The sequence below is a fragment of the Opisthocomus hoazin genome, chromosome 3 (assembly GCF_030867145.1).
Source record: "Opisthocomus hoazin isolate bOpiHoa1 chromosome 3, bOpiHoa1.hap1, whole genome shotgun sequence".
Taxonomy (NCBI): domain Eukaryota; kingdom Metazoa; phylum Chordata; class Aves; order Opisthocomiformes; family Opisthocomidae; genus Opisthocomus; species Opisthocomus hoazin.
Window position 1 is genome coordinate 32,316,566 of NC_134416.1, and position 70,448 is coordinate 32,387,013.

At 43.2% G+C, this 70,448-nt stretch overlaps 4 protein-coding genes across 8 annotated transcripts in view; 1 reads left to right on the forward strand and 3 right to left on the reverse strand.

The window, feature by feature from the left end:
* Positions 1-18,285: 18,285 nt before the first annotated feature.
* On the reverse strand, positions 18,286-38,078 carry LOC104339445 (carbonic anhydrase 13). 3 transcript variants are annotated; one of them, XM_075415918.1, is made up of 7 exons: positions 37,924-38,073; positions 32,001-32,198; positions 28,422-28,540; positions 24,993-25,088; positions 23,801-23,863; positions 22,787-22,942; positions 18,286-20,481 (listed from the first exon to the last, which is right to left on the reverse strand). In XM_075415918.1, the coding sequence occupies exons 1-7, from the start codon at positions 37,952-37,954 to the stop codon at positions 20,368-20,370; spliced, it is 777 nt and encodes a 258-aa protein (XP_075272033.1). In that variant the 5' UTR covers positions 37,955-38,073; the 3' UTR covers positions 18,286-20,367. The 3 variants fall into 3 exon arrangements, with proteins under 3 accessions (XP_075272033.1, XP_075272035.1, XP_075272034.1); XM_075415919.1 differs by lacking the exon at positions 18,286-20,481 and adding an exon at positions 20,488-22,698 and having other exon boundaries at positions 37,924-38,078; XM_075415920.1 differs by lacking the exon at positions 32,001-32,198 and having other exon boundaries at positions 37,924-38,076.
* A 609-nt stretch (positions 38,079-38,687) lies between these two features.
* RBIS (ribosomal biogenesis factor) lies at positions 38,688-44,531 on the forward strand. Its single transcript, XM_075415922.1, has 3 exons — positions 38,688-38,839; positions 42,872-42,988; positions 44,364-44,531. Exons 1-3 carry the CDS (start codon positions 38,717-38,719, stop codon positions 44,430-44,432), a joined length of 309 nt encoding a protein of 102 aa, XP_075272037.1. The 5' UTR covers positions 38,688-38,716; the 3' UTR covers positions 44,433-44,531.
* E2F5 (E2F transcription factor 5) lies at positions 44,488-59,526 on the reverse strand. The gene is made up of 9 exons (XM_075415921.1): positions 59,384-59,526; positions 53,470-53,579; positions 52,655-52,816; positions 51,363-51,406; positions 49,846-49,910; positions 47,912-48,179; positions 47,035-47,235; positions 46,585-46,629; positions 44,488-45,227 (listed from the first exon to the last, which is right to left on the reverse strand). Exons 1-9 carry the CDS (start codon positions 59,507-59,509, stop codon positions 45,118-45,120), a joined length of 1,131 nt encoding a protein of 376 aa, XP_075272036.1. The 5' UTR covers positions 59,510-59,526; the 3' UTR covers positions 44,488-45,117.
* A 3,309-nt stretch (positions 59,527-62,835) lies between these two features.
* The window catches only part of LRRCC1 (leucine rich repeat and coiled-coil centrosomal protein 1), a 20,340-nt gene continuing 12,727 nt past the window's right edge, over positions 62,836-70,448 (reverse strand). The window contains exons 13-19 of one of the 3 annotated variants that reach the window (XM_009945595.2): positions 69,546-69,731; positions 68,171-68,345; positions 67,314-67,477; positions 66,234-66,442; positions 65,906-66,043; positions 63,979-64,114; positions 62,836-63,078 (exon numbers count right to left, since the gene is read on the reverse strand). In XM_009945595.2, coding sequence (XP_009943897.2) covers positions 62,956-63,078; positions 63,979-64,114; positions 65,906-66,043; positions 66,234-66,442; positions 67,314-67,477; positions 68,171-68,345; positions 69,546-69,731 — 1,131 coding nt within the window. In that variant the 3' untranslated portion in view covers positions 62,836-62,955. Of the gene's footprint in view, positions 63,079-63,978; positions 64,115-65,709; positions 65,818-65,905; positions 66,044-66,233; positions 66,443-67,313; positions 67,478-68,170; positions 68,382-69,545; positions 69,732-70,448 lie in introns of those variants that run through there. The other 2 variants (XM_075415923.1, XR_012763411.1) reach the window with 2 other exon arrangements.

Genomic DNA, 70,448 nt, shown 5'->3' on the forward strand with positions numbered 1-70,448 from the left:
GAACTGGCTGATGTAGTTGCCAAGCCACTCTCCATGATATTTGAAAAGTCATGGCAGTCAGGGGAAGTCCCCAGTGACTGGAAAAAGGGAAGCATTGTGCCCCTTTTCAAAAAGGGTAGAAAGGAAGACCCTGGGAACTACCGACCTGTCAGCCTCACCTCTGTGCCTGGGAAGATCATGGAACAGATCCTCCTAGAAGATATGCTAAGACACATGGAGGCCAGGGAGGTGATTCGAGAAAGCCAGCATGGCTTCATCAAGGGCAAGTCCTGCCTCACCATCCTAGTGGCTTTCTGTGATGGTGTAACAACAAGGGTGGACAAGGGAAAACCAACGGATGTCATCTATTTGGATTTTTGTAAAGCCTTTGACACGGTCCCCCACAACATCCTTCTCTCTAAATTGGAGAGCCATGGATTTGATGGGTGGACTGTTTTGTGGATAAGGAATTGGTTGGATGGTTGCAGCCAAAGGTAGTGGTCAATGGCTCAATGTCCGGATGGAGACCAGTGACGAGTGGAGTCCCTCAGGGGTCCGTACTGGGACCGGTGCTGTTCAATATATTTATCAATGACATGGACAGTGACATCGAGTGTACCCTCAGCAAGTTTGCAGATGACACCAAGCTGAGTGGTACAGTTGAGACACCAGAAGGACGGGATGCCATCCAGAGGGACCTGGACAAGCTGGAGAGGTGGGCCTGTGTGAACCTCATGAGGTTCAACAAGGCCAAGTGCAAGGTCCTACACCTGGGTCTGGGTAATCCCCGATATCAATACAGGCTGGGGGGTGAAAGGATCGAGAGCAGCCCTGCTGAGAGGGACTTGGGGGTACTGATAGACGAAAGGCTGGACATGAGCCGGCAATGTGCGCTGGCAGCCCAGAGGGCCAACCGTGTCCTGGGCTGCATCAAGAGAAGCGTGGCCAGCAGGTCGAGAGAGGTGATTCTGCCCCTCTACTCTGCTCTGGTGAGACCTCAGCTGGAGTACTGCGTTCAGCTCTGGAGCCCTCAGCACAAGAAGGACATGGAACGGTTGGAGCGGGTCCAAAGGAGGGCTACAAAAATGATCCGAGGGCTGGAGCACCTCTCCTATGAGGACAGGCTGAGAGAGTTGGGCTTGTTCAGCCTGGAGAAGAGAAGGCTGCGGGGAGACCTGACTTCAGCATTTCAGTACTTACAGGGAGCCTACAGGAAAGATGGGGACAATCTTTTTAGCAGAAACAACAGTGACAGGACGAGGGGTAATGGTTTTAAACTAAAACAGGGTAAGTTTAGGCTAGATATAAGGAAGAAATTGTTTACAATGAGGGTGGTGAAACACTGGAACGGGTTGCCCAGAGAGGTAGTGGAGGCCCCATCCCTGGAAACATTGAAGACCAGGTTGGACAGGGCTCTGAGCAACCTGATCTAGTTAGCGGTGTCCCTGCTCGCTGCGGGGGGCTTGGACTAGATGACCTCTAGGGGTCCCTTCCGACCCAAAACTTTCCATGATTCTATGATTCTATGAAACTAAAGTTTTGCTCAAGTAACAGAAGGAAAAAAAGGGAGAAGAAATAACACCAGAACTGCACTTTTCTCAAGCTGTCTTGCAAAGCAGTGACTATTCCCACCAAGCCCCTCAGAAAGGCACAAGATAAGCAGAGGTAGAATCTGAATATCTGAGTTTCAGTGAAGCATGTTAAAAATACAATACAGCATCTCTCACTCACAGGGTTTTAAAAAGGAATACAGACTTCGACTCTGAGCATGCAAACGTTATCAACATGTGTGACTCCTCCCTTTAGCCTCAACAGACAGCTAAAAATTCATTATACACTGAAGTATTTTGCTTGCTCAGGAGCACAATGTTCAAAATTACAAAAAAAAATGCCTACAACTTTTAGTCTGTGATGACTGACCCTTTGATATCTGATAACATTTGGGGAGGAAATTGCTTTTTGGGTTTGGTTTTTTTTTTGAGTAACACTGCTTGTTGTCGGAGGTGCCAGCCTAGATGTATTTCAGTGTCAAACTTACCACCAGGCTGAGCAATTCACTTCTGATGCAATGAGTAAACACTGGTGTTTGGAAACGACCTTCTCTGATTTAGGATCACACTTGCTTGTAGCCTGAGACGTATATCCTATCCTGTTCCTGGATTTCATTAACCAGTGAATATTCCATGGGGTAAGCAAGCTCTCTTTTCTGATTTTGATCCTTCAGGCCTACTGCCTAAATCCATGGATTACTGGATGGCTTTCTGACTCATCCTCCTCTCTGTGCAGCATCTGGATTATCCTTAAAGAGCCAGTTGCTACCAGCACAGAGCAGGTGTGTTGTTACAAGCAACAAGACTCTTCTTGTCTTTTAGCTTCGGGGACATTGTCACATTACTCTGTATTGCTGCATTTTATTACGTTCATTTGTCTCATTTTTACTATAAAACAAATACTACGTTCACACCACATTATTGCACTTAAAAAGCACTTATGATCCTGCCTCAGCTGGGTTAGGCTAGTCACATCTGACAAAGTCTTGTGGGAACTGAGAGAAGATTATTTCAGATTGGTGGAGTTGCTTCCATTGCTCCAGGAAAGGTGATTTGCTTCTTTAAATTTCCTTGCAGTTCTGTGTCTCCCACAGCAGAAGGCTGGCAGAAAGCTGAATTCTTCCCATCTTCATTCCTACAAGACTCGCTGAAAGAAATCCATATCCTCATCAAATGTCAGCCAAAAACCTGCCTGAGCAAGGAGTTTTGTGGTGTGCCACAAGATCAAATAGCCAGAGTATAGTTCTCCATCCAGTGCTATCACAGAGTGGTTAGGAGCTGTACCAATTGCTTTATTGTTGCATTATTTCCTCATAATGTCTGTAGGACAAGCTAAGTGTCCTTCACTGGCCATATTGAGGAAAATATTCTTTCTGTTCTGAAGTCTTATGAAACTGTCTTATGCAATTAAATTATTGCCACGTGTCTTTCCAACAGTGTTCAAATTAGTATCTTTCCAGATAAGGCTAGTTAAGTACTTTGAATCTTTGAAAATAAAAGCACGCATGTAGGAATAAATCGAGTATTATGAAGATCCTTAACATTTGTTCAAGGGGTTATTAACTGGGCTATTCAAAGAACAGGGGACAGAAATTAAGGACAAATAGTTTGACATAAAAAGCAATGTTTAAAGCAAAGTTGAATTAGTTCTAAGGCATTGTTTTTAACTTTCACAGTTGGTGATATTTTTAATTTATCTGACACTAGGTTTATCACATAGGTGATAACACAGTGGCACCAGTGTCTGAAAGTTTCTATGATAGATAGTTTTCTATGATAGTTTCTATGAAAGTTTCTATGACAGATTCTAAGATGGTTGTTCATTCCAGTACTTCTGTAGCAGCATAAATCCTGACTCACCACTGGATTAATTCAATACTACGAAGCTTAATTTCTTTAAAAAATAGAAAGTTAGTTGGGAAGTATAACAATTTCACACTGACATGAAATATAGAAGTGGAAAGCTAAATACATCTCTTACTTCCTTGTCCCATGTAGCTGGCTCAGCTCCGCACAGTCCTGTCTTCTGCTGATGGGGAAGCACCTTCTCCCACGCGGAGCAATCATCAGCAACCCCAACTGCCGAAAGGCAGAGTGGTGAGAGGCTGATTCCAGACAACCAAAGCAAATCCAAAGCACGGTCTGCTCATCAAGGGCAACACATCCAAACAAAGACTACAGAAAAATCTGCCAAAGAGATGAGAACGTGCACGTGTTCTTAGCTGCAATATTCTTGTCCTGCCGGAAGCTGTTGTAATTCACTGTGGCATTTAGCTAGTGCTTTTACTGGAAATAATCTATATTCTTTTTGTGGTAGGCAACTAATCTGTTTTAATGCATGACTTCTAACAGTGAAATGTACTTCAAAATTTTTAATGAATCTTCGTATTCCTGCTGTAATAAGTAAATCGTGGTGATAAGAAGCAAAGTAATTGTTCAGAGTGAAATTAATCATTAATCACCTTCCCACAAGGAAAGTTTATGCAACTGTATGAGATGTCTGTTGTTTTTTGCAGTGAAATTGCTACTGTTAATGGCATTTACTAATGGGTTATTGTTAATTTGGCTAAAAAAAGGGGTTTTTTTCTAGTTTAGGTGATGTATGCGTCACTTTAATACAGAAAGCACTTTGAAATTAAATGATATTGTAACAGTGCTATGCTATCAGTGTTTTAAAAGAAATTGTGTGATAATTGCTGTTTGATTTCACCTACAGTTCTAAGAAAGAATTATCAGACATAAGTACATAGAAAAATAAAGCATCTTGGTCTGGCTGTACATTTATGTCACAAACTGATTTCTCAAGCAGAGCAGCACTCAGCTTTGCAAATAGCTCCAGCAGTGACAACTGAATTGTTTAATAGCCAACAGTGGCAAAGGTCTGAAGATGATAAAGTCAGACTCTACAGTGAACAATGCCAAGCATTAGAAGAGAAATTAGGTTTCCAGTTGACCCCATTATGTAACTTGAATGTTATTTGACTGAAATGATGAAGTACCTTCACAAAATCACATAAATGACTACTGTCTGTTGGGGTTTTACAGCACAAGTTGCTACAGATATAGTTTCTTCTTTAACATTTGTATGCGTTTGACTACAGAGTAAAAGCACTCACACTTCCTCACACTTCCTGTATAAAGTATAAAAAATTTTCAAATCCACGTTCCAAACATTTTCAAAAGCTGAACTACTTTAAATGCAAAATACCACCTCTGCTTCCGTCAGCTGCATTCAGTAGAACATACTCCTAGGTCCACCTTTTCAGCTAACCAGTGTGTGTATCCAACAGCTGGATCAATAAGGCCTTGGTCTGAGTCTTGCCACCAACATGTAACAGCAACAATTATCATACCAGAACATATGAAATGAATAACAAATTACTGGCCCCAGTCAAATTATCTTATACCTGGTTGGCTTGTGTACCGTTGCCGCCTTGTGCAATGAGCCTGTTAAGCATGATGACAGAAGTCAAGATGCTAACTTAATTCAATGCAATGCATTTGTAAGAAGCATAATAAAATCATACCAAGACCTTTCATACCAAGAACTTTCTTTACTCTGTTCCATAACAGGTGCCACATTTATGGCTAACTTTCCATATGAAATAGGTTTTGAGATATCACAAGCAATTTACACCTGAAAAAAAAAGAGAGGTCAGTTAGTCTTATTCTCCTAGCTTGGAACTAAAGGAAAAATTGTTAATTGAAAGTGAAGAAGAGAGAGCACAAACTGCAGATAAGTACAAGGCAGATAAAATTAAATACTTCAGCCAAGTCTTAGACCTCGACCTTTATGAACACGAATCTCCCTTTTGTCAGAAAAGCTTCTATTCCTGATAATATCAAGCCATGATGCAGAATCATGAACAAAATAGGAGGTCACCCATGAGCACAGGAATGAGGAGCTCAGTATTCAAAAGCAGTCTCCATTTCTGTGCTAATTAAAAAGCAGACTAATCAGCATTCAGTCAGATATTCCTGCCATTCTCATCAGTAATGCCTATTCCTATTACCTTATTAAGCAAAAGTAGTAAAATGCCTCTTTCTGTTCAGAAGCTCACAAAAAGAATTATAAAGGGGCCAATAATTCCCTCAGGTAATTGATACCTCCTTAATGAGCGCTCCTGAAACCACACCGCTTGTCTCTGCCTTGGTGCAACAACTGCATGATCCCTTCGACTGCCGTGAAGAGGAAGATGATCATTTTCACTCATCTCAGTTCATCAGAAAAAAATCCGATGCTGCTTGTGGGAAAAGTGAGAACAGAGACACAGCTGTATTGGTTTGACTGGTTTCAGAGGAGGCATCTTCCTTCTGATGGCAAAAATATAAACTTCACAAAGAGCCCACAATGGGCACACACCTGAGAAAAGGGAACAAATCTGTTAGGCGGAACAACAGCTTCCTGTACAGAGCTGTTTCATTCAAAGTCTCCTTAAAAAGCTCTCTAACTAGCATCCTTAGCTATGTCTTGTAATTTCTCAGATTTAGAGAGGGCCTGAGCTGCAAAGCAGTGGATTCAATCAGTTGGAAACCTTTGTGCGTGTGCACAAGGGTGAGAGGAAGCGGGCAGCTGGGTCTGCTGGTTTGTCTCAGGTTTGACTCCAACATAAATGACTTCAGCCTCCTTCTTTTTGTGTAACTCCTTAGGAAAATTACTTTAATAAAATACCAGTGAAAACATCAAGTCGAAACAACTATGAAAATCAAATGGACCTAATAATGACAACGAAGCAAATGCATAAGCAATTCATAGTCTAGGAAATAGTAAGGCAAAGCAAATGTCCTTGACTTGACCAAGGAAAGGCAAACTAATTTCATAGTATCTCTCGACTTTCACTACCAGTGAAGGAGAGATCTCTTATCTTTATAGCAAAGAGAGAGAATTAAATACAGACAGGATTTTATTTTAGGACATAAAGATATCATTATATTGACTTCTAATGGTACTTGCTGGTGAATAAAAGAGATGGAAAGGAAAATTACCCAGTGCAGTAGTTTGAATGGGTGATTTCTCAATGCCAAAGACTGGAGAAAATTACACAGAAAAACACAGATATTTTAAATCTTATTTTAAGAATACCATTTCTGCCTTTTACCAGAATGAATTGTTTTCTCATTTGCTGCTCAATATTTTATCCATACATAAAAATAATGGTAACTGTGTGCTGTGCATCAACAGCCAAACTGCACAGTAAATCGCCTTTAGTCCCAAACGACAAAGAAACTGTCAAATGCAAGCTACCACAGACACAACTCACCTAGAGAACTTCTGCTAAGCTTCTCCTCATCTTGTGCAGTCTTTCAAAATACAGTAACTGCTCTAAAATAAAGTTCCCTTGTGTAGCTCCACAGCTGTGAAAAAGCAGTTAACACTTAGCATTTAGCATCTGATCAGCAGAGTGGGTTTCAGGTCAAGCTCCAGCAACCACTTCCAGCTTGATCTCTGCTGGATGCATTAATCGTAGAATCACAGAAGCATAAGATGGTTTGGGTTGGAAGGGATCTTATAGATCGTCTAGTTCCGACTTCCCCTGCCATGGGCAGGCACACTTTCCACTAGACCAGGTTCCTCAAAGCCCCATCCAACCTGGCCTTGAACACTTCCAGGGAGGGGGCAGCCACAGTTTTTCTGGGCAACATGTTCCGGTGCCTTGTCAGCCTCACAGTAAATAATTTCTTTCTTATATCTAATCTAAATCTACCCTCTTTCAGTTTAAACACATTACCCCTTGTCCTATCACTACAAGCCCTTGTAAAATTCCCTCTCGAGCTTTGTCGCAGGTCCCTTCAGGTACTGAAAGGCTACTATAAGGTCTCCCCACAGCCTTCTCCAGGTTGAACAGCCCCAACTCTCTCAGCCTGTCCTTACAGGAGAGGCAGTCCAGCCCTCTGTTCATTTTTGTGGCCATCCTCTGGACCCGCTCCAAAAGCTCCATGTTGTTCTTGTGCTGGGGGCTCCAGAGCTGGACGCAGGACTCCAGGTGGGGTCTCAGCAGAGCAGAGTAGAGGGGCAGAATCCCCTCCCTCGACCTGCTGGCCACGGTGCTTTTGATGCAGCCCAGGATACAGTTGGCCTTCTGGGCTGTGAGCCCATTGGTGGCTCATGTCCAGCTTTTCATCCACCAGTACCCCCAAGTCCTTCTCGGCAGGGCTGCTCTCAATCACTTCTTCCCCCAGCCTATACTGATAGCAGGGGTTGCCCTGACCCAGAAGCAGGACCTTGCACTTGGCCTTGTAGAACCTCATGAGGTTCACACAGGCCCACATTTCAAGCTTGTCCAGGTCCCTCTGGATGGCGTCCTGTCCTTCTGACGTGTCGACTGCACCAATCAGCTTGGTGTCATCAGCAACTTTTAATATTTTTTTTCAAGCAAAACTGCTTGTTAAATTCAACTCATCTGTTCTGAATTTCCTAATTGTGTTATTTATCAAAGAAAAGAAAAAAATTGCTGAAAAAAATCTGAGGAATTAATGATGTACTGCTGCCTATGCTATGGTAATGCATTATAGCTTCCTTGCATGCCTTATTCAAGTTTTTCTGCATTAGCACAGAGCTCAGATAAATTGCATTTATTTTCTTACTGCTTAAGCCACTAAGTCTTTTGCAGTGCTCTGAGACAACGAAGAGATCACACCACAAAATCTTTAAAATCAACAAACTAAATTGTGCCACAAAGTTCACCATAGTGTAGCTAGAGCCAAGTCAGCTTCAGTAGTGTATATGCAGGAAAAATGCACCTATGGGATTGAGTTCATGCCAGTAGAGCACACTGTGCCTAATTTCTTCAAGGGCTATCAGTTGCAGCATTAATTCAGCCAAAGGTGTAAGGTCCCTCTAGGGAGGGTGCTGAAGGATTCCAGGTGACAGCAAGGCACCTGCTGCCCCAAGGGACCCAGCGCCCTTCATCCCATGGCGTCCCAGCAGCTTCCAGCACATGAGCGAAGGGAGGTGCTGCCAGGGGCATGGGCCAGTGGAGCCTGAGCGGATGGAGGACCGAGCTGTGCCATTTTGGGAGCGGTGACAGCACTTTCTGTTCCTGCAGCCTGAAATGAGCTCTTCCCTCACCGCCTAACTATCGCCACCTGATGATCCCCTTTTAGATATCCATTACGTTCACTTCCTATTTTGTCTGGGTTAGAGCTACTGCTCACATTCGGATAAGCCTGTGGAATTGAGAGGCTGGAATATCTTATCCCTGATTTTCACTGTATCAGGCAATCTGTAGCCTCTGCTTAATTTTTTCGTGAATATACACACACACTCCAGGGTGGAAATTTAAGAGTGAGCTGGGGAAAGCCCCACGCTTCCCTCTCTCTTCCCACCCTGGGGAGATTGGCTTCATCCCTCGCATACCCTTCGAACAGCATTTTCTCCTCCTCAGGACACCCGTGAGCTTAAATCCATCCCGCCCAAGCAAGAGGAATCCGAGGATGGCCGAGGGGCAACCAAGCGTGCCGCACGCCAGGCGGCTCTTGGCGCATGTTGCTCGGCGGGACGATGGCTGCCAGAGCGACGCCTTAGTAACCGCATACGGCGGGGCAGGGGACGGCGTGCATCTGCCAACACCCTGATGCAGGGCATGGCCCGGGTCAGGCCTGCGGCCCCGCTGCAGCCACACCACGGAATCCAGCCCCGGCTCAGCAAATCTTTAGCAAACTGCCTGCTGACCAAAGTTGAGCAGGATAAATCAGTGAATGAGGCCGAAAGAATGGAAAAAAATAGTGTCTGGCCTGTCAAAAATCTAATGCAATAAAACCTCTTCTCTGTCTGGGACATTCGGTTACTAGAGCAATGTAATAACATGAATTAATATAAAAGACCAAGTCATGCACTGCCAATACTCTTGTAAATGGTAGCACCGAACATGGCCTCTCCTGCCCTGCTGCAGACTCCCTTCTTCAGCTGGAGGGGTGTTAATCAGGAGAGAGCTGAGGGCCAGGGCAATCTGGTCATCTGGGTCGCCCCTTGGAACCTGCTTCCTCACGATAAGGAGACACTAACCCTTGGCATGCCAACAATGTGTCATCAGAAAAAGTTTAGATTTACCCCTCAAAAAATGTGTTAGGACAGATTTGGTAGCAGTGTCACAAAAAGCTGTCAGCAACTGATTCAATAGGACCACCCCTGTCTTGTCAGGAGGTTCCCTATGAGGAAGAGCAAGGAGGGGGATATCCATCCACAGCTGACTCTGTGCGAGTGACTGGACTTCCCTGCACTCCTCTGGGGGAGGCCAGATCTGCACAACCCCCTCTTCTCTCACCAAACTGTGCACTCTTCTGTTCATTTGCACCGTTGTGAAGTGTGGCCTAAAATCCTTTCACAGAACCTTACTTCTTAATTATCTTTGTGGAACCATACAGGCCATTTCTGCAGTGGCAACATACTTTGGAGTCATGGTCCAATAGAGCCATTATGTCTTCTGCCTGTGAAAATGGACATATGCAAGAGGAATGCCTGAAACGGTTGCACTCCAACTATTCAGAGTGCTTTCAGCCCTTGGATGAGTCCTGTAGGATTTTACAAGGCTGCCAGCTAACGATGTTGCATTTTGCATTTACATTGCGTATCCCACAGCAAAGTTTGTAACATGGATTCTCTTGTTATTGGGTCAAGGGAGAGAAAGGCTCCAGGGAAAGCCTCCAGACAGCTTTAGATAATTATTGCAAAGGAAGGCTCTGCCAAGACCTACAGAATTGTTTCCTATTTCACTCATTGTACCCTGCTTCTGGCCTCCTAGGTTTCCCTGGTGTGATCATTACTGACCTATCCTGTGATCCTTTAGACCTCCTTCCAAGTATTTGTTGTATGCATGCTTCTTTCTTCAAGTGACATTTTAACTCATTTGAGCATATCTGATTGATGAGAGGGAGGTGGAGAACAGCTATTTTGGACAAGCAGTTGCAAGACCAGACACTTTTATACAGGAGACCTAGCTCTAGACCTGTTTCTGAAATCTCATTTCTGTGATACTACAGCAAGTTGGGCCAGTTGTGAAAGGAGCATAGACTGAATTCAAATAAATGATTCAACAGAACAATATTGTATGTATAAAGGAATATATCTTAAAACCTAATTATGTTCAGGGCTGTGACACACAGTGTTCATACTCATGCTCTTTTGTAGAGTGGCAAGCATACAGGGATATAGTTATTCCAATGGGATGATGAGAAAAATTATAAGATTCAACAGCTACTCCTGAGGCCTTGTTCCCAAAGGTTGTGCTTTGAAATCTCTAAACATCACAACAGAAGTGACCCAGCTTGACACAGGGCCAGAGCTTCCATTAACTAGGAGATCTCTTAGGTAGTCAGTACTTCAAGCAAATGAAGAGCTTCTTTTAAAATGGCTAAACAAGAAGTTGAGTACCAGTTTGAAAATACTGACATGATGTGACTACTGCAAAGCCACAAAGAAAAGGAGTGCAAAGACAGGAGCATAACAGAGTTTCTGTGCAGGGCTTCCATGCTAGAAATGGCTCAGTCCCCTAGAGCAGACCTACCATTAAAACACATCTTTCCAAAAACACCTTCCAATTCTCTCCCTGAGACAGATATGTGACCTGCCCTGGGCCGAAAGTCAATTCCTTTTACACATCTAGTTTTCCAGGCTGCAAACCAGAAGGCCCCTCTTTCTTCATAGAGAAAGAAGAGGGGGGCTCAATATCTAATTGCTCCTAACCTCTTTAATCTCACCTGCATTCTCCTGGCTTTGACCACAGGACCAGTTGGGTCTAGTCTGACCACATACCTAACAAAGACGATGGCTGTTTCCATAGTTAAATCAGCATTCACTTATGTGCAGGCTTCAGTGGCACAAAAGTCACAGAAAACATGAATTTCTGCTAAAAGACAACACACTAATGAACAGAACAGGCATTAAAGCACCTGTTTTACACATAAGGAGAGGCACAATAAAGGCTTACATAGGATTCAGAAGATGCATTTTGGAACCTATAATGAAACTTAGGATGAATGCCAGTGGCTAAATTCAGTAGAGAACTCCAGGAAGCGGATGCCAGCCTCTTCTCTCATTTATGAGACCTCTAAATACCACTGTTGTGCAGGAATGCTGTGTGCAGTGGTGCCCACGCAGCAGCCAGCTTATGGAGACTTAAGTGTCCAGACTGAGTGGGGACAAGGTGTCACACAGACGTTCCAGTGGGACTCAGAAAGGAGAGAGGTACTGGTGAAGCCCTGGGTCACACCACTGTGCATGACCCTCCTAGCACACACCAGAAGTGTTAACTGTGTCCACACTAGCAGCTGGAGAGAGACAGGACTTGGCCACGGTCAAGTGGAAGCTTCCCAACATGGTTTTGGCAAATGTTGGCTAGAGCTTTCTGCGAGAGGGTCCAGACCAGGTGAAATTATAGTTCCAAATAGACCACATGGAGGAAATTACACAGGGAAGTTCAGCTGTACAAACTGAGGACATGTTATGGCCCTTGCTCCTGGACCAGAAAGTGGGCCCTGACTTGTTTCATTTACCATGACAGGCACAGCTACGAAGCTCGCTGCAGAGCACAGCAGATACGCTCCGTCTCCCTTTGGAAAAGCAGGGGGTGTTGGTAGTCAACACACTCATTCAACAAGTAGGCGGCTTTTCCCTGCTTGGCCTGAGGGATCCCTGTTGCATCTGCAAGTGCCCTGATGGCTTTGAACCAGCTACATTGGCTTTTTAACACAAACTCTTCACTGCTGCAACTGGGCACTACTTACATTGCGGATGTGATATTATGCCTCTCTAAACTCAGAAAGTAAAGTGATAGAAACAAGAATATGGAACTACATTATTTCTTTTTAACTGTCTAGGCACTCATTTGGTTAGTGGTTTTATACCTTGGCTGGGTAGTTTTTCCCTGCCAAATGAGAAAGTTAATTCTTAGTGCCAGTAAGAAGCATTAGCTTATGTTTGTACAGTGCCTACCAATGCAAGAGTGCTAAATACTAGAAGTGAAGCACATCTTAGCACTCAAAGATCTGCGTGCTGAATAGTTGATCCAGTGCCCAGACTGGAACGATTACTGGCTCTGACGAGGCGGGATATAGCCTTTAAGCCGTAACAGAAAAGAAATCCAATACAGACATATAAGTAACAGTGTGTAAAGCACAACTAAGCAGCAATGCACACTTTTCAGAAAATGAAATGGAGCTTCCTTTATTTCAATCAAAGCAGTTCAGTCAGTCACGTTTTCCTCTCGCATGAATTACTGGATGTGTGAGGCAAGACAAAATTCTTTAATCTTTCTTTTTTTAATCTCAACCCGTTTCAGTAGGAGCTTAGTGCAAGTGACTCTACAAACACCCCTGAACACATTGTCATGCCACAACACACCCGCGCCCATCACTAGGGAAAAGTGAAGCACAATCAGGAGACTTCCGTATTATCGAAGCGGTATCACACCTAAGCAGTGTGCGCACCCGAGCGCTGCTCAGCTCCGATATCCTGGGCGTTCCCACTCCGCTATGAGATGGGCGCGCTGCAGGGCTAGATTACCGCACTACTGCCTGATTGCCGTAGCCCAGAGGTGGGGGCAGTGTAGGTTGGATATACCCTCTGTACACTGACACAGAGGGTGAAATCCAGATCAGTAAAAATAACAGTTATCCAATAAATTGAAAAAAAAAAAAGAGGAGGCCAGAAAACAGCATGTTGGCTGTGCGTTTTCCTGGTTGTAGTTGCAGCTCCCATCTTTCTGTAATCACAAAGATCTTTTTCCAGTTTGCACACATTTACAGTGTATTTATGTGAATCAAGAAGTCTGCCTTGAGTCCTAGCAGTGATATTTAGATGTCTCATAACTGAGGGAGACAGGTAGGCAAATGCTTCTGGAACCTCGCACAGAGAGTGAGGTGAGAGTGGTGCCACGACTGAAGTGAACACCACCGTTCACCTGAGTCAGTCAGGAAACTGAAGCAGAAACTGGTTTTGAACAGCTGCTCAGATTTGCTATATGAATCTTTACTGTTCCCTTTGCAAAAAACCTGCTCAGTGATCACCTACACTCAGTTGTATTTGATAGGACAAGGGGTAATGGCTTTAAACTAAAATAAATTTGATTTAGATTAGATAGAAGAAAGAAATTCTTTACTGTGAGGGTGGTGAGGCACAGGAACAGGTTGCCCAGAGAAGCTGTGGCTGCCCCCTCCCTGGAAGTGTGCAAGGCCGGGCTGGAGGGGGCTTTGAGCAACTTGGTCTAGTGGAAAGTGTCCCTGCCTGTGGCAGGGGAGTTGGAACTAGGTGATTTGTAAGGTCCCTTCCAAACCAAACCATACTAACTTTCTGTGACTTACAGCGTGTGTGAATTTGCCCTCGCGCGGAGCTTGCTCCCAGAGCTTCAGGCACCAGCACAGGCTGACCTGCTGCCCATGCTCTGCCCAGCAGCTTTCCATATGCTCACAGAAGTGCAGCTAAGCCAGAACATGCTGGACCTACAGACCCTGCTTGGTAGTGCTGATGTGGCCATACACAGTCCAGGTTCCCCAAACACAAATCACTTAGATACTCTTTTTTAATACCTGGGCAAACTTTCAGCCAGAAGAAGACACAGAAAAACTTACCTTGCTCCTGTAGTGGTTGTTTCTGGGATGTGGCTTTTAGGCATGTGTGGAACTATGTGATCATAATTGCTGATGGAAAACAAGGGAGCATTTATATGCACAGATTCACCTGAATATGATCTTTTAAATCTGAACTTCTTTTGTTACATATCTGAAAGTAATCCTGTTTTTCATAACCCTTGTTTCACTTTTAAGAAAGAGAGTAAGTCACAATCAACAGCACATCCTTAATACCTGAGCTGTATTGCATACTCTTATTCCACAGGCTGAGACCTCAGGACACCGTGGATACTATTCGGGCTGTCACGTCAGTGTGAAGGTGACAACCACACCATTGCCTTATTTACAGTGACATCTACCGGCAAAAGCAATCTGAAAAGGGCGTCTTTTTCTCTTAGTTTTTTTTTTTTTTCTGTATTTTTTCTCCTATCTTTGGCATTTTTCTTCATCTTCTTCACATCTTACTCTTCAGTTGTTCACAGTAAGTTCAATATTTTAGAGTATTGAATATAGTTTAGTCTGTTATCACATTTTCAAACCCAATATCCCTGTCCTCAGTCAATCACCCATCTATCTTCAGAGTACATGTCAAAACAGAAGATTTTGTATCATCAGCACCATTTGCCGGTGCAAGTAAAAGTGCTGGGCATCTCCAACATCTGGGAGACACAGCTTCTGCTGAGGCAGCATTATCTCAACATCGTATATTTAGCGTTTCCACGTACCTACCTATTGAGTGTAGCGCTCACTGACACCATCTACACACCAAAACTGAAGTCTGTCTGGGCCCAGGACCTTGCCTGCAGAGTTCGGGAGGCTGGTGGAGTCCAGGGTAGCTCAGTTCCATAGTACTCAACAGAAACTGCTGTGCTCAAGTCATCCTCCAGCTCTTCCTGTATATTCTACGGTGTAAGTGTGTATGTATACACATACATACAGTTTGTCATGTATCTAATGATAAACACATATACAGAGAGAATATATAGGTAGTTTTGAATAGTTGCTAAACATTTTAGGAACAATATGTAGGAACAATAATTACTTTAACACCATCAGACTGTGAGTACAGAAGAGAGTCTTATTTCAAGGATTTGCTCAGAATACCTGATGGAAATACTACTCACCATAATACAGCTACTCAGATAATGTTAACTAATAAATAGCGTTTTGCTTTTATTTTGCTATATATAGTTATTGCTATATATCAGCCAGTTCAAAACTAACTCAGTCGAACAGGTTTGCTGCAGCAGATGTTCATGAAGGGCTTTGCTCTGAGGTTTGTTTCTGTCTTTGTTCTTCTTATGAAGGTCCCCTGAACCAGTCATGAAGATGAGCTAAACTACTTGGAGCGATTCAAGCTTTCCTTCGGGCATTGGGTCAACAGGCTGGAAGTTCCATGACTACTCTCTGCAGGCATTTTTAACAGACTTCAAAACTAATATGTTATTGAATAGCACAGTACCGTGACTCTTGTATTATTTAATTTGATACAACAGTAAGATATTGTGGTTATTTATAAATGTATTTGCAATGAAATAAGTAACAAATACTATTTAAATAATCTTCAGCAATTTGTGGATTGCCACTGCCATCTGCAGACCTGGGGACGCAACATTTTTTCAGCTATTCATACATAGGTACCTACGTTTTCTACATAACCATGAGCATTTTAAAACAATTTTGGAATATAAGTTTGAATGCTGAGATTCTTAGTGATTTCCAAGTAAACTATTTACTCATGAGATCACAAACTACATAAGAATCTGGAATTTAAATGGGGCAAAGGGAAAACAGAAATCAAGAACAAACTCAGGGATGACTCTGTTGCTTTTTTTCCTCAAAAATGCCAAAGTGTTGTTTTTTAAAAAAATTTATTGTCTGGCATTCATCCCACTGTAGAAAAGTGAAGAAACAGAAGTAAAATGTTGACATTTAAATGGCTGATGCTTTATTAAAAATATTTTCAAATCAGAAACAGAAAAAAATTATATCATCTATCTGTTTCATGCAACCTGTATCATTTACATCTGAAAAATGAAACTGTCAGGAGCATCTACAAATTATTCAGATTGTTGTACCAAAGTATGTGCATGAAATTTGATAAAATAGAAGTGATACAGGAATTGACTGTACAGCACATCAGTTCTGTTAAGCAGGGGCAGAGAATTTTTATTTTCTTACAACAATCCAGTATTCTCCTGTCAGAGACATTCCCTGTCCTCAAATTCTGCTACACAAGAGAAGCCAACACAGATCATACATGCAAAGTTTCACCGTAGTGAAAACTTGTACTTGGCATGAATGATGGAGAGGTTGATGGACATAGGAAACAAAACATTAATTTAGAAACAGTTTTGTTTAAGCACTTCACCATTATCTCCTGTCTCACAAAGACAGCAGACACCCAGAAAAGGCTGTCTGTCCACAATTTAAGTACTTCATGAATAAAAAGTACAGAAATAACAGTATCTAAAAGATTGAGTCATGGACCAAATCTCTATTAGAGATTAGATCTGTACAAATAAACAATAGCAAGACTGAATCTGAAAAGCAAGCAGGCTATCTATACGTGCAGAACACTGGTGGAAATACAATGCTATTGTATTTTGGTATGATGCTTTATAAATTAAGGTTTTTATCCTAAGTCCTAAAGAGATGCCAGGAAAGAAGAATCACAGAAAAAAGAGCATAGGCAAACAATGATCATTAAAACCAAAAATGGAACAAAGTCTTTACTCCATAGACAAAACTACAAAGCAAGATCAGACTGTGGGGGGAGCAACAAAATATAACAGTTCAGGCAGAAGTTAGATGTAGTCTATCTAGCAGCAGATTGATAAAGGAGATTGTCACAATGCTTTTTTTATACTGGTCAATAGATAAAAAAAAATGTATTACATATTTCTTTCTAGTATGTTACTTTATTCATATGCCATAGTCCACTTTTTTTCAGTGAAGGTATTTCAAATTTGATTATTTGGAAGATTTGGGTTTTTTTCCTGGAATTGATTTCTTGAATTCTTTTAGGTCCCAGTTCATGTCTGGAAGACCAGCAAAGTCCTCCTTGCTGAAGCAACAGAGACAAATCTCCGCAGGGGCAGAGAAGCACAGGTATGTAGCAAGTGGATGTATGGCAGCAAACAGACGTCTGCCCGATCTTCAGCCCACTGTACTCCAGAAGCAAAGACGGCTACCTCCCAGGTTTTTTCTTTGACATAAAGAAAATTTCCAGGCTGATGTTAACCTCTGTCTTTGCAACATGAAAGACATTGTGAGCATGACTGGTGAAGGCTATAAACACAGCAGAGTGCACTGCTTCCCTTCTGTGCCAAAACCAGCAGGGCTGACCCCAAGGCTCTACTGCAGTTTACTAAATTCTGAGAATTAGTTTACGGGTGACCAACCATGAAGCCATATACAATTACTGACAGCTAGTATTTTCAGCAAATATCCTACATGTTGTTTGATCACTGAGCATTTCATTCTTCTTAGTATAAAGGCTCCAAGTGTGTCAGAGGGTAAACAGCTGATCAAAGAGACCTGCAGCTGGAGGGGGTGATGACGTATTTTAGCCTTGTTTGCTCTAGGGTCATCTTAGTACAGCACGGAGTCCACACCTGAGATTTCATTCCCTGGAAGCACGTTGTGTAGCCCGGTTGAGATTCAGCACAGCTGGGGCACAGAGTAAGTTAGCAGCTGAGGGTGCAACCAAGTGCTCTGTGCCGAGACTGGATCCATGCTCTCACCTTACAGCTGCAGCAGATAGATAATCTGGGAAGGTGATCCCAAGGGGCTTCGGGCAACTGAGCACTTCTAGTCTTTTTCAGATGCCTCCACTAGCTTTCAGCCCAGATGCTAGGTCAATCTAACGTGAACACAGCATCTCTACGTTAGGAAAATTACTGCAAATTACATCCTCTTCTAAAGGTGACTTGCATAACTATAAAAATAGTCAATAGTTCAAACAAGTGCTATCAGAAACTTTATGTACAACTGATTGCATGTCTTACCACTGCGAAAGACATTTTACTTGGAACATAAAAAAGATAGCAAATACTACGCTGCCCAAGGATAGACTTCAAATGAGGGGTGACAATTTTTTCCAAAACTAGAGCTGCAGGTGCAAATTATAAAACTGCAGGCTTCTCTGTAAAACTTTAATCTCTTAAATATAAAATACAAGACACATTCATAAAATCCATTTTTTATTTTGATAAAATCCGTATAAATATCAAAGCACTGGATCAACTCCACTGTTTTCAATATGTAAAAAACATGTAAAACTTTTGTTTCTGATATGAAGCACCTTATGACTTTCCCTTCTGAGGCAAACAAACTTTATAACCTTCGTGCGATTTGTAAACATTTTGTTCATGTTCTGCAGCTACTCACATGACAGGGAAACATATCAGATCCAACACTAAGTCTAAAAAGGGGTGTTCAAACACGCAACACACTCCCGCTCTCTCCATGCACATTTTCCAGATGTCCTCATTCAGAAAGAACCGACCTGAGGTCTTTTCAGCTGCATTCTTCTCCCTATGCCAGAGAGCAAAAAGTGCCTGCAGGTCTTTCCCCTGTGGTTTTACCTGCTGCCTCTGCCAAACGCCTGTTATTTCTCTCATGGTCTATCTGTGTTCTTTCCTTCAGAAAACATTCAGAAGGCATTGAGAAGCCTTGCAGCAATAGTAGCTATACTCTGGGGAGAAGAAAACAAAAAAATGCACCCATCTTAAACTAAGCTAAAATATCTATGTCTCTATGTCTAATTTATTCAGTTATAAGAAGGTATATAAAGTCAATCCTGATTGTGATTTCCCTTATGTTTGTCCATCTGACATCAAAAGACCTGTTGAGGTAAAAGGCACTGTCTAAAACCTATAAAAACCCAAATTCATGGAGAGCATTCATGGAAGATGAGTTGGTCAGAAGTGCTACAGAGATTGGTGGTAGTTGCTGCCCACGAAACCTCTAGCTGCCTCTTTCAGGTACCACTGGTTTTCACAGTCTGAGGGTAAATCTAATCCTACGCTAAACTACATCCTATGGCAAGTTCATTAAAAATAAAAAAGATAAATCTGAAGTAAACCAAATAATTATTTTCAGATAACAAAAGCTCCTGAGAGAAACACAGGCTCAAGTCAATTCATAAATTGACATACATTTCAACACATTGCTATTGAGGGCTGACCTTTTATTAGATATTGACTTGATACTGATTTCTTTGGCTTGCTCTAATTGCTGTCTTTGGTCTTGGAATAGAAGTGCAACCACCCAAGTTCAGCTATGACAGCAGAATATCAGCCAGCACTTAGGAGACATTACACACCTGAGTAGTGCTGTGCTCCACTGCAAGATGTGAGGGATACAGCACATGTCTCGCTGCAGCGTGCCACATGCCCAGTATGAAACAGTCTGGAGCAACTGCTACGCCTGCCTCCCGACTTTAAGTGGTAGGAGTCCGATGCTACATGCACATAGTGTTACAGCTGCAGATGTGCACCAAATGCAACGGACTGGATTTAGACATGAACAGTTACCTCTATGCCCTTCCACCTTGCAGTTTTAAGGTTTCAGGACAATTTTATCACTGTACGTGTTGGAATTCAGGAATACCTAATCCACCTGACACGATCCTGCAATACACAAAATAATTAACATTTGCTTTTTTTTAAAAAAAATCAATCAGTACATTATTACTGCTGTGAAGTAGTCAGAATAACAGGATCATATAAATATCTGTTTTACTTAAATGCTGTTAGACATTATTGCTTTTTATAGGAAGGTGAGCATGCTATTGCACAAGTCGGCAATGAAATCAGCTTTGAAATATTTTTTTCTTGAGAATTACAGTGTGAAGTGTTATATAGAAGCTAAATGTTATGTTAGAGACCAGAAGAATAATCCCAGAACATCCTTTACTGACGCTAATATCAGGGATCCTGTTCAGTAATTTGGTGGCAAATTTTGGACAACTCCTTCACCACACCTGACCCTCACGATTAGCACTGCCCTCTGTGCATGCAGTGCCAACACCAATGCCTCAACGCTCCCAAACCAACACACCCAAACACAGTCAGACCTGTCAACACCAATGAACCTGCAACAACTCAGGACATACTCGTCTGTAAGAAATGTCTGCGTGGTAACCAGTAATAAAACAACACCTATTTGTTAAAACAGCTCACAAAAAAAAAAAAATCACAAAGTATATTAACTACTACAATTAATTCAGCCTTTGGTTTCAGAGGGAGACTACTGTGGCTTTACTCCTTTAATTCCTTCTGACTTCTCGTCCCTTTAAAGGCTGCGGAGGCCGGTAGTTTTTCAGCAAGCAGCAGGCAACCTCGTCCTCAGCAGTGCTCAGGAGGCTGCGGAATTTGGCTAGCTGCAATCAAAAGAGACAGAAGGTTCAGCAGAAAACCCTCGCACTCATATTAAAAAGCTCGTAGTTAATATTAAAACTACTTGTCACCTTTTTTCAGCCAGAAAGAATGGAACTGTATTTTTCTCTGGCATGTGGGAAGTGGCATTTTCACGATTTCTGTTCTTGCAAATGAAAAAAAAATGACTACCAAGAAAATCTCCCAAAATATGTGTCAGAACAAAAATGTACATAAAGATTATTTGTTTCCTATACTCACACTTTGTCTTCTATAACCTGTTTTAAAGCAGGGTTTTTAATAATTTTTTCAGTTTCATTTTATAATTTGGAGATTCTGGAATGTTTCTTGCACTTCTTATGTGCACCTGTGTACATCTTCTTGTTCAAAGATTATACTCACAGTTAACCTGGGATAGTAGGTGTGGTGCTATAGAAAGCTTCTGTAATTAGCACTTTTCATATATCAAACGTGTACTCAATCCAGGAGAGATTCCAAATTTTTCCCTTGTGAAGACACTGAACAACCAGTTACTCATACCTCAGCACAAGCTTCCCTGCTTCAGCTGACCTAAGCAGAAACCCAGATCAGAGATCCATGTCTAAAGCTTGGGAAATCTGAGTCTGATTTCTGACCTGAAGATTAGTACTTTGTCTAATTTTTAATATTTCCAATATTTAATACTTTTATATACCATCTTAATTCACTTCTAGGTTACTAAAGGTAGGACAGCACAAAAATCATTCCATTACAATAGAGCATTTAGTTTTATGGTAAATTGCATGTTAATTGCATTAAGAGCAAAAAAAGTCAATACTATCTTACTTCATCCCATTCTAAAGCTAACATTTGTAACTCAGTCTCCCTGTGAGTTTCTAAAAATCTTCCAATTTATTTTTAATTTCTTTCAACATGAAAAGTGCATCATAAAGTAGGTAGCAAACTGTAAAGCCCCAAAAGAAATACAAACTTGAGGAATAAAATTAAATGGCAAAACAGTATCAGGCATGGTGATGACTGATCAGTCACAGTAGTGGACATTACTGGAAACAAATAGTTTTAGCTACATGCATGGTTATATTTATAAGAATATAGCACATTTATACTTTAATACATAAGATATAGCTACAGTTTGAAAAATGACTCGTCAAGAATCACTGCATTTGACACTGTTTCCGACACCATGTCCTCTGAACCTGTAACACATGGATGTTTGCATACAGTATTTCATGGTTTAGAATGTATTAACTGTAGATTAGTCCAATTATGAACCTCTTAACCTGAGCAATGGCTTGTCTTTGGGAAGTTGGTATCTTAACACAAATTTTCAATCCTACATCTGTAATGCATTGCAGCGAGTCTTACAAAGCCAGACTGAGGGCAGTGGGGAAGACATACACATGAGAAAAACGCAAAAATACATAACTTCAGATCAGTTACAAACAGAATTTGAGGTCTCCTGACTAACAAGCATCCTGTTCCATGAACTGTCTTAACATTTTGCACAAAGACCGAAGTCATCATTTCTGCTGAGTCTGTAGCCTAGGGTACTGAATTTTCTGAGGTATTTGTAATATTGACCATGAATGAGACAAACGCAACAATCTCAAGGGTTACTGTGTGCGCAGAATTTTGATAACATATAGCAGGTGACGTACTTATCAACATCCAGTATTAGAAGCTATGATCTGACATACTTCAGTGTCTCCCGTGGGAAAAACTCTTTATACCTAAGATGATCAGCCCACTGGGCGTCACTGTTGCAACATTAAGATATACCATGAAGCTTAATTTAACGAGAAATGTTAAGTATGCTCTTTTACCTAGTTATCACACTTTTCCTAAGATAGCCTGACATAAAAACCAACTTATTACAACTGTATTTCCTTTTCATTACTCCAGTAAATTCACCAAGTTCTACACATCTGGAATGCAAGAAGACATTTACTATCGATCTGCCAAGTAAAAATGACAGAGAAGAGGTTTAAGCAGGATAAGCAAATAATTTAATCGATTCCAGAATTTCCAAGTGTCACTGGAACCTTTTTTCTGTAAGTTCCTTGTGGCTTCTTTTTGATTGTTAATTTTCAGAGCACACAGATTCTTTTTTAAAAATGGATAACAAGTAGCTCTTACGCAAAGAAAGGCAACAAGAAGTCAGGATAAATTTGACAGGCGCGTTTTGTCCTTTGAAAATTTGATAAGGTATGCAATGCCAAAGTCTGCAAAAAAATATATTTTTGGGTGGCATTTACAATTTCAAGTCTTACAAAAGCAACATTTCTATAGCAATGAAAAATCAAAAAATACCTGTTCAGAACAAACATTTATGGGCTCTCTCAGAACAATCCAGATGACACTCTCAAGCAGAGGTGGAACAGTGAGAGACCCAAAGTAAGTCCAGTAGTCCAGGGACTTGGGAAGCAGACAGCTAGGATCGAAGTTTGTGAATAGTGCTCTTTTACCCTGGAAAGAAAAAAAAGCTCATGGTGGTTCTAGATTGAATATATTTAGAATATGATTTCTTACAAAAAGTTAAAAAGAAGAAAAAAACAGGGCAAGAGGCCAAGACAAATCATGCCAAAGGAGGTAGGGCTTATTCCACTATAAGGTGGGCTGGCAATGCCCTGGATGACCACAGCAGGTGAGCCAGCACCCTTCTGATGAGGTCTTCTGCCAGCAAGGACACCACCAAAGGCATCGTGTTAGCACAGGCTCCCCATAGTTACAAATGGCTGTGGGACGGAGGTTGGACGGAGAGGTGAGAAGATGTCAGACTTTCAATGTGGAATTGATGGTGCTGTCAGAATAACCCAAGAGATCCCTTGTCCTGCTACCAGCACCCCCCCTACCCCTCTAGCTCACTCCTCCCCGGCCCACTTCTTCCTGCTCTGGCTACCAGGCCAGAGATGCCAGTATGAAACGTGATGCTGTGAGTCTGGCTGATTTCTCTGAAGCAGTAGCTTGTTTCTCACCCTGTACCTCAGCAAAACCTTCCCCTCACCTTTTTCACAGCTTTCCATAAAGTATGTTCTTCTGTTAGTATTCTCATAGCACCAGATTTGTCAGAGACTAGGTCCTGTGAGGAATTAGCCTTTTCCTCTAATCTCTTATTGTACAAAAATTATTCTCTGTCGGCTTAGTTTTCAACTTTACCTAACAGGAATGCTTCTAAACTGTCCCAAATCAGAGTTAAATATGGATGGCTATGAAACTAGGGACTAAGGAACATGAAGGTGAAGGAACCAGCAGCCAGGTTACCAGGAAAACAAGACAACAAAAGCAACCACCAGTATTAGTATTCTTCTAGAAGGATTTGTTCACCTTGATTCTAATGGTGTCCAAGCGGTCAGTAATCTTCTTCAGCTGCGGGTTGCATTCACCGATCTATTAACACCAAAGAAAAAAGAAATACTTGAAGTCCAGAGAAAAATAGCAAAAATAAATAATCAAAAAGCAAATGTATAATGAAACTGTTTTATATAACATTACTTAAGTGACTGTAAGATCTGATGGATTTTGTGACTACGAGCCTGTGACTAGCTGGTTCTTAGAAATAATACTGATGGATAAGAAGATCCACTCTCTTGCTGACAGTATTTATTCTGGCTACTTTTAGTAATTATTTCAGCTGCAAAAGACCCACAAACTTTACACTGCAGGGGAATAAAAGTAATTTCTTTTTCTCGCTTTATATGCAGGATATGAAAAGTTGCAGGCTTGCACCTGAAATTTAAGTTGCTTAAAACAGTGAAAATATTGTTCTTATGTATCCCAAGTAGAATTTGCGTGCTAAGAAATCCAGTGAAGCTTTCCTTAAATCATTAAAATGTAAACTGGAAAGACAGAATTACTGAAGTAGTTCTTTGCAATGGCTGCGCAGAATGGCTCACTGGCTGCACCAGCACTACCTGTGCTCAGGAAGCTGTGGCAGCCAGGCAGAAACCACAGATCTGACCAAAGCCCTACCCTTTGTCATGGTTTGTGTGAATTCTCCATCGGCGTCTTTGTTACAGTAGTCAGTGAAGCTGTTGCAAGAGTTTAATTTCATCTTGGAACAGGTACAGAAGGCAAAGATGTACATAATAATCATAAGGAAAACCTCCAGTTTCTGGTTTTGGTGGGTTTTTATTATTATTATTTTTCAGAAGAGAGTACCAGCTCAGAAACAAACCGTTAAAGAAGCATTCGAACCAAATCAGATCACCCTCTTAAAGAAACCTCTTAGTCAAGTACAAGTTATTGGGATCCATATAGGGCCATGTGAATTAAGTTCCACATCTTCTGTTGTACAGGAGTGCAGACTAGGCAAACTGAAGAGCCTCACTGTCTTGAAAATCTATTAATCTGACATTTTTAATCTTCAAGGGAAAGCAAACAGTATGAAGGAAACAGTATAATTTAATGCCCATATAAAATAAGTATATCTTTAACAATAATTATACCAATCATCACCATTATCCCTTTGGGCTCACAACGCAGATTTATTAGGAGGGCTGAGGTGTTTTTTACTTACTTTCAGAAATACAGCCATGACTGCTAATCCATCTGACTGACAAGCTGCCTCAACAAAACTGGAATACTTTTCTGAGTTCCAGTGGACCACATGAAGCTGAAAAGCAAGTGACACAGACAGCATCAACTCCCGCTGAACTCAAATAATCACAAATTAATACTGCAGCTTTACTGCTTTTGATACTCTACTTCACTCTCTTGTATTCAGAGCCATTCAGTTTTCTAAATGCAAGTATTTCATGAAATTGGTAAACATGTAGCTCACACAAATGGCCAAAGCATTTCCAATGGCTGGGATTATTCAAAATTTAGCAGCAACCAGCACACCACAGTGCCTGCCAAACTGCTGTTGGGTCCCCAGATTTTGAACAGAGAAGCTAAGACAAGATATCCTGTGGTTATATAACTAAAGCTTTTCAGTCTGTTTTTAGTATAGCTGATTTTAAAAAGTGATTGAAAATCATGAGGATGTCATTAGTAGTTTGCTCCTCTTTTTGCTTAATCAAGCTTTAGTAACGTTAATCAGCCACATAAATAGCTAGAAAACAGGCAGAGGAACACACATTAAACTTGCACTGATCCCTTTTCCCTTGTTTAGTTTAAACTGAACATCAGAATTTCATTTTTGATATTTTCCAAATGTCATTTTCTATGATTGCCAGTAGTGAAGCACTGACAAGCAGCTTGATCGACTCAGGTTTGAGCGTTTGCATTTCCAACACGCATTATTCTGGAACTGTACTATGGAAGTTGCTTAAGCAGCTTAAAGACACCCCCCAGCCAGGCGGGGAAAGGCAAAGCCCGTGATGTCTACCCCCATACCACCTCAGCCCCTCCTGCTAAGCCAGTTTTCCTAAATCCTGGCCACACTCCGCAGCAGGAGCTCCTGATTCCCAGGAAGCGCCAGGACGTCCCAGCCTTGAGCAACGGTCCGACTGCCAAGCTGGAAAGAGCACAAACACTCACACAGCGCTGAAGGCTAAGTACTGCACAATCATTAATTACTCTCTCAGGTCCTCAGTGGATTAGCAACTCTGACTACCCATAGTTCTTAGCTAAGGAAAGAGAGGGTCACAAACAGGGCATAGGATTGGCTTTTCTAAAATTGGTGACCATCTTTTCAGACTTTGAACTTTACTCTTTAGGAGTGCTGAAAAGCGGTTCCACTGAATGACTTCAACTGGGATGAACCCCTGAAAAAAAAAGCTTGCTTTTGGAATACAGTACTTTGAGACGTCTAAAGTAAGAGCAATTTAGGAAAGCTGGAACTTGCTTTAAATGCTTGCTACAGGAAGCAACACAGTTGTGTGGCTGAAACAGGGATCTAGGAGTGTGAAGATTTTGACTCCAAATCTCAATCCTTGCCTAACCTCTACGAGTTTTGATTTTCCATATCTGTAAAACAGAGCCATAACTTGGTTTTACAGGGTATAATTAATGCTTGTTAAGCATTTGGACTCTAAAGTGCTGAAACATTACTTCCAGCAAGTAAGGAACCCCACTGAAATCAGTAACAATACATGTACGCTCACAGTGAAACATATGCTCACTCACAGCTTCACAGTTCCTTGAAGGAAAGTTGCTAAAAATACTATAAATGAAACCGGGAAGAGAACACAGTCCACTAAACCATTCTCAGATGCATTAGCTTCCTGGAGCTCACAGCGCCTGCACCACTCACTGTTACAAGTTCACAAAAGCTACATTGAACAACTTTTAAACAATTACATTTTTACATACACAAAAAGGAAACAGATACTCTCAGTCAGAATTGACTTTTATTGTGGATTTTAAAAAAGCAAAAAGCAACAAAGAACAAAAAGCAAAATTCCCCCAACTAAATAAAGCCCACTCCCACTCCCTCGTAGCTTTGCCAAAAACCCCCAAACCAACCCCCCTAAAAATCAAAACCCCCAGACAAGCAGAGCTGTGAAACACTTTTGGGTACAGCCCCATTCTCAATGGCTTGTGACTTCTCTTTAAGGAATATATCCCGTCTTACCACCGCTCTGTCACTGCAGCTTGTGAAGAGACCTTGATCAGACCATACGTTGTCACAAAGCATGGAGCCATGGATCCCTTCTGCTTCCCGGTAGGCTTAGGGGGCTGAACCTTGCAGTCGTCTTTACCTGTACACTAATTCTTTCTTCGACTCAGCTGATGATTTTTCTTGAATCTTACACATCTTCCTTATGAAGGTGAGCACTGAAACCATCTTCACGTCTCCTTCTGAGGTATTATTTTCTTTTGTGTGAACAATGCTCAGAAGCCTTGATCTTAATTCTGGATTTCTTATCCCAAAGCCAAAGTGACATCTAGAGAGCTTCTTGTGGAGGGTTACCCAACCAACAGGTAACGGAAAGGTTTTTAGACTGGCTAGAAATTCAGAGATATTTTCTCCTTCCATTTGGTTTCTTAGATGGGAAACATATATATATTTTCTCAGCTAGAAATTTGGTTTTGGTACTTAATCGTTTTAAAGCACCTCTATTAATTCTTTACATTCCATCTCACCTGGTTCCTGTGGAAAACATAAGCCTTTAAACACTGCGAATGTCACTTTTCCCCATTAGTGTTAGAAAACTGATTTTTTTTTTCTGACCACTGCCTCTTACAGCATTTCCAGTAAAATCTGATCACACCACTCTGCATACATTTCATTTTTTTTTTCTTCTTTAGTATTATGCCTTTTATTTTTCCATTAACATATATTTTTATACTTTTTACTTCTTTTTAACCCCAGAAAACTCTTCACTATCTGAACTATGTGCTGTTAAAGATCCCAGTCTCATCACAATACTCCATGTTACTTCCATTTGCAAAGAGGAGTCGGATACAGAATACATTTTACAGCAGACTACTCAAACGCACCACAGGAGACAGAGCAGGAGCGAACTCTCCGTGCCAGAGCAGAGAGTGCCCTTCTCCCTCTGGCATGCTGCCTCTGCTGAAAGGCAGTAAGTACCTCCACAGACAGCAAGCACCCCACAGATTTTAAGGCGCGGTTCTCAAAGTCATAACCGTCACACTGCTAAAGGCACCACAAAAAGCGACGCTTCTAAGTCTGACATAAACTTTACGCTGCACAGGCCCCAAATCAAATAAATCTGTGGTTTGTAACTGAAGCTGACTTTGAAAATATTCTCCAAGGAAGAGGCAGTGAAAGACAAAGTTTAAAAAAATTCTTGAACATTAAATCTTGCTCTTATCAAGCTCTTGTCTTCTGTACTCCTTTTTTAATCCTCTCCAAAGCTTTCAAATAGGTTCTCCTTTGAGAAAGGACCAAAGATGCAACACTTCAGGAAGACCGCTCATCTTTCGACAAAATGGGGGGAGAATGAAAAGCGGGAAGAGGAGGGGCAACATTATTCTTACAGTGGAAAACTACTCACAGGCTTAGAGGTCCAGATGAGCCCATGTAAAGCCTTACCTCTGCCGCGTACTTCATCCCATCCACCGCGTGCTCGGAGCCGGCTTCGTCGTTGGACCCCCAGTGGAAATGAATCTGGCGCAGTCTGTAGGTCCCGCTGAGCGGCCCCCCGGTCAGCACTGGAAACCCAAGCAGAAGAGAAGGCTTCACTGCAGGAATGGGAGCCGCTGTCACCCACATCCTCCAACTTCACACCAGACTGTGGTCTTTGGACCGTCCCCTACGGCTTCTCAAAAGCTGTCTCAGACGGCTTCCAATTTCTTTCAAGTGCTACAGAAACCCTCGTTTGTCCAGGATATGACTTTCCAAATCGCATTTATGTGTAGATTAGTGGGTTGTGGTCCACTGAAGGGCATGTTGTTATCACCAGGTTTGTCTTGCCATGGGCTAGATATTTCTCAGAAGATGGAAAAATGTTTCTGTTTTGCAGGTGGCTTCCTCTCTTGGACGTACTTAAAAGAATCATGGAGAAATTCAGCTTAAAATACAGGTTTTATGAAAAAAGGGGAGGATCACAAAAACATAAAGTGAACAGAATTTCTCCTCTTTGAAATTTGGGGGAAAGTAGGTGGAGCTTAAAAAAAATTTCAAGGCTCCTTCCTTCATTTGCAACTAGATCCAGTTACATCAGATTGAAGTCAGAGAAAAAAGATTATATATCAACATAAATAAAATGAAGCCAACACTACATACGCATTGTACAACTGCAATATCGCTGACACTTCATCAGCCATTTATTTCAACTTAACCCACATATGAATGGGCTTTTCATTGTTTTGCTTTTGCAAGTGTTCATCTTCTGCTAATCAGAGTCAGAACCAAACCGCCTCTGCACAGAGACTTGAATGTGAATCACGTTCAGAAAGACTCCTTATTCACTGCAAAATAAACCACCCAACTCTCCTGGCTCCTTATTTCCTCTGAGGGTTTAGGAATTAGTCTGGGCTGGTTTACTGGCTCACCATAAAGTTTTTAATGGGAAAGGATGGGAGCTTTAACCTGATGGTTTTTAAATTAAGAGCACTGAGGAGGACAACAGTCATTTTTTCTCACTTCTAGATTTAGCCCAACACCTAAACTTCACTGGGAACAAAATACTACCAAATAAAGGTAAAAGTGAAATCTCTTAAGTTGCCTATCTGCTAACACAAGTAGCCTGGCTAATGAAAAGGAACTGGAACTGTTTATCTGTGGAGAAAAATATTTGTCCTCCTTAAAACTTCAACTCAAAAACATGCTTTCACAGAGCCTACAAACCTAGTGAAGAAAGGGAGTGGGGAATTGGCACTCCTAAAACAAATTCCTTCTTTCAAGGACTGAAAGCTTGGAGCAAAATGATCCTAGAAATGTGTAAAGACTGGTGTTCTAACTGGCTGAGGGAAAATGATTACGTAGAAATGCATCAGCATTCAATGAAGCACTTCTCTGAAAAATGTAGAAAATCGCCTGATGATGTATTTGTGCCATGTCATACAGTGATGGTAAAACCCTTCCATTCCAACAGCAATTAAGGAAGAGGCTAGTCAGAAGCTATTTACAGCATATATCAGTGTCTCAAAGTTTGAAAAGAGCTGGAAGAAGAGGTCTTTGAAACATCAATAGACCAATTTCAGAGCGTGGAGCTAATGTGGTACCAAAGAGGAAAAAACACAACTACACAAACAGTTACAGGCTTGACAGCCCAGCTTCAGTGCTGGCCAAAGTGAAGAAATAGTTCATATGGAAGTCAGTTAATAATGTATTAAAATATGCTAATCTATTTAGTACCAGTTAATTTTTTTTTTTAACAAAACCACCATATGTCAGGAGTGCTTACTTCACAGGGGTGCCCAAGAGGCCAAATTTTGGCCCTAGAAAATTCAGTATTTTTTGATCAATGACCTGAAAGAAAACAAAAAAAAGCCTGATAAAGTTTGTCAGTGACAAATATTAGAGAAAATAGTGAAAAACTCAGTTTATGGATATAGAAGGATTTGAATTCTTTGGCAAGTAAGACATGATAACAGCCAAAATGTAAAGCCATGTATGTAGACTGAAGAATCTAGTCCATACGTACAAGATATGGAGTCTCTTAAAGGAGACTGGGGATTACATTTGTTAATTATCTGATCAACATTTGTCAGTGCTTTGCCATGACATGAACTATATCCTTGGAGATATGGCCTGAGGAAAGCAGTAAAAAGAGGATCACGCTACCACTGTTCTAGTACCAGCGTAAGTCTACAGAAATACTGTGTTCAGGTTCTATCAATTCACCGATGGAATCAGAAAGTGGAAGAGGTTTTTGGTGTATTCATATTCGTATTTATTACTTTAAAAAAAAAAAAAAAAGAAAAGGAATTTTAAAGGCTGAGTTCGTCTAACTCACACCAGAAATAAAGGGTGATTTTGACTTTTTTAATCATGAGGGTAATTAACAATTAGAACAACTTACCAAAGGTTGTGGTAGGTTCATCATCGCTGGAAATTTTGAAATCAAGATTGTATGTTTTTCTAAGAGATGTGCTTTAGTTCACCCATGCCTACTAGGCTTGAAGTAGAGATTAATTCTGGGGAGTCCCATGGCATCTGACACACATGAGATCAGACCAGATCACTGATGGTCAGCTGATGGCTTTCAGGCAACATCCTATGTTGCTTGTATCCACAGGACATTTAAGAATTAAAGAAAGACTGTCCGGGAAAGCAAAGTAAAATGCTGTCTCCACCTAGGTCTCTCCCTGTTGCCACTATAAGCCAGTAGTTCCTCATGACTAAGGGACAGGGTGATCACAAATTAGTCCCCCTTGGGCTTTGACCCTTATGAATGCACCATATGGGCTTGGAGCCGCAGCTAAGCCTCATGCGACCACAAGAGGATTTTATCGCTCGTACTAACTGCACTCCTACAGTTTCAAGGGGAGGTGTGCTAGCTTGCCTACCACCCAAGAGAAGGTTTCAGAGATGAAAGCACTAACATTACAAAGACTACACTAAACCAGAGCACTCCTAAATAAGAATTATTGCTTGCAAAAAGGGAAGCTACCTACTCCTAGAAAAGACTGGGACAGTAACACTCTTCAGAGAAGAAAAGGGATCACTTGGGATATATTTCATTTGTTCTGTATTGGCTCTTTCCTCACTCAAGAAGTCCAAGTACGGATTGTAAAAGGGAAAAATGTATATACAATCAAACCTGCAGCTAAAGTCAGATAAGAGACTTGAGTGATTCGGTTGGAATGAACCTGTAATGAGACACAAAGGATTCATCTGCAGTAAGAGAGAGCAGCATTTGAAAAATTGTACACAACACTGTTCAAACAGGGGGGCGGGTACTATCTAGCTGTTTGGGGTGGATCAAACCATCCCCGTGAAAAGGGAATCCTAGCGCTTTCCGAGAAACGCAACCTCAAACGCGTGTCCAAGTACGTTCCCGCATTGTATCATGCTGAAAGATGGGGAAGAAAGGAATCTCTCATCCAGAGGAGCAAAGCCTTTCTGTTTATGAGGGGCTCCTATGTGGCAGTGAGACACACTCAGGCTGTATGCACTCTGTTTGGGAAACGGTGGAGGAAGACACCAACAAGGAAAGGAACAAACCTGATTTGTTGACAGTGTCATCAAACTCGACACTGGTGGAGTGCCCATTGTTAAGGATTATTTTAGCAGAAGCCGGATCGTAATTGGGATTTAGAGGACGGAGAGAGGGATCATACTTGGTTTCTTCAGTTTTGATGTCAATGGGTGACTGACGGTCTCCATTAGCGACAGGAAAAACCTCCTTCCAGTGGGCAGGCCCTGCAATGCATTGGAGGAGAAGTCTAAATTGATGGCAGCACCCTGCGTCATATGAAAAAAGACTCTCCTTGAATTGTTCATGTTTGCATCTTTTAAATTCAAAAAGGGTGCATCAGAAAAACACAGATCAAAATACTCCGCTACTTTTGCTTCACCGTGTTGCACCAGCAGCTCCCAGGACCCCTTTATCTACCTTGCATGGTGCCTAACTGTTTTCGGCCTTTGAACAAGGCCACATGCAATAGGTAGATATTTAATTGTTCACAGTTAAGACTCAGCAATGGACAAGACATATTCAACAAACACTCACTCAAGCATCCTGTATTCAACAGGCACTGTCCCCCAATAAATATTCAATGTGTCATTTTTGCCTAATATCATGTCTCATTAAGTCTTCCTATTGACTATGCTGAATGAGATGGGAAGATGTCAAAAAAGATAAAAAGGCTGAGTGGTGTGTGGACTCTCCTGGGGCCTGATGGCAGTGCCTGTAACCTAAGTATCACCACACAACCGATCACCTCCTCCCAATGCATCAGCCCTGCACACCAGCTGTCACAACAGAAGAGTCACCCTCTGACCACAAAGTCTACGCGCACACATCCACAAACACACACACGCTAGTGTAGCACTGACAAAATCAGCAAGGAACAGGAACACTGAGGGCAGCAGTGCATGCACGAGATTTGGATTTCTGCCACCTCCTGCTGATAAATGAGAGCAGATCTTCCATGCACAGACTTGCACCACCATTCACCAGAGTTAGCTAGAGATTAAAACACTAAAGAAGTTGTTAATCAACACTAGTGATCTCAAGTTAACTTTCCTCTCTCCATGCAAAGCCAGCAGTCAGCTGAAAAGCATCATCTTTGTAAATCAATCCTATGGATCTGAGAAAAATGTCAAATGTCATTCTAAAATAGTAAGAAAAGCTTCATTGATGAGATGTGTGAGGTGTATGTTCTTATCTACTAAACGTCAGAGAATCCTCATCAAGAGTATATGTGCCATTGTTGAACCATGTTCGAATAATCAACAATGTGGAAAGAGGTCACAGAAGTACAGTAGGAACAGTAAGTTGGTGGGGAGTAAGTTCTATAAGGTAAAGGTGGAAAACAAGGTTTAGGATGGAAAAGAGGGTAAGGTGAGAGGAAAGGCAAAAGGGAAAATTCTGCAGGGCTAAGGATATTTCAGTATTTTAAAGGCCATAGCACCTGTTTTTCCTTCAGGCTTACCATAGTAAGAAGCATAATCAATCAACTAAGAGAGAGTAGATATAAGAAAAACTTAAATATGAGCATCAGAACCTGATCTTGTAAAATCTGTATCACTGGAAATCCTCATAACTCCCTACACTGAAGCTACGTGATCTCAGTCTGAAAATCAACCTGTTGGTTCAGGTCTTTCTGATGGCTTAGCACTTAAATAACACGATGACAGCAAAGGATTAAAATGTATTACCCTGTGATTAATAGCCTAACATCAAAAGTTGTCAGACAGTTTTATCTTTTCAACTTCAACAGAAGCGAGCATAGCTGAGAAGCTCACAGGTGCTGAAACACCCCAAGTGCCCTGGCAGTAAATCAGGGAGGGAAGTGTCCCACAGCCCCATGGGGAAGCTGCCGGCACAGGCACCTGGCAGAGCCCGACTCTCCTCTGAGCAGCAACGAAAAATGGAAGAGGGAAGGAGTAGCTTGCAAAGACCAGCCTAAGACTTACACCTCAGGTAGAACAAAGGCTAGGGCCTTCAGTCTTGGGTTTTTTAAGAAGTCCTTTCATTAATGACTGCATTAACTAAACTCATTAAGGAAACCACTTCTAAGGCAGAAGGTAAAAATCCTACTGGTTTGAAATATAAAGCTGTTTAAACTTCACTCTTCTAACTTCACAAATGGTCATCAAAGCTATTCAGTTTTCATTACATACAGTTTAGTATATGATATAATTTTAATTGTGTTTAGATCCTAGTACCTTGTCGTTAGAGGTGCAATGTACAATTTTATTAACTGAAGAAGCACCACTCCATCATTTATACCCTAACTATGCTTAGAAAAAGCTTATTGCTACTAAATTTTGATACTTAGGATATTCCTAAGCTGAGGAAAGGCAAAATATATTTATGTGCTTAACTACTTGGTCCTATTGCTCCATCTCAGCAATAACTACAGTTACTGTACTGTAAATAATATGAATTATTTGCATTCATAAATAATACCAATGTGCCAACAAGAGGACCCAAGGCTGTGATTCTGGAATTAGTTAATGTTTCAACAACAAACTTCCGTTCTAAAAAGGCATTGCACCCACTTTTCTGTACTTGTTCTTAGCTTGGATGACCAAAAACATCTTTTGCGTTAAGCATCTGTCAGTAACACCAGACTGCCAGAAATCTGACTTTCAAAATATACAGGAATATATCAAGATGTTTCAGCTCATTTTTTACCACTCAGTTATATCAATAGGTATCCCTTACTGGATTATTTACCAGCAATTCAATATAGTTATCATCCTTTTGCCAGTCTAGGAAAACTGTGGCTGAACGCATCGCTACGGACCCCATCCCAAAGTAAACATTGCGTATGACTGCTGGAAAATAACACGCTACTGTTGCAAGAGCATGGACATGATGCTCAGATGCCTGTCATACAATCAGATTTAAGCCAGTGGGATCTCCAGACTTAAAGTTTCTTCTGATTTTGGACCTGAATTATATGCCTCTGTCTCAACTTAATGTACAGTTTAATTTTCTAAATACGTACTTTAAGACATACCCAGGAATGTGTAACTCACCAATTCACCTCCTTTCCTTTTTTAATTTATGAAAGAATTTGATTAAATATACCAACTTTTGAACTTATGAAATTCCCTCCTGTTGATGTGAAAATGTTCTTTGCCTAGAGGAGACTACCTAGTAGCTCTTAACAAGCAAAGTCATTGTGACCAAGATTTCGGACCAAAACCTGAACCACCTGCTCTGCAGACTGCATGACTTCATTTTGGACACAGAGCTACCAAGCACGATACACACTGCTGTCACTTTTGGATTAGACTATTGCACCTTACGGTACCCACCAGCATCGCACACATCCAGTTCATGAACTAGATCTCACAAGGCAGGCAGTTAGGAATTTGTCAGGAAATGCAGCTCGCTACAGCCTCTGACAGCGGTGCTTTATTACCCAGCTGGGGTTAAAGGAAACGAGTTCCATCAAAAGGCGAGACGAACCTCAAACAAGCCCGGCAGAGGCATCCCAAAATACAGTTCAGTTGCAGTGAGCCTCTATGCTTGCATAAGCAGAGTATGTATGCAGAAGTGAACTCTTCTTTGGACAGTTTGCTACTATATACAGAAAGTTTATTAGTTTGCAGCATCACATCCTCATTGATTCCTAAAGAGAATCCACTGCCCAGTTTATCATAGGTTTGCAAGTTGTTTGGTTGCACATTAGGTGACACTACGATTAGCTCCAATAAAAAGAATTGGAAACTCATAACGAGTAAAATTAAGTGGTGTTTTTTAAAGCAGACATTAAAATTACATAATTATTCTCAGAGAGAGAGAAAAAAGGCATTCATATCCCTTTTAGTGTAGAAAACACCTCATTGTTACAGCTGTAACTAGACCAAGATACTTTTCTGCAGTAAAACACAATATATGTACTTTCCGTATATTTTATTAAATAAATAGTAAACTCAAGGCAATTGATTCTTGATTTGTCTTTTAACTATGGCAATTTTTCCGTTAACTGAGGGAAGCGTTTCTGTAAAGGGGCAAGAACATTCCCCTCTTCACAGGAGCCTTGAGCGGCTAAGAAAAGCATGCACAACGCCGCACTGAAGCCGTCTTTCAAGGTCTCAGTATTCCGCCTCCATACACGGGCATCATCAAAACCGTGAGGCAGGAACAGTGGCAAGCGAGCAAAGGCCAAGGTTTGCATAGAAATAAAATAATGCCTCTTTGCATTTCAGAAACATTTGCATCAAAGCAGGGGAGAACATTTAGCTCTGTGTATACCAGTCAGACCATGTCCTTATATATGGATATACCATATACATAGACATGTATGTGTAATACTTGACAGTTTATGCACAGAATGATTTGTGTTGCAGTCAATATCGCTAAGGGGCAAACGAGTTTTCCCCCAGCTTATAAAAACAGTGCTTTTATCACTGCAGGTAACAAATGCAGAACTCGGAGTGAGTGCAGACATCTTTCCAACTCTTCAGGAAGCCACTCTAACACATGACCGCACCAAACTTCATTAATTTCCCTTTGTTGCTGCCTCCTTAGTGGCAAAAGCTAATCTTAGTCTCAGGGAAACTATTCAGGGCCAGGCAGGACAGCGAAGTTTTTAAAAAATCAGAACAATCTCCTGCATTTGCTGTTCAGCAAAACAAGAAACAAGTAAAACCAATAAAATAAATGCATAAAAAGAGAAAAAAGCTGAGAAATAAAGGTGATGCTAGGGAAGAGCAGTGAAGCGTTGGATATTGACGCCTCTCCCCTTCAGTCTCCTGTGAGAGGCGTCGGGAAGGGGATGGACTGATGAGGAACTACTGACCACAGCTGGGGGCTCCAAGAGAGGAGGAGAGAGAGAAAGTCAAACTCCACCTCACATATGCTATCAGCCAGTAAACAGGGTTTTATCGGAGATATGGGGCCTCAAGCAAGGTCCAGCCACCCCCCGCTCCCCCCGACAGATATTCTGGTGCCCTCCCCTTCCTAGAAGCTGAGGATAGCAAAGGGGGAGGGATAGGGTAAGGGAGGGAAAGCGGGCTCCTTATCTGGACTGTGCAGGTGAAGTCCACAGCAGCCTTGGAAAACACATGGAGAAAAAAATTCGAAAAACAAGACCAATTTACGTCTTCAGGGGAGGGGTAGAACAGGCTGCACAACAGGAGATAACACACCTAAGCGTTGCAACATCGCCGCGATCCACCACCACCCAGTTTTTCAGGAAAAGTACATCTATCCAGAAAAAAAGGCTGAACAAAAGGACCGGGAAGGAAAGGCAGTACCCGCGCGAACGGTATTCCGAACTCCACACAATAACGTAAACGCAGCACACTCCTACGGGCGTCAGCGTGCGCAACCGTACAGCTCTCTCTTCGCTATCACGACGCTCTGTTTCTCTGTGTGTTGTGACAGACGGCGTAAGTTACTCCATTGGCTTTACCAGAGCCGAGCCCCCAGTGTCCAACCGCGCTGCCGCCCGCCCGCCCCGCGGCCGGCCCGCAGGCGGGAGCAGCGCCCGCACGCCCGACAGCGCGGACCGGGGGGGCCTCCCCGCCCGCCGGCTGCTGACCGCGGCTTGGGACTGCGCAGACAGACGAGGCTGAAGGGAAACAACTGAAATCCCAACGCGTCTCCCCGCGCAGGCGCCCGCTGCCAGCACCCCGCGTTCCCCGCCGCGCACCCGCAGCCGGAGCCCGGCGCCGACCGGCCGGCAGACCGCGGGTCGGTACAGGCGGTCGCTCCGCCGGGCGAGCGCACGGGGGCCCGTCGGGGGAGGCGGCAGACCGCTCGTCCCCCTCGGAGCCGAGCCCGGCCCGGCCCCGGCACGCAGCGAGCCCCTCTCCGGGCAGCCGCCTTCCACCCTCCCGAGGTGACGCCCGCCCGCTCTCACGCCGCAAAGCCCCGGCAGCGCTTCGGCTCGGCCCGCTTTCCCCCGGGCTCGGGGAGGTGCCGGAGGTGCCCTCGGGACTCCCCCCGCCGCCGCCCTACCGTTGTGCTCGTCGTATCCCCAGTGCAGCATGGCTCTGCTCTCCTCGCGGGACGGGACGGGCTGAGGAGGCGGCCGCGCCGTCACCGCCGCCCGCTTTGAAGGCGACGGGCGGCGACGCCCCGATGCTCAGTCGCCGATAAGGAGCCCGCAGCGCTCCGCGGTCCAGCCCCAGCCCACCCGCTCCCGTGTCCGTCCGTCGTCCCCCCCCCCCCTCCAACCCGCCGCCGCTCAGCGCCCGGCGCGGCCTGGCACGGGACCGCTCCGCGGAGGGAAGCCGAGCTGTGTCCGCCCCGACGGGAGCAGCCGCCGCCCGGCACCGCCGCGACCCCTGGCCGCTTCGCTCCGAGGGCACCGACCCCAACGCCCCTGAGCATTCCCGTGTTACCGGGCGGCCCGTAGGGCGGAAGGGTTTCCACAACCCACTCGGTTTTTGTTGGGGTTTTTTTCGCTTTAAAAGCCCCGTGTTTCGGGACCGTCCAGCGCGTGCCTTGGCACCGTGGGGTTCAGCTCGGCTGCTGGCAGTAGCGCGCGCAGCAGGCTCAACTTTCCCGCGCTGGGGGCTGGCGGGGACCGGGACGGGGGACGAGGACGGGGACGGGGACAGGGACGGGGACGGGACCGGACCCACCGCCCCTCACCGCTCCCGCCGCGGGGCCGGGGCAGAGCGGGAGCGCAGCGCCCCCTGCCGGCCCCGCCGCCCGCTGACAGTGCCGGGGATGGGGCGGGGGGGGTGGGGGATCGTCGGCTTCCCCGGCGCGCGGGTGTGACGTCATACGGCCGGCCGCCGCCGCCATGGGGAAGAGCCGGTCGCGGGCGGCGAAGTCGCCGAGCGTCTTCCGCATCGCCCGCAGCGGGGCCGCCGCCAAGGCCAAGGGCAAGGGGAAGGCGCGGCCCGTCACCTCCGGGCTGAAGCAGGTGAGCGGCGGCGGGGGGGGAGGATTGCCGGGGGAGCGGCGCGGTGCGTCCCGCCGGAGGGCTGCGTCGCCCGCGGGGCTTTGGCCGGGCGGGCCCGGCTCCGGGCCGCGCTGGTGCGGCCTTTGCTCCCCTTGGGGCTCTTCCGCGGGGCGGAGGAAGCGCGGGCGGCTGAGCAGAGCCGTTCCGCGGCCACGGTCCTTCACAGAGTTACAGACGGGTGGGGGTGGGAAGGGACCTCTGTAGGTCATCCAGTCCAACCCTCCTACCGAAGCAGGGTCACGTACAGCAGGCTGCACAGGACCTTGTCCAGGCGGGTCTTGAATATCTCCAGAGAAGGAGACTCCACAACCTCCCTGGGCAGCCTGTTCCAGTGCTCCGTCACCCTCAGAGGGAAGTTCTTCCTCAGGTTCAGATGGAACTTCCTGTGCTTCAGTTTGTGCCCATTGCCCCTTGTCCTGTCGCTGGGCACCACTGAAAAGAGCCTGGCCCCATCCTCCTGACACCCACCCTTCAGATATTTGTAGGCATTTATAAGGTCCCCTTGCAGCCTTCTCTTCTTCAGGCTGAACAAGCCCAGCTCCCTCAGCCTTTCCTTGTAGGAGAGATGCTCCAGTCCCCTCACCATCCTTGTAGCCCCTCTGGGCACGCAGCGGTGAAGCACACAGTTTTTCCACCTGAAAATTAGGTCTGTAAGTGGATGTCGTCATCTTCAGAAAGAGGAGCGCAAGAAGTTGAAGTGACCGACCTCCTCATCTGCCCCGTAAGAGTTCCGGCCGCTCCCCGCGAGGAGGGGTCGCTGGTGAAGCGCAGCAGCCGTTGTTCAGGGAGTTTGCGTTCAGGCGGCCGTCCTGGCGGTGTGCCGATGACGTCATTACAGTGCGGTTTAACAGAACGGCTTGGTCCAGACCAGCGGGCACAGGTCCCGCTCCTTTCCGTCACGCTCCTGACCCCAGGCCCCCTCACCGGGCTCTGTTCCCGCTGCTCGCCTTGGCGCTGGCTTGGGAACTCGTCGCACGCTCAGCGATTCAGCTTGCTGGCTCAGCAGCGACAGCAATTAAAAATGCGTTTGGCATTTTTTTCTGTGCTGGGTTGGTGAGTTGAACGAACTTAATTATGAGTGAGTGCAAAGGGAAACATTTTGGGGGGGGGAATAGCCAGAAGGGATGGAGCTGCTTCTGATCCCGTGGCTGTTTGTTTGACTCAGCTGCCAAGTAACACCGTGCCAGTGGGATGCAGTGAGCAGGTCTGAGAGCGCACACTGCTGCATGTTTTAATTCTTCTTTTCCCCCTTCTCCCACCTTAGATGGGCTGTGGTGCTCTGCAGACCCTGCTGTGAGCTGATTTAACACACTAAAGCAATGCAAAAGTAAACGAGCAAAAATAATATTCTCCCGTTTTCGTGTCCGGAGAGCGCCGTGGCCCAGAGGAGGGAGAGAGCGGGTCGTGTGGCTGGGGGTGATGCAGAGAGCAGGAGGGGTGGGGGTGACCCAAGAAAGAGTTTTCCTCTTGGTAGCAGCGAGTCGTTACATGGTGTCCTCTTCTCAAAGCCTGCCTCCAGCCCGAGCTGTGTGATCTGCTGCGAGGTCGGCTGGTCCCTCTGACTGAGTTCAGCTGGTAACAAAATCAGAACGTTAGCGGCTTATCGCTCCCCTTAGATTTAGCTGCAGTCTGCTGGGCAAGAGGAGTTAAATAACAGCTCTAAAATTAAAAAGGCCCTTTCAGATTTTCTCCTGGAAGCTGAAGCCACTTGACAAGTTAATCTGGTAAGCAGACAGGAAAGAAACAAAACTTTGGAAACAAACAGGGAGCCTCGAGCCAATTTCATATTGCTGGCGTCACATCTCCACTTAGTCTGGAGCGTTCTGTACAATAAAGGGAGAAACAGGTTTAAAAGCATATTCATGAAAAATCAGTAGCTTGTTAGGAGTAAAATTTTATTCTGTGTGTTTGAAGCTGTATTCTTTAATTCATTAAGCCTTTGGGGATTTACTTACCATTAAGCAGTATAGGAAAATGCACAGAAAAAAATGTTAAAATAGGTTTATTCTTTAATAGATAAAAGCCTGTTATAACTATTTAAACAACTTTTGATATAGATACACGTGCTAGCTGCAGAGCCTCTTTCTACGGAGGAGTCCTGCCAGAGCAGCTGAGGGTATCGGGTATTAAAACTGACCGGATCCTTTCAACACCCCTGTGAAGGTGGGAAACTGTAGCGAGCCCCGATGGGAAGCCTCAACTCTTTGCAAACTGCGTTGCCCACAGTCCCTCCCATTCTGACGTGAGCTAGGAGCCGAGTCCATATTTCTCCAATCACCATCCAGGTTATGATGAATTAAACTGCTAATGTGAATAGACTTGTTTTATCAGCCTCTTGCCACGGCTTTCTCACTACTGCTTCTCTTGGTCAGTGACTTGGAATGAATGGAATTATTGTTGATGTACACATGCTCCGAAATCATGGAAGCTTTGAAAGCAAAATGAATACGTGTAACAGGTCATGGTTTGCTTCCACCTATGCAGATTGCCAGGAGGTGAATTACAGGGGTAGCCTTTGGAACAGCAGTAGGTATCCTGAAATCTGGGGTTGCCTGAAGAAGCATGAGCACCCTTCTGGAACATTTGCAGTGTAACAGGCCAGTATCTGGGTACAGTCCTGTTCCAAACCTGGTGCTTCAGAAGCAACAGGTGCAAGGGATGAGATCAGCTGAATTTTAATTCGCTGCAGTGGTGAAAGAGTCGATGGCCCCATGCATCCACCCTGCTCCTCTAGGACAGATTATTGCCCCCAGAGCAGGGCATATGTCTGTAGCACTTCCCCTTCTGTGGTGGTTTAACCCCAGCTGACAACTAAGCACCACACAGCCGCTCGCTCACTCCCCACCCGGCAAGATCAGGGAGAGAATTAGAGGGGTAAAAGTGAGAAAACTCGAGGGCTGAGATACGGACAGTTTAACAGGTAAAGCAACAGCTGTGTGCGCAAGCAAAGCAAAAGAAGGGATTTATTCCGTGCTTCCCACCGGCAGGCAGGTGTGCAGCCATCCCCAGGAAAGCAGGGCTCCCATCACGCGTAACGGGTACTTGGGAAGATAAATGCCATCACTCCGAATGTCCCCCCATTCCTCCTTCTTCACCCAGCTCTTATTGCTGAGCATGACATCATATGGCATGGAAAATCCCTTTGGTCAGTTGGGGTCAGCTGTCCCGGCTGTGCCCCCTCCCAGCTTCTTGTGCACCCCCAGCCTACTCGCTAGTGGGGTGGCGTGAGCAGCAGGAAAGGCCTGGACTCTGTGCAAGCACTGCTCAGCAGTGACTAACACAGCCCCGTGCTATCAACACTGTGTTCAGCACAAACCCAAAACACAGCCTCGTACCTGCTACTATGAAGAAAATTAACTCTGTCCCAGCCAAAACCAGGACACCCTCGAACCCAAGCGCCTCTACTGAAATCTCCTATGAAGGAGATTTCGCCTCCTATGGGGCGATTACGCGAGGCTGAGGTGTCCAGGGACCAGACGTGCATCCTGGTCAGCTGCAGCCATCGAAGTTTCTTTCAACACCATGGCAAAATCTGATCGATGTTGCTGGCCAGACCTACCGTAGGAACAAGCAGGAATGCAGGGTGTGATGCTAAAAGGCAAACTACCGGAAAAAATTCAGAATGGCAAGATCATTTACAAATGAAGGAAGGAGCCCTTCCTGGAATTCCACTCCAGCTAAGAGGAGCCGAGGGCGGCTTCTGTTTTCTCTCTGTTCTGTTTCTGGATCACTGTGGGCTCCCTTTCCAATAGAACAAGTTTAACTGCTTTCATAATTTTCAATTTATTAGAACATTAGTAGTACATGACTAGATCATATAATTAACAGATAAAGTTTAAAAACATACCTACTAAAAAGCAATTTTGGAAGATACGCATACATACATATACACATAACGCTGGTTGCATCACAGTTGTACAAAAATGGTGCAATTTCACATGCCAGTGGGATTTCAGTTAAAAATACCAATGTGTGTATTTTTTTCCCTCCCAGATAAACATTAGAAATGCTGAGAAAGTCAGCACAATAAATAAAGCGTTTGCTGAAGTTCAGAAAGAAGTACAGCAGCTATCAAAAGGCGCTGCAGCAGAACCTCAGAAGAGTCATCAGGTAATTTCCCTTTGTAAAAATCCGAGGAGGTAAATGAAAGGAAAATGCATGTTCAGAGCACTATATTCTGGCTCTAAGACTGCTGGCAATTCATGCAGTTGCTTTAAAACTATAAACCCAGCTTTATTAATTTCATTTGTGTGGTAATGTTGAAATCTGTTTAGCATATTCAAGCCCTGTATAACTACTAAAGTCAAGAAGGAAAATGGTGGGCATCAAAGCTGGAACATGCTTACAAAATGTATTTTTAAACCCTGTTCTAGCTGGTTTTTAATTGATTTTTCAAAAGTTAATTCCAGCTCTAGCCCCTTGATTTGAGACTTACGCCTCTGCATGCCTACACAGAAAGTAAGGATGAACCTTGCTGTTCCCTACCTGAAGCACCTAATAGTGCTTTGAACCAGACAGCTCTGCCTCTTTCTGTGCCCGATTCCTAAGCCTTCATATTCCCTCATCAGAAGTACCAACACCTGAAACAGCAATTTCTGTTCTAGAGCTCTTGCCTGTAGCACTTAGGGTTCAAGATAGTGTTTCACTTGTCTTCTTTTGTCTACTTTGTTAAACAGGGCTACATGCAGTCTTAAGCAAGAAATAATTCACAGAATTTAACTGCAGACAAGCTCCTCCGTCTAAGCTCTTTATGCTGACTCTTCCTGCTGCCCTGGGCATGGGTTAGGGGAGAGGGAAAGCAGTGGGCGAGGATGAAGCACGGTTGAATCCATCCTGGCTGTTGGGGGAAGTGGACATGAGTTGAGTTTTGTTTACTGTGCCTGGGGTGATCAAGCTGCTGTACAGCTGGGAGCGACACAAGGCGTGTCAGATACCTTAAGGAGGGGCTGAGGGGAGCAATGGAGCACAGGTGACAGTGCCACCAGCATGGGGTGAGCCCAGGTAAGGATTTCAAGGCAGTTGGTGCCAGTGGCCCTGTCCCTGCTGGTTTGCTACTGCACGCAGCCAGGAATTGAGCCTGCACCACTGCTCATGTGCTGGCAGGGCTGTGCACACATAATGTTGAATTTGACGAGTTGGGCTCTAATAGTATTTTGTCCAAGGGCTCTAATAGTATTTTGTCCAAGGATGCAAAATTATGTTGTCAAGAGCATTTCCTGAACTAAAAGCTGAGTCTGTTTCCATTTAGCCATGTGTGTTACGTTACTGGCATGATGCTTGGTCTTCCTCCTGCAGCACAGAGTAGCGGCTGAAGTTTAGTGAGTCCTGTAATCCCCCAAATTACTGAATTATGACTGCAAAGTTAGCCTAAATGTATAGACAAACTAATCTTCTAGACAACGGGTATTTACTATGTTTTTTTTTTTTCCAAGCAGAGTAAGAAGATACTGCTTTCTACTTTAAACTGTAACTCATTTTTTTTCAGGCTTCCACACATGTGGAAGAGGAACCAGCAAACGTAGATGCTGCCACAAGCCTGCTGTCTCAGTTGTAATGGATAATGGACAAGGAAGGGATTGCAAGAAATGAAGATCAAAAATACTGATGGCTTTGTTTGTACAATTTTATTAAAAAAAATCTTGTTAATATACAAGTATTGGCACACTTTAATACAAACTACAAACAGACCTTTCCTATCATCTAGGAAAGTGGAATGTCAGAAGTCAGTGTGAGAAACTTAAAGTGCTAAAACAGAAGGCACTTCACAAAATCGGTTCACTGAAACAATTTAGCATAACTCAAGTTGATACCCTTCACTTTTCAGCTTGGCAGTGAAAGCTTCAAAATTGATTGAAAAGTTAAAAAAAAATATATAGAAAGCTTCTTGGCAGTAAAGCTTCAACGAAAATGCTGTTAACTGTGAGCAAGAAGCCGAATCATTTTTTTAAAAACGATCAAAAGGCTATAAAGCATTTCCACTTTTCTTACTAAAGAAAACTCCAAATAATTGGATTACACAGAAGACACTCAGGTGAAAAAACGTGCCAGAATTTTTCACAAAAGCCCTTTGTTCTGGTGGTTGAATTTGTTTTGTGAAGTAGTTAAAGGAAGCAAAAGGAAATATACTCCCAGAGTCAGTGAACTAAGAAGTTATACATTCATTATTCAAATACTTGGGTTATGAAGAAGTCTAGAATGTTATAGTTAGAGGTAGATAAGTAGTCTGGTTGACACAATATCTAATAATTTAGTATCTGCACATCAAAGAGATCACAGACTCCTTCATTATCATCCAGGTTAAAGTTGTAGTCATCTCCGGGAGTAGGAGAGAGTCGTAAGAGAGGAAAAACTGTAAAGCAGGAATAGTTTAGTGTAAATTAAAACACTTTTGGAATATCAGCCCTATCTCATAATTCAGTATGTTTGTCATCACCAGTAGCACGGTTAGTCTTAATAATTAAAATAGTCTTGATAATCTGACAAGCATGCTGGGATACATCCTGTGAATACCTGTACTGCCTTCAAACTAAGGCAGTAAGTGACACCTCTACATGTTTTGCTTAGTATTTTAAGTGAATTTGCTGAAATGGAGCAATAGCTGCGGAACATGGACTTTATTTCTCCTTCTGCAGCAAAGGAGCTCCTGAGCAGCTTTTGAAACTTTCCTCAGAAAGCTATCATTTATATTTATATTCCTTTGTCTTGTCACAGTATTGCATATATCAGCCTTCAAATATTTATCATTTTAAGTAAGGAAGTTACCATTACCCCTGTCTCACAGATGAACAGTGGAGGCTAGCAGTTTCTCTGTGCACTGCCTTTCAAGCATGGACTTGGAAGTCGTCTTTGGGGAGGGAAGGCAAGAAGAGAAGCCTTGGCCCTCATGCTGCACCTCAGGAACACTAACCTAGTGCAGATGAGCTGGGCGTGCTGTACCTGCTCTAAGAGTGGAGACTATTTCCATTTTAGCCATGTGTTGGCACATTCACATAATCCCATCTTGCCCCTCAGCTCTTGTAATTACATGGTTCGTTCGGGATAAGCCCCGAGGCTGTCGGCTTGAAGGGCAGGTAACAGCAGAGGCTGCTCGCAGCAGCATACTCACAGGGCAGGAGGAACAACACCAGCTGATCACCTCTCTGCCTGGCACCTTAGCGAGATGGAGCAGAAAGGCAGGAAGCACGTGAACTTACGAGCTGTGGTTCAGTGCTGCACTCATGGCCACCGAGGTGCAAGAGCAAACGGGTGACATTTGTCTGTTCTGTCAGCATACCGCAGCTGGCCATGTGTCAAGTCTGCATGCAGGCATGTAAATACGCTCTGAAATGTTTACTCAAACCTGCTGCAGGAAGCCCGAGGCAGAACAGAATTAAACCTTTTTTTTTTTTTTTTTTTTAAGGCAGCATTCTAGTCATCAACCTGTTCTTTTTTTTTGTTCCTGAATTAAGGACTGGTGGGTTACTCATGCATGTAAGTGCTTGCTGGATTAAGGCTTTCACATTTTGATTGTTAAATAAAACTTGCAGGGAATGGAAAGGGGAGTAAAGACAGGAATGACAAAGATAGAGGAGGCAATTCAGGGAAAGAAGTAGTTCCATACTGACTCTTGGCATCAGATTTAACAGACACCTACCAAGAATGCTGTTCGCAAAAAACTCGTGCTGCTACTTGTGATTATTAGAAAAGTCAAGATGCTAAATACTTACCGTCAGAAGACATGAGTTCATCAATAATATCCCCACCGATATTTCCTGTGAAAGACGGGAGCATGTGTTTATGGAAGTCAACTCATATTCTCTGCATTAAAACACTGAATGGCAAAGTACAGTGTGGCTCACGTACAGCATAGGAGCTGTGGAGATAGCATGCCACGTATATGTAAAATATATTCATCTTTCTATCTCCCAGTTTTTCCTGATACGTCTCTCCCACTGATCCCCGATAACCCTAGAGCCATGTAGAATATGAAGCTTATTTGGTGGCAGAGAAAGGTATTCTGCTCAAAAGAAGTTTGCTACTCAGAGCTGGCTCAGTGGCTTCACTAGGAGACGAACAAAGGCTTGTCACTTCCTCTGTGTAACTCATCAGTAACCTGGTCACAAAGAAGGGCTCAGGAAACTAATGAAACCATTTAAACAGCAACTACTGCTTCCTACCTGCGGGCTCCTCCATCTTTGCTATGTCGAACGAGTTTGGCTTGAGAAGACAGTTAACATCCAGGGGCAGCAAGCTCTGGTAGTCATTTGAGCTAGCTGTGGCTTGGGCAACATCTCCTGAAAGGCTGGGGTACAACACCGACTCCGGAAGGCTGGAGTATGGAGCTGCTGGGGTTGTACTGCTCTGCTGCGCGCCGCTGTCTACAAAGGCAGAAAGGCACGTTACAAAGTCTGTTACGGTAAAAGGAAACACAGAACGCCTGCACCCGGCTTTGTCTTTTGAGGAGAACACGACCCATGTCTGGGATGAGGTGAGAGGAGTCTCCCCCTCCCAAAGTCACAGGCACAATTTGATCAGGACCCCTCAGAAATGCAGTCTCTAACACTGACACCATTTTCTTAAATCTTTTCCTCTTACCCTACTATTATTATGAAAAAAACCCCTGATATTCAGGCAGTCTCTCACTGTGGCTACGTGGAAGAAGGTAAGTGACCTTGTGGCACAAAAGCTGGAACTGGTGCCTGTATTATCTGTCTCATTAAAAGGTACATGTTCAAATCACGTTCTCCGTCAGAGGCTGGCAGTTTCGTTCCATACTGCATTCCGGAGAAGCAACTCAGAATAATTAACAGGACCACATCCAAAACCTGATAAGCTACGAGGGAAGAATCTGTTTTACCACACAGAAGAGGAAGATGTTTTTCTGTAACCTCTTGAGAGCTGTTAGTAAGCCCTTGGGGTAGTTTAACAGACAGCTGCTATGCTATGCAAATTCTTGATCTCTCCTTTATCTACCACCTTTTCTAACAGCTTCTGCTTTCCCTCCAGTTCCCCTCCTCGCCCACCCACCTGAGGTAGGAAAAACCCTGGTCCCACCTGATGGCGTGTCCGCAACTGATGTCTGCGGTAACTCTTGTCCTGGGTTCAGATCACGCTCTTCTGGTGGATTTTGAGGAGCTGCAGCAGGTTTCAGGGGAGTTGCTGGAGCTGCAGGTTGGGATGGGGGCTGTGCAAGGTCATCGGGCGGGGGAACTGGAAACACCATGGGCTTGGAGGAGCTTGACTCTTTATTTATAAGCAGCACATGGATAGGTCCTGAACTACTTTTAAGATTGATCTGGTATTTCTTCTGTCCATTCTGTCCCTGTAAAGGTGGTATATTACCAAAGTTACTGTTCCTTGAGAACTTGGAACTTTATAAAATGTGACAGTAACTGCACAGAGTTATTTCCCACAGAAGTTAATGAAGATGTTTGATCAGAATTCTCAAACTGAGGCACTTTTTACCTCTCAGAAGATAAATACAGTGCTCTTCTAATTACATCACTACAAAGAGCTGATAATTTGCACAAACTTAACAAATCATACCCAGGGAAAAAAATATTTAATACACAAGATCTAATAAAAACAAACCAACCAGATTACAAACCTGTAATGTATTGACCTGGCCAGAACACAGTTACAGAGGACATAAATATACAATTAGTCGGAGTGCTCAACTAAATCTTGAATTCAAGTTACATGAGACTTAGAGCAGGGCTACACCTTATCAATAACAACGATAAATAGTTTCTGTACATTTCCGTTTCTTCCTTTCAAACAGAGCTTCAGAACGATCCTGGTTGGGACCAAGCAACCTAAACCAGTTGGATATCTCACCCAGACTGAGTGAAAACAGGATCATGTGTCAGTGGAAACAATTCCTTAGCTGATTTGCCAGGCCGCCTTTTGGCAAGTTACTTCAGCAATACGGCCAGGCCTAGCTTCCTCTAGCAGTGTCTCAACGAGACCATTGACTCTGCAGTGGCTAATCCAGCAAACAGGTTTTCAGCAAATATGTTCTAGAAAAAATGAGGATGAGAAAAGCAGGAAGAGAGCCTCGGGGAAGGGGAACCGAAGCAAAAACATCCAATTTGAACTTGGTGATGAAGACTAAGACCGGCTGTTTTAGTCCTCAGCAAAAAGCCAGAAAAACCTCCCCCAACATCACAGCTGCTAACTTTGGTCCCACAGAGAACCTTACCATTGCCTGAACTGATTTCAGCAGGGACGGACAAAGATAGTACCACTGAGTAGCTTCATGGTTCTAGCTTTGGATGCTCTTACGATATCAGACTGTGCTTAGCCTCACTAAAAATAGCTTGTGAAACTTCTCAGGTGAATTTCAGCCTTCTACAAGCATAGTGGCTAGCATGCTTCACACAATGCTCTCTGCCAACTACGTAAACCCCATTTAAAACAGCACTGCAACAAAAAAAAAAATTAAAGATGGACAGAGGTATGTAATGTGGCCTCCTACTTTAATCTTGCCCATTCTTAAATGGGCCTTTTGGCTAAAGCTAGACTGCAGTCTGTTTCTCTACCCAGTCTAGCACCATGAGACTAAACATAAACTAAACCTACAACTAAACCTACAACTAAATCTAAAAGGCTTTTTCATAAGAGATCCATTTTAACAATACAAAAGAGGAATTTAACACATAAAAGTCATAGCTAGTAAGTTCTCAAGGGAATTCATGACAATTATGCCTCATTTGGAAAGTTCTAACATTTAAAGGCAGGAGAGAAGAGGAGAGGGCAAAGAAACCCACTATTATATCTTGTTTTTAATAGAAGACAGAGTTAACATTAGTCTATCTAGGTGTACAAACCCACTTTTCCCCACCCAGCCTCTCCCTTCTCAACTGAAACCATCTTAATTATTTCCCCCCCCCGCCTCTTGCACACAGATAAACCCTCCGCTCTAATGTAGCTCTTCTTTTCCACTGTCCCTCTAGAACACTTTAGGTAAACAAGAAACCAGTACATACCATTTCGGGTATAGGTACTTCTAACTGTGTACCACAAGGTGCTTGAATTGCTAGAAGTGTGTCTCCTGGTTAAATAGCAATTTTTAAGAAAGTGTTAAGTGTGCACATTTTTCTTAAGTCTTGCATGGTATCCACTCAAATGAGATATGGTAATTCTCTAAGGTCACTTCAAATACTGCATAATTCTAGCATAAATAAACTTGTGGTGGGACTTGCCCTATAAGATCCAAGTATATCCTACAATATAAATCACAGAATTCCAATACTTAGACCATAGTTGCAAGAACTTTTCTCGTAGCAGTACATGATTTACCACGTCCTTTACCTGTTTGTTACTGTCCCCAGAACTCCTAGTTGTGTATGTAATCAGGTGAAAATACTTAACTAGTTTCTTTTTCAGCTAAACCAGCTCTCTGGTCCAGCTCACTTTATGGCTTTGAAGAACGGTGGTAGTACAGAGAGATTTAACAGAAGGAAGAAAAGGACTTAATGATTCTCTTCAGTGCCAGCGCTTTCCAGTGTCTAAGCTCATAGCTTCTGTAGCACGTACAACTGGGATGTTAACAGCTGGCTATCAAACTCACCTGTGGCTTACTATGCACACTAAAATGTGTTGGTTAAAGTCAGGAGATCACAGTTACATCAACAGCACTGGCACAACCTGACTTACACTGCAGGCTCCTCACCTACCTGCACATCGTTTCCCCTTCCTCCGTAACTTGGAATAATGCTTGTCTTTCCCTGCCTTCTAAGAGATACTTACATGAAGTACTACGTGATTGGCGTACTAGGTGCCCCACATTTTGTAATGAATAATTCTTTTTAGTAATAGCTCATTTTGTTAAACTCCACATGTCTAATCATGCTTTTTTATTCAAAAACAAACCCAGCCTTCCTTGTGGCAAAGAAGAGCAGGTTCCAAGCCTAGCTGGAGGCTGATCTTCCCTTGGGTGCCCCACAATCACTAGAGGATGTCAAGAGAAGTAACTTCTGCCAGCAATTCTTGGCAATTTCTTCAAACCTCCTGTACAGAAGGAATTCTTCTGATTTAGTAGCAATGCCCCATCACTGAACTTCAGCTGGCTCCATTTATATAGCATCATCAGGAGCTCCCTCTGGCCACAGCTGCCACCAGAGAATGTTACGAAACTTGGACCTGCCTGGTCTTTCTGGTGGGTTGGACCAGCATGTTCTGTGCCTGGTTCCATTAACAGCCTCAGGCAAACTGCTGCAAAGTATGAATACAGAGAAAGACATCCAAAACCTGTACTCCAAAAACAGCTGAGCTTCCATTCCATACAACCTGCGACCACAAACAGAAAATGCCAGAACTTGCTAGTCATGAACATTATGAGAGACATCTGCTCAGTACAGATCACTACTGAATACTTCTAAATCCAAAATACTTGCAGGGAAAACGCAGGTTAGTTAGCAAGTTAGTTTTCAAGAGGAAGATAAGGAAATCCCTCACTTTAAGAAATACAGCCTAGCAGAAATACAGCCTAGCAGCAACTTACCATTGAAGCAGTTGCAGATATCTTCATGGGTGACATATGAAAACGTAACTGATGTCAAGGAACATTTTTCTTAAAGCAACACAAAACTGGTATTTGCTGGCCCTTAAAAGCAGTTTGTTCAAACTGAGCCTAAACTATAAACTTATTGCTGTTACTCAGAGGCGTAACCAAGGTATGATTTTTGGCTTTCAGAATGGCTAGATGCAGATAGTAGAGTTCTGTCTCTTAAAGAAAAAAAAAATCTGTATCTGTGAAGAAAATATAAAGAGAAAAAAGTTGTGTAGCTTGGATGAGAGAAGATTCTTCTAAAAAAAGAGAACATGTAAAATCTTGTTTTGAAGAATACCATTTACCTCACTAACTTGACACTACAGAGTTGAAGTACGTATCAAGCCTTCCCAGAATCACACAAAAGTACTGCCAGAGGGGACTTGAGAGTTTATCTGCTGTCCTGTTTCCCCGCCTCAAGGTAGGATCAACTGTCAAGACATTCCAGACAGACACCTGCCTCCCCTCTTCTGGAAAACCCCCAGTGATGGATATTCCACCACCTCCCTGGGTGGTCAGTTCCAGCACTAACTCTCCCAAAGGAAAGTTTCTCCTAAGGTCTAACTTCAATCTCCTTTCTACAAAATCAATTTTACAGAACAGCTTCTGTAGAGCAACTGCAAGCAATATTTAAGTACTTATCACTGGTGCTATAGATAAGAAGGGCACTTTTCTGCTCCAAATCTCAGGTGTCTATTTTGCTCATAATCTTGCAAGACAGCTAAACACACAGTTACAAGCAATGTAGCCAGAACTCTCTGCTCATGGGGTATTTACACACAGGATATTTTTCCAGTTCCAAACCCACCAACCTCCTGGACTTCGTCAAATCAATTTATCTCTGGGTGATAGCTTAATCTTTTTCAAGAGAAAGAAGCAACCCAAAGAGAGATTCATGTAAAGCACTGCTAAGAAAGTATAAATTCAAGCACTGGAGAGCAATACAATTCATTTAAAATAAGACACCAGGATTATACCATGGACTTAAAAATTACTGCCATATACACATATATATATATGTGCGAAATTATTTTCAGTTTACCAATCATGCAGTCACAGTGGTTAAAAAGTCATGTAAATAAGATTAATATTTTCCTCCTTTTTGAATCAAAACCAGAAAAAAAAAAATTGCCTTTGCTTGATTCTGGATAAAATAGATGACATTATGCTTTACCAACTACCTACACTTTAACTGTTGCTTTAATTCTAGTTCCAAGATGCACACAATTCATGTAAAAGGATATTGGTGGTTTGTAGAATCATCCATTACATTCTTGATACTTTGCTGAAGCCACAGTTTCTGCTGATCCAATTCTTTTTCTTTTAGCTCTAGGTCTTCAATTTCAGCTTCCAGATACCTCAGCCTGTCTATGACTTCTTTTGTATTGCAGCCAGCACCTACTCCTCTTAAAAAGGCATAAGGGTTCATGAAACCACAAGAAGTGAAAATCTGAAGCAAACACGCAAAGATAATTTCTTAACACTACTTTCGACATTTTGAAAATCTACTAATATTCAATATGAAGGAAATGAGTGTTTACTCTCCCAGCAGTACTTTAACAGAACAATTAAAATTCTTCAAATCAAATTCAAAATTCCCATTTACCTATGTTCTTTTGGAATTTAGCTTCTTCTGCATTGGAACTGGTTTGCAGGCTCTTTCTCCCTCCCCTCTAACTCTTAGCTTGAGCTTTCACCTTCAGTGACCCAAGAGCAAATAGGCACGGCCTACAGGCAGGTAGGTAGGTGGAGACACCGTGTCCCAATACCCCTCCCAGGTTCATCTACAAGTAAATTTTTCAACTACAAGTGCTAGTTATAAAGTAGCAGTACAAGTTTTCCGAGTTTCTCTCCTGTATGCTTTAAACCTGATTTTATATATCAAAGACGGAAGTTACAAGGAAGACAAAGTTCGTTTGCAACTTTACTGTGATTCTAATTTGCTCACTGATGAGTGTAACATTAATTTTATGGTGTCATAACTAGTCAGGAGAAGTGGAAAGAGGCAATTTTTGTTGCTCCTGAGCATGTGAGAATTTGCAGAATTGACACGGCTTACTTCCACTGAATGCTGTTTTTTGACTTCTTCTCAATGAGATCAATCCCCTCCAAAACGTTGGTGATATCATAGATCCTCCTCTTCTGCCTCACAGCAAGGGTATCAGCAGCCTGTCAAGAGAAGAACTGGTATCAGCAACTTGCATGCTGAGGGCAAAAGATAGGTAAGCCCTTCTCTTGGAAAAGTGCCAGCTAATGTCATTTGGAAGGGTGAAGGTTCAGCTCTTCAAGAGCCAGACGCTCAATCACAAGTTCGGTAGCTCAGCAGCCGCATGCAGTGCTACAAAGCCTGCCGAGAGGAGTCACCCCTTTGACAGCCAGCAGGCCCACCCTCGTCAGAAAGCAGAGTTCACGAGCGTTGCAAAGACCGCATTTGGTATTTAGAGCACATGCTATTCGACTGCACGGAGGAGCCTGCAATGCTCTTTTTGGAAGGTAGGAGAAAGCAGGGAAGGCAGACAGCAATGACGCGTGCAGTTTATCACCCCTTCCGCTGACACCTGAGGTACTGCAGTCTTTGTTTGGATTCAGCTGTAACAGGATACGAAATGACAGGGCTGTAATTTCACGAAGCGGCTGAAGGAGAGCTGCAGTGCTTCAAACCAATGTTGCACTGTGCGAATCTACCTCGCAGCGTACCTGGGCTCGCTCAGTCTGTCACACCGAGTACCAAGAGCCGTTTCACAGCCACCGGGACCCTGGTACAGCTCACAGGGGTGCTTGCTGCTGTCACGCTATCACTTTTACGTTACAGCGAGCAAGGCCGTGTGTCTGCGTGCTGTCACAGCTGTCAGGCAGAGGAAACAGTCTGCTTCGTGCCATCATTCTCTCCACGGTGATTTCTATGTACCTGATACAAAAACTTCACATAAAATAAGCAAACTTGAGCTAGTCATGCCTTCCAGACCCTCATCTCTGACGCTGTAAAGCTGCCCAAGTTCAAAGAATATTAGCTAAAATGAGAGAAAGCAAAGAGAAGTTTGACTCTAACTACTCAGGACTCTCAGATACAATGATTAGAAGGGATTTCATGTATTAAACAGATTAAAAGAAAAAAGAAGAAAAACAAAGAGAAGGATAGCTGCCAAAGACTTCTGCATCCCAAATTTGAACTAACGCGTAAAGCCAACTAATTTCCACTGTAGGCAAATTATGATTTATTTCAGTTTGTCCCACAATCTATCAAATTAATGCTTTTAGTAAAGTAGCCTATATGAAGAGTACAACCTGAGGCAACCACAAATAGGAAGGAAAACCAAATCCATTTTACAGCAACCACGTAACTCCTTTTACAGTATTTTCTGAACCGTAAACAAATCCACTAATCTTCCAAAGAAATGACACTTTCCGATTAGCAAGTTAATTAGTAGGACTTAGTAGTCCAATTCATACTGGTGAATGTTTTCCTAGTGAAGTAAAATTACAGGAAAAAATGTATGAAGAACGGAGATTTAAAAAACCGCTCTTGTAGCCATGAAGGATAAATACTGCTCTTTCTCCTTGACAGTGACGTACCTACCACACAGTGTTTCTACTGATACCGTTACCAACATTTATCTTTTGCATGGTCTTCTGTAGCAGTCTATTAAAATCTTTTCCTATCTAACAAAACAAAATGCATACAAATACATATAAAGCACACACTTTAGTTCTCTCTAAGGAAACAGGCTCTTCAATCACTTGTATCAGCAGGTATGTGCCTGCTGTCTTAACCTGCTATTTTTGCTGCATGCATACGCCCTGCTTACGACGACTGCAGGAGAAGCCTTCAAAATCTAGGAAGTGACAAAATTGATGCCACCTGCACAACAGTCAACACCCTGTGGATCTCACGGTCTTCAGAGGCACAATTTCTATAAGCTCTCTGCATTATTCAGTGCCAGGAATGGACAGCACACACTTAATCTACTGCTATTCTGATTAATTACTTCCTACTTTTCTCCCGTTGCTCAACATGGGGACCTAGGACTTAGTCTACTGCTCACAGTTTGAACGATGAAGAAACTGCTCTGGAGACAGATTTCACTACCTCATAATATTTTCCAAAATGCCTGGCTGTACAATATATAAATGCTTTACTAATCTTCATGGATTTTCAAGCCAAAGTTTAAGATTAAAAACAAAAAAAAAATCACTAATGAGTGTCCAGCTTCAGTTGTTTCAAAGTTTGAGTGGTCTCAGTACTCTAAGTTCTATCACATTTCGTATGCCCGAAGCAGAGGTCCCATTAACATCAGCAGCAGAGATTCACTACTGCAGCAAAACAGGCCCCAGAACCCCAGGTTAGGGACTGAGAAAATGAAGGACACAGTCACATACATATTTGGCTTGACCAGCACTGAATATAATTCAATCACAGCTACAAAGTTAACTACTTAGAACAAGAACTTCAACAGTGAAATCAAACCAGGGCCAGTGTGGAAAGTTTAATCCAGACACTCGCTAACTTTCTGGTGCTGGTCTTATAAGCTAACTATCTTCTCAAAATTTTATGGGATGTTTCACAGGTATTTTAAAACACAATTGAAAAGTTCCTCCCCAACACTCCAGCAGTTCCCAATGTAACACCTTCTAGTAGGCACGTGGATCAGAAATTCCGTTCAAGCATTCAGTTCCTCCACACATACCACGCACTAATGACTTCAATAATTAAAAAAGCCTCCTGAGACTTTTAAACAAATCTCCTGTTGTCAAAAACACTTTTAAAACTCATGATTTCTCAGCCTATATCAAATGGTTGAAGCAGATCCAGGCAGCAGAAGAAAAGCACATCTACCACAATGGCCCTGCTAGGACGGCTGGAAGTAGCTTACACGTTCCTTCCTCTGAATCATTTGTATCTGGAGTTCCTTCGTAAAATCTTTTTAATGTAAGGCTGCTGCACTCTAGCCATTCCTTCTAGGATTTCTTCATACTTTGAATACGTACGTATCCAAGACAAGCACTATATCGGTGTCTCATAGACATCTTCTGAACTGGAAGAAAAACACCTAAACACAGGGCTTTGGTTTTGCGTGTATCCAGATTGTGCAACTTCTGGAATACAGAAATGCACTGTTCAGCAGTTTCAGTTGCAGGCATGCGCGCGCACACACACAAACCTGCCCCAAAATAAAAACAGGACAACCAGAAAAAGGACAATTGAGAGTTTAGATGCATTCTCACGCAACTTCTTCTTTGCTGCCTAGGAGCTGGACAAAAGGCAGCTGGAATTACAGCTGCACGTTTGCTGCGTTAGCGCTGAGGAGCAGAGGAATTCGCTAGAGCACCGTGGCAGAGTCAGAACCAAGACGCTTAACAAAGCAGAAGGGCCAGCAACGCCTGCTTGCTCTCCTCATGCCACAGGGAAGCAGTCCTGCATCTTCCAGACTGTGCCCGTAGCAGATGACAACGCCTTCTCCCCAGGAGGACTGTCAACACTTCGGCGGGAGTTTTAAACTGAACAGTGTGCTTGGCAACCTGTATGCAAAAGTACTGAGTATCACTGTATGCATAAAGGTTAAGGGAATGTAAAACGTAATAGACACACTTTTTCTTCTTCTGTGGAATAAAGCAAGTGTTAAGGCAGTTATTTGCTCCTGATCAATACATTTCTAAAGGTAGCAGCAAACAAGTAGATTTCAGAGTACCTGATGTTTAGCACTGATTATCAGAAACACTACTTCACTTTGAGTACAGCAGGGATGGCATTCTACTAGAAACCAAGCCCCTTTCAGAAATCAAGGTAGAAGCAATTGTATGCTACTGAAAAGAGAGAATACGCGATGTTTTGGGAGTCATTTCAGGTGGCTTATCCCTTATTCACACAACTTGCTCTTTTTCTCTCTTCCCTGCATTTTTGTTCTTTCCCTTCCATCTCACCCCTTACTGTTTTAAGCTTACTTCCGTAACTAGATTTGTTTATGCAGGGTTTGTCTGATTTTAAAGCAAGCACTGCAGAATTCAAATTCCAAGTAGAGAAAATCCTCACTTCCACTCCCACGGACTGTCAGATGTTAGAAGAGAAGCGTCCAGCGCTAAAACACCTCCAAAAACAGTTCAGCATCCAGAACTCACAGGGCTCCCTAACAGTGCCCCACACTGATGATGTATTGCTACTGCTTCATGATGGGTCAGCACACATGTCCCAAAGTATCCTCTTACAGACCGCTTAACTATAATTATAGATGTATCAAAAAGTCACCAGGAAATGTCCTGTACAACTGCTTTTCACTCTCAACTGCTAAATCGCAAAGCCAGAAGTACGCTTGATGTTTCCAAATTGTGTTTTCTTCATAGTACACTGCTGGTTTTGCTACAGAAATACTGGTCAGCAGGACAACATCAGATGGTCAATACCTGCCAGGAGGGAGACATCTGGAGATGTTCACTGCATGAATCACTTCTTGAAACGCTCTGTTCTGTTTCAACACCGTCCTGGTCCTGGTTCTTCAGTTCCCTGAGCACACCGACATAATGTGCATGTTGGCTGTCATTTTTCCTTAGAGATGTGGCTTATTTATGAGAAACATTGGTTACAGAAATGTACGTTCTGACTAATTGTTTATGAAAGTACCAACAATTTACTCACTTCAGTCAGTATTTACTTTCAACAAACGGTATCCTCTAATTCCCAATAAAGGTCTTCAGCAGAAATGTCTATGATTTGTTCCAATGCGTACTTACTTTTCCCTGGCTATCAACCCTTCAGCTCCTTCTGGGTGGATACCTTCCCCACAGAAGGGAATGAGAAACGTTGTCCGATCCCTCTACACAGCCCAACTTTATTGTTCAAATCCATCCTCTTTGGCTTTTTAAGCTAAGCTTTTTGGCCCAACGTCTTACAAATTGAGTAGGGTTTGCTTCTCAAACTGACCTGGAAAATGTCACAGCTCATAACAGACAATAAATTAAGCTGCACAACAATCCCTGAGATGTGGACAGCTTAGTTCCGTTATACTAAGAAAAAGAGTCAGTTAAATGTAAAGAGGTTAATCAATGTGTACAGACCACAGCACAACTAATGGAGTACAAAACCTATCCAGTATCCTTCCCAGCTCACCCTGAAGTCTCAATAGCCACTGTACCACCACGGAAGCGCTTGCTCTCTGAACAAGGATGCACAAAAAGGCTCCAAGAACGCCGCTCACCTGCTGTAGCCCGCTAAGAATAATCAACAAATAAGGTCAGTTTTCCAGAAAGGACTTCAAGTAAGCATAACTCCTCAGCAGTTCGCCGAGGGCCTTGAACCACCCAGGCCGCACGCCCTTCTGCCTCGCCGCGCCCCCCGACAGCCCGGAGGGCCCAGGGCCTGCGTCCCAGCCCCATGGCCACACGTGCCAGGGACCGGGAGAGCCCAAGGCCTGTGTCCCAGGCTGGCACCAGGCAGCCCGCCCGCCATCGCTGCCCAACGCCCTCATGCCTCGGAGGTGGTGGGCTGCAGCGCCTGTTATTCACCGCCCACTCTGCCAACGAAGCATCTTCTGTCTGTATTCAGAAAGTACTGAAAAGGCAACGGTCTGCTTTCCAACAGCGTCTTCCCTTGCGAAAAGGGCGTCGAGGGGGACCGGTGAGCACGGCTGTCAGTAACGGCTGGCGCACCGAGCCAGCGCGGCCAGCAACGCAGCAGAGGGACAAATCAACAGCGGAAAACCCAGCGCTACATTTCACCACGGTAACCGCTTCAACAAGGGCCGGAACGCGCACTCCAGCCGGCCGCGGCGGCTGTCAGCCATCATCGGGCACCCCCGCCAAGGAGGGAGGGAGGGAGGGAGCGGGCGGCCCGTCCCGGTCCCCGCGCTGCGCCGCCCTCCCGGCAGCGCGACGGGGCCGCCCGTGCTCGCCAGGGAGGCCCGCCGGTGCCGCGGGTGCCGTCCGCCCCCCCGCCCCCGCCGCGGGCAGGCCGCGGCCCTGTCGCCGCCGCCCCGCCCTCGCACCGCTTTGAGGTCCAGCACGCCGTCCTTGGCCTCCTGCAGCAGCGACACGAACTTGGTGGTCAGCAGCCCCAGGCTCTTCTCGTGGCGGCTGCTCCCGCCGCCCGCCGCCTCGGCCGCCGCGGCCATGCCGGCAGCGGGGCCGCCCCGCCGCGCCACGTGTCGCGGCCGCTGCAACGGCCCCGGGCCCGGAACGGAGCGGCGGCCCCGAGGGCTGCGGCGGGAGGGGCGGCGCCGCAGGAAGTGACGCCATCGCCGCCGTTGCCTGGACACCGGCGCGTTCGGGCCGCGGGACAGGTGGCGGGGCCGGCCCGGGGCCCGTCTCCCCCCGGGGCAGGCCGGCGCTGCTCTGCCCTGCGGCCGGCACAGCCGGGGCACGGCGGGGCGGGGCGGGCCGGGAGCCCGCCTCGGGAGGGGACCCGAGTGTCCGGTGTGCCCCCGCGCGCCGCCTCCGCCGCGCACCGCAGCGCCCTGTCGCTGGCGTCAGCCTCTGCCTTCGGTGTAAAGACACGGGGATTAACGACAGACTGGGCGCTCGCGTCTCCCGAGGCCGCCGCGCACGAGGCACGCTGGCGGGCTGGCGAGGGGCCTGTACTGGAGCCCAGACCCGCTCGGCCTTGACCGCCATCATGCTGGTGCACCTCTTCCCTCCGGCTGCTATCGGACGGGAGCAGAGGAGCTTCGGAGTCCGCAGAGCATCAAAGCTCCAGAGATGCCAAGAAGCTTCGGAGTCCATGCAGCGTCAGAGCTCCAGAGATGCTGCTGGGAGAAGGCCCTGGGACACGCCATCGCGCCATGCCGCGGGGCGCGTTACGGGGACACGCTGTGCCGGACTGCCGTGTCACGCAGCGGCTCTGCCTTCCCGTGATAACAAACGGCGGGCACAGGGAGAGCGATGCGTGTACGGGAGCAAGCGGGTACGCAGCCTCTGTGGACCTTGGATCCCACCCCTCCTGGTCTTGGGCGACACAGGAGTTTCCCGACTCATCACACTTTCAATATTGATTTAAATAGATCCCTTGCCTTGCTTGGAAATGGAAACAAAACGGGATCTAGTAACGGAATTGGGTTTAAATTGTCATGGTTAATGCAGGAGAACATGCCTTGCATCTGACAAGCTCAGAGTTCACATTTCACTTACACCTTTCAGTAATGTCAGGCTGAAATTCATCGTTGTGAATAGGTAAATTTGGCACAGCTTTGACCTACGCCATATTTTTATTACTTTGTCATTTTGAAGGTAGAACCCATTTAAATAACTATTAAAAAGCACTAAGGAAGCCATGCAAGTGTAAAGAGGGAAGCGATGGCAGAGGCAGAAGTAGCTGCAAGAAAAACAAACAGTCCAAACACTACTAATGCGTGCAGGTACCCAAGTACCGTAGTATGAGATTTCTCAGCCAAGAGCAAGGAATAGAAAGAATTTATGCCGAAAACAGTAACAACTCCCTACGGTGAAATCAGAAAACATTTCAGAATGAAAATTTTGGAGGAGAAACTCTGAGCTGATACTAATAAATTGAATCAGGGTAAGAGTAAGGTCTTTTACCTTCCTGGTGCATTCCAGGTATACAATCACTTCACCCAAAGTGTAGCTTGGTCAAATAATAAACAAAGAAAAAAGAAGTGCCCAAGGAAATGCTCGACAGAAAAGCCCTCTGTAGTGGTGCAACCCTTCTATGCGAGTGGCAGCCACGTAAATGCTACAGAGCAGCTTCCCAGGCAAATATTTCTGCACGTAACATGGCTTCTAAAGAAGCAGGAGTATGTAGAGCACAAGGCAAGAATGAGAAGTCATTTTCTGCCTCATTTAGGTAACGTTGATATATTCATATCAGGGAATCAAGAGATGCCAGTAGATCAATAAATTCGTCTAATTTTAAACCTCACAGTAAAATTTACTAGACTGACATTCATTGACCCAATTGTGCTAAGAGTTGGTTCTTACACCTTGCTAACCATTACCACTACACATTAATTTTTACATATTCTCAGCACAGATGCAAAGCAATCAGTCTGTAACAGCTACAGCCCAGCTTACCTGGGAGTATACAGTACCAGAGAGTGGATGCCTCCTCGTTAGTGCTGACGGCTCCGGTCCTCTGTGGTCAGCTGCAGAAACTCCGGATGCAGGGAGCCAGAACTGAAGCAGGGGTCTGCTTTCCGCCCCCTCCCACAAATCGGGGATCTCACCCTTTTAAAAGAGCATGCAGCCTCGATACCCTTCCCAGCCCTCCACCTCCACCCGTGGACAACGCTGCTGGGCCAGGCGGGGGGGTGTGTGTGTTGTGTTCCCAGGCCACTGCAGGCGCCTCCTGCAGTTGTTGGGCTGGCTTTTTTATTTTGGCTGTTTTTATTTTGCTTCGCTGCTGCTTCCTTTCTTAAAGAAAAAGCAGTCTGTTCCCAGCTCTCAAGGCTGCGCTTTGTCAGACCAGTCACTGACCACCGAGTTGTTTTTGTGCCATGGCCTCTGCTTTCCGCTTCTGCTGGTGTTTTCAAGGCAGTTGTTACACCCCACGCTTAAGCTGCACCTCATAACAAGAGGCAGCTGCTGTCAAGCTCTGGTTCACACAGCAAGTTCCCATAACAAGCTGATAACAAGCCCGACCCATGGGCCTCACGCGGTTGGCCAAAGGCCAGGGCCTTTTGCTAGCAGCAGTGCTTTTACTGCACACTGCAGTTACACCATGTTGGTGTGCTTACGCCTGGGTTCTGAACAGGCTGGTGGTAAAGTTGGCTTAGCTCAGTGGCTTCTGTCATTACAGCAACAGTGGTTTAGCTACTGGGAAGTGCAAGGTAGGAAGAGATAGCTCCACCTGGTTTACCAACACATAACTGTTTTTACCACTTACTATTTTACTTACTACTGCAGCATTACGCACTTCAGAGTACGATGTAGTGCACTGACAGTTTAGGATCTTCTGAGAACACGCAAACAAAATAAATGCCAGAGTACAATGCAGGAAGTAAGGTCTCCATGATGAAAGAAGTGTAACAGTCATATTAACATAAGGCTTATGATTAGCTTCCATAAAAAGCTCTTCGTTTATTATCTCCTATTTTTCAAAAGCCTGCTAGGACGCCTGTTGTTGTAGAGAACCAAACTACGCTGCCAAAAAAAGCCACTCTAAATTGCAAGAGTTACGCGTTCCTCATCAACAGGGGCAGATGAAAAGTATTTTCAGGTAAATTCTTGGATCTCTCCTTATAAGAACCTTTACACCAGCTACGCAAAGCTTCAAGCTCCTGTCTTAGAAGCAAAGGGCCAACCTTCGTTTCTCTTATTTAACATGCTAATTCCTCATTTCATATGACACTTTTCACGTATATGTGTTTTTATATGATGCTTTTGATCAAAATATGTGTTTTGACCCATTTTGATAAAACAGTTAAAAAACCCAAAGGTTAGAAATAACTGTTTATTATGAAAGTAAATGTAAAAATATTTATACCTGGTTCATGAACCATGAAAATATATCACGAAGAATTTATTCTCTAGAAAACAAGGAAAAGTGCAGTGTAGTGTATGAATCTGTTTGTGTAATACATGGCTTTAGTGCATATATTAATAATATTCAAAGATCTTGTTGAATATCATTCAGTGCATGTGTAAGTCGCCTTATTTTATTTTCCATGGCTTTTTTGTTGTCTGCCATCTCCTGCAGAAGCTGCCGCATTTCTTCTTCAACACAGTAAACCTGAAAGAGCACACAGATTAAACAGAAGTTTTGCTTTTCTTTAACATACCTAAAACCATATAATCTTGCAATTTTTAACACTGATAAGCAATCCAAGAGTTATATGCTTATATTTAAATAAGCAATGCACGGCTTTTGACAGTGGATGCAGTAGCAGAATTTTGCTTTAGAAAAAGCATTAATTTGCTAGGAGACAGCGAATAATGTATCAAAACCAAAACACCTCCTATGCAGAGAAAGCACCAGCTGTCACACTAAGGAAGACTGCAGCGTATGACAGGAACAGTCACTGTTAACACTGGAATAGGTGAGTTAAATGGACTATCTGGCAGAATCATTATTCTTGCCTGTATAGATAAGGAAAAGTTTAGCTTTCGATTCGTAACAGCTACATAGCATGCAACTTTATAGAATCACAGAATGGTCGGGGTCGGGGTTGGAAGGGACCTCTGTGGGTCATCTAGTCCAACCCCCCTGCCAAAGCAGGGTCACCTACAGCAGGCTGCACAGGACCTTGTCCAGGTGGGTCTTGAATATCTCCAGAGAAGGAGACTCCACAACCTCCCTGGGCTCCGTCGTCCTCAGAGGGAAGAAGTTCTTCCTCATGTTCAGACGGAACTTCCTGTACTTCAGTTTGTGCCCGTTGCCCCTTGTCCTGTCGCTGGGCACCACTGAAGAGTTTGGCCCCATCCTCCTGAAACTTTACTTTGCCTGAGTACAGAACCTCATGATGGTACAGTTCTAGAGGTTTTCTTGCCGCGCAAAGACTGAGTGCTATACCAGGTCTGCCTCCATCCAGAGATTAGCCAGATAGATACAAACAGGTGACTTCAAGCACCACTGTTGTGGCAGCCATAGACTAAAAATGCAAACACAGTAAACATATAAGTGTAAAATTACTTTTTCATTTGCTGCTTCAATTTGCTTTTCCTTTTCATTTGCTAGCTGCAATAGTTCTTCCTGATGAGCTGCCAACATTGACTCAAGTTGTTTTCTAAAAGTGTCATCCATTTCATGAAGCTTTTCCACAGCAATCCTAAAAAATGATTAAAAAAATAAAAAAAAAAAAAATCACACTTCTGCAAACAACTGAAGTATTTTGCTTTGCCCAGTTCTGCCTTCAATAAGGTTTTAATAACATAGGCACAAAAACAATTACTTCAGTATCTAGCATCAGAAGATATTCTGTTTTCTCCAGTACATACGAAGATTCAGGCTTGCTACTGTCAACATGGTTAAGAACTCCACCTCTTTTCACACTCAACTTATTATGCTTTTGCTTCCTGAGAAGCTGATGACTGAACTATGTGATCCTGTAAACAGCCTGTAAGCCTGGGCCTCACAGAAACAGAGAAGTGTCCGCTTCACATTAGTGAAGCATTTCCTTCACTCCAAGCAAATTCTGCTTTTAGGGGATAATTCTGAAACGTGTAGCAACAGAAAGCAAGGCAAATTATTCCACTGTATAATTAATTTATATCAAAATTTTGAAACAAAAGGGAATTACTTGGGGCAAAATTTCAGTTTCACTACTGATCTTCCAACAATTCCAAAAACCTAATATTAGTGACTATTTGAGGTAGGTGGTTTTTGTTTGTTTGTTTTATTTGGCGCTTTTTTTTTAATCAGACTTCACCATCAAGGTATTTTCTTTCCTTTATTAAACAGATGACCTTCCTTAAAATAACAGCACAAGTGTAATTTAATCAAAGTGTTTAATTTAAAAATGTAAAGCAAAAAAACTTCGTCATACTACCTTATTCTTTCAGTAACAGCGTGGTTATCACTGCTAGAGCAATATGCAGTCTTGTTAACTAGCTAATCTTTTTTTAAGAATATTTGGGCAGAAGGAAGAAAAATAAGAGAAAGGGGCCAAAGAATAAAGTAAAAATCAAACTAGCAATCTGATCTCATCACAGGCAGCAGTCTACCATACTTCTCCATAATGCCAGAGGCATATGAAATAACTGAACATCATCTAAGGCCCTGACTGTTTTCTGGGTTATAGCTGTTTCTGTATCATCTCATATTTACTATTAACTGCTCAAATAAATTGACAGTACAAGAGGAATAATAAAAGAAATTAAAAACCTGTTGCTACTTGTATGGGAAGAGAATCATGGGTAATTTATAAACAGTCTGTTTGTCACAGACTGAAATATTTATGAGTATTGTTGAGACAAGTATCCAGGATCTGTCTTCAGTTTCCTACACAGAGCACAAGGTATTTTCACCATCCTGCCCAGATGTTAGTGAAGCACTGTGGCCTCTCTCGTAAGCCCAGATGCCAGCCACAGTTGCTTGGCTTGACCTGTGATTTGCAACCAGTTTGTCCCACGTATCCTGGTCAGGAGCTAGTCAGTTGACAGGCTCATGCTCGAAGAAACCCTGCTACAGCCTAGGAGACTGTGCCTCGCCTGCACAACCATCTTCACTGCAAGACTCCAGCCAGCACGTGTGACAACTGTGTCAGAGTCCCTACCAGGTGAGGGTGACGTGGAGTTTCCTCACAAAGGTAAACCAAAAGCGTTGTGGTGGAATGGGTGCACTAGGGAGGAATGAGTGTAGGGTCCAATTATTTTCAAAGAGAACGGGAACATAGCAAAGAAGTTTGTATGACAAAGGCTGTACCTGAGTGTTAGCTGCACCAAGTCAGTTGCTTGTATAGCAGGAACTGCACACAGAGTTTGCAGAGCCTGGGCTCACCAAGTACTTAAAAAGGTATTGCGCATTCTTTCACTATAAAATCAAACATTTTTGTATACTTATTAACAATGCAATGCTATACTAACCGAGCAGTCGCAAAACAAGTTATTAAGGTGTTCACCTCTGAGTTTGAAGACTTTTATTTCTCTCTTCAATCAGCTTCTTCTCTTTGATATCAAAGCTCTCCTTCATTTGTTTCACTTGCATCTCTAGCTTGCTTAATAGCTCTCCTTTACCTTGCCACTTCTTTTTCAGTGCACTGAAAATAAGATGCACATATTTACAATGAATGTAGATATCAGGAGGGTGGGAAAAAAGTTTTGCATGCTTCCTTTTTTCCACATTTCTGTGGGTTTTAAAAGCAAGTACTCTCTGAACATAGAATCACTTCAGAGCAGTGTTGCATATTATTATGATCCCAAAGAATTATTGCTACTTGTATGTATCACCTGTGTGCATTCTTAATGTCATCAAGTTCTAATTCTTTTTCTTCTAGCAGTTGCTTTAATTCCTCTTTTCTTCCATTTTGTCTTTCTAATTTTTCCATTAGCTCTTCAAATTCAGCAGTTTTTTCATCCAACTGTACTTGAAAAAGTTTCCGAGCTTCTAGATTTTCTTCCTGCTGTTTTCTGATTTGTTTATCTTTTTCTTGCAAGCCCTTTAGAAGATAAATATTTTAGAACACAAACTCCCTTCATTTTGACTTTGTTACCTTTTAAGAATATATGTTTAGTCTATGCTGGAATAAAGCAGAGACAGACATGTGAAAGTTTGCTCTCCTAAAGGTATTACATGAAAAATACTTAGTGAAGTGATAGTCAGTAGTCTTCATCTGAAAGAATTCAGAGTTAAAAAAAATCATGAAAACATAAATCTGAAATTGAAAGCAAGTTAAGAAACAAGTTATTTAGAACTGTAATACAACAGCTTATTCTACATACACAAATCACTCAGCTCACATTCTGTTATGTGGCTGTACAGTTTTATGAGTAATGCATCTAACCTTCACTGACAAAACATGCTATAGAACTTTGGTCTGATTAACCTAAAGTCTTAAGTCTCTAAATGAGATGACTTGAATTGATAGAACAAAACATAGTGGCTCTGCTGCTAAAGTACTGATTTACAAAAACAGAATGAAGAAAGATATTTAGATTATAAAATAAACCTGAAGTAAACGTTTCAATTTTTTTTTCCCCCATTTCTTTTAAACACACAAGAAGAATTATGCTGTCCTAGTTTTTCCTCTCAAAACCATTATCAAGAATAACTTGAAGCAAAGCAAAGAGAAGAAAGTCTTTACATAAACATGGTTCAATGAGAGATTCGAAGCGGCATCTCTGTACATCAAGTTAAGGCAAGGCCCTCTTCTGCTCTCTGTGAAATCAGTTGCCACTGAGAGCCTGACAGTGCTTTCTGAGTCTGTAAACGAGGAGTGCAGAGCCAGCTTTCATTACAGCCTTTACAACAACTTTCACTGCAAGTCTTAATTTTAGCTAAGCACACAAATTATCAGACACAGCACTTACTTCTTTTAATCTCCTAATTGTTTCTGTCTGATCATCCACTATTTTGTTTTTAATTCTTATAGTATCACTGTCCTGTTCCTTTTGTTTTTTTAACATCTCAACCTCATTGGTTAAAACTTCAACTTTTGCTTCCAGTTTTCCCCGATCTTGAGCAAGATGAGCTCCTAGATAAAACAGGATATTCACACTACAGCACTTATTTTACAGATGACTTCAATATGTATGATGCTGGGAGGGAGGGAGCCAAGGTAAGAACCACCTTAAAAACAGAACATGAGCATTTCGTCCACTGGAAACACTGCAGGACTTTAATCTCTAAACAGGTGACACTTAAGAGGAAATGTAGAACTGAAGGTCTGTATTTTATCCTTTGAAAAATTCTCTGATAAAAGCCAACCGTAATTCTTACAGACCCAGCCAATCTGAAAGAACCCACAAGGTGGTGCTGGGTCACACGAATCAGGGAAAAATGAAAAAAGCCCAAGTTTGTTTTTTTTCACTCAGTATTTAACACTCTTTTTTTTTTCACATTAGACTTAGCTGACAGACAATATGCATTACATAACACTATTTACAAATCCTTTTTTCCTAGTTTCATATTTAAGTTCTTTGTATAACATTATGGGGAAATAGATAAACTGTATTCGCAACTAACTCCCTCAGCTGCTGTTATAGTTCCTATAATGGCCTGTGTGCTACAGATCATCTGTTTTCACAGATCATCTTTACAACTGGGTAAGATCAACAAGGCATCCAGAGACCCTGTCATGATTACAACTGTATTGCAGTATTTATTTGAAAGCTATGACATTGAACACCACCATTTTTTCTGCAAAAGAAAAAAAAAATTATTTTACCCTGTTCTGCCAACTCCTGCCCCCATATTTTTCTTTCTATTTTTAATCCATCAATCACAGATTCCTGGGCTGTCAGCTGAGAAATAAGTTTTCCATTTTCCTTTTTCAGAAGTTCAATTTGAACAGCCTTCTGTTTGTCTTCCTCAATTACAGTTTCAAGTTCTGCAGTTCGACACTGCATGAATGAATATTGGAAAAAGATAGTAAGATCCTTTAAAACAAGCATTCAAAATTTCAAATCAATCATAAGCAGCTAAGAAAGTAATACTTATATTGAGTGAATTATGTTAACTAAGGAATATTCTGCCTGCATACAGGATTCTATCTGCATCTCTTCTCAGTAACGAAATGCAAATGTTTGCTTCAAATAGACATACTTCAATCCCATAAAACTGGAAAGCTAATTTCCAAATAACCACCTTAAATAATCAGTGCCATTATAAAACCTGTTTAGAATTATGAATGCACAAGTCAGAAAAACAGAAAGTCAAGACTTTAAAAAATCAAATCAAAAGGTAAGAGACAGAAGCTGGGAACTTCCACTTCCCATGATAAAAGATTTGTCTTCAGTTATGCAGGCTATTTTTTGTTTCACAGATGACAGCTGTTTAATATAGCTATTCTTTAATTTTGTTTTTAGCAGCATCACTGACTGGTTCTGTATAGCAACACAATGTTTGGACACCCCAACAGCAACATATAGGGAGGAGATTAGAAACAGCAGTGCAGGGCTTGTACTGCACAGAGGTTCTAAGGTAAAGATGGACTGGATCACACAACAGTTTCAAAGTTACGTTCCTAAAATTTTTAAGAATTATTTACAGACATAGTACTATGTTACCATATGGTGATCAGTAGTGTAAGATAAAGCAACAGTGCCCACAGTTTTTAACATCAAAATTAGACAATTAGTAGATAATGACTAATACTGCTAGTTTTATGCAGCTCTCAGAGATATTAAGCTGCTAATAACCACATTTGATTATTTGTTCAATTTCATTTTTACTTCATGTACAGTGACCACTGGAGAACTACATTCCATTACTTTGAATTTACAAAGGGTCAGGGCTATTAATGTTTTTAAATCTCAGTTTAGAGCGACCACTTGATTCTATGCAAACTGTTAGCGCTCACAATGCAAGGAGTGCACTTCTGAAGATGTGAATGAGCCTAGGTTTTGCTATATGGGGAGCAGTGTTTGTGAGAAACAGAAGTGCAAGATGCAAGAATAAAGGCTGATGCGGAGTACGAGGTTTTAGCACAACAGGAAACATGCGTCTTTCAGTCAATCTACCTTGTATGGAATTGTTACTTTTACAGATAAAATATTACCAAAAAAATAATATACGTAGTTGAAATGTTTTGAAAGAAGTACCTTCAGGTTTGCTGTAGCTTCTTCATTTGATTTGGTTAATTCTGCAATCTTTTCTTTCTGTTCTTTTACTATACTTGTCAGGTCTTGGATCAGACTCTTCATCTCTTTTTCCTTTTGTTCACACTCGAAGAGGGCTTGTTTATGTTCAACTAGATCAGCAGCAACATTTTCAAAACCCTCATTTACCTAAGATTTTACAAGATAAGACTTGAAAAATGCTAACATTTGGATGTTTGGGTGTATACATGTTTGCATGTATACATACACACAAATCATATTTGAATTTCAAATAAAGGAAGAAATAGAAGTTCATCAACAGTATGTGAAATTAGTCAATATCTGAAACTGTTTTTCTACCAGTTTGTTGGCGATACATCCACTCAAAAAAAACCCCACCAAAAAAACCAAAAAACCCACAATTCTGCTCAGCTACAAACTTGTAAAAAAAAAAAAAAAAAAAAAAAAAGGGAAAAAATATTCATGGTGCATGGGAAGCAGAGCAGAAAAAACATAGCTTGGGAAATGAAAACAATGCCTTCCTCATTGTTAAGATTAACATCTGGAAAGAAGAACTTAAGAATTATTTGTCTTTTTTCCTTGCAAGAGAAGGATTTGAAGGGTAAAAAAACCCCAGTCTTTTCTTTCCCATCTTCTGCCATGTATCCAACTGACTTAAAATGAAGAAAACCAAGTTTAAGCAAAGCTGAAGCATTTAAAATTTTACTTCACTTATTTCTATGGCTAGCATTCACATTATTTTATGTGTTATCTAAGGAATTTAGTAAGCAAGTTTTGAATTTGAATTTCAAGATGCATATCCAAAATTCAGTTTTGAAAACGTAAACAACAGGGAGCCTTATTATTAAATACACTAGTGTATATATAACTGTAAACGTATCAAAA

Bases quoted from the DNA above. Each gene is read 5' to 3' on its own strand.
- E2F5 (XM_075415921.1), bottom strand. From the start codon at position 59,509: ATGGCCGCGGCGGCCGAGGCGGCGGGCGGCGGGAGCAGCCGCCACGAG. The intron at 53,580-59,383 runs GTGCGAGGGCGG...TTCTCTTGACAG, and splicing joins GCGTGCTGGACCTCAAAGCG to GCTGCTGATACCCTTGCTGT. The intron at 45,228-46,584 runs GTAAGTATTTAG...CCTGCTTTACAG, and splicing joins TGAACTCATGTCTTCTGACG to TTTTTCCTCTCTTACGACTC.
- LOC104339445 (XM_075415918.1), bottom strand. From the start codon at position 37,954: ATGCTGCACTGGGGATACGACGAGCACAACG. The intron at 23,864-24,992 runs GTAAGTAAAAAA...TGGTGTTAATAG, and splicing joins TCATGGCTGTATTTCTGAAA to ATCGGTGAATGCAACCCGCA. The intron at 20,482-22,786 runs GTATTTTTTGAT...TTTTGATTGCAG, and splicing joins TAAATGTTTGTTCTGAACAG to CTAGCCAAATTCCGCAGCCT.
- RBIS (XM_075415922.1), top strand. From the start codon at position 38,717: ATGGGGAAGAGCCGGTCGCGGGCGGCGAAGTCGCCGAGCGTCTTCCGC. The intron at 38,840-42,871 runs GTGAGCGGCGGC...TTTCCCTCCCAG, and splicing joins TCACCTCCGGGCTGAAGCAG to ATAAACATTAGAAATGCTGA. The intron at 42,989-44,363 runs GTAATTTCCCTT...ATTTTTTTTCAG, and splicing joins AACCTCAGAAGAGTCATCAG to GCTTCCACACATGTGGAAGA.